Genomic DNA, 57,171 nt, shown 5'->3' on the forward strand with positions numbered 1-57,171 from the left:
GTGGAAAAGGAAAAGCCGTGAGGTGAGCTATCATCTCTTCTTCTGCTTTAATGATCAATCCAGGAGTCTAGTGCACGGTGTGGGAGGTGAAGAGCAACATGTGATGAGTTATCCAAAACTATGGGCTGTTTTTATTACTCACTTGACCACAAATTGTAGTGAAATGGGACATTTATCCAGCCAGTCTGGGTGTGTGTTCTGCTGTGTGACTGACCTGATTAGCATAACCTCTGCTCTTGTCCTGTTGACTACCCCCCCCCCCCCCCCAGCTCCGGGGCTCCTCCACTGACACTGTCAAAACACACAAAATGACACACAACAGTTTCAGACATAAAGTCACAGGTGAGGTAAATGTGCGACAAACGGAGAGGACGGCCCAGACGCTCATTTGCATTTTCCCTCTCTGAGTGTACACTGCAAGCTTGTGCCTGCAGCCTCACACCCATGCTGCCACTCCCACTGTGACCTTTTTGAAATACCCACTGATTGCTGCTTGTTGTCCAACCACAAAAATGCACGGTATGGATCATCGGATGAACGATCACTTGATGAGATGTAGTGGGAACTTTCTAAAACTGAGTACTCGCAGTTCCTTTATAAAAAGTTAATATAAGTTAATAAAAAGTCATATCCTCCATCCATCTGGTTTCATTTCTTCAGCTGTGACATATTGGTCTACTCTATTTTTGCATCTACCATCATTTAAAAGTATTCTTGGCTGCCAAAATAAAAAAACATAGAGGGGGGATTTAGGGATCTACCAGCCAGATGGAGCTTGAAAATGAATACACTTGGGAGCGTTTGTCAATTTTTTCTTTTACTATATTATGTCCCACACTTTTATTCTAATGTAGTTTATGCAAAACTGGCATGCCTCCCTCCAGGAAACATCTCTATCACCTTGTTTTGGCCTTTTCATAAATAACTCTGCCAATAAAAGTAGCCTGGCAAGCCAAGAGCAATGAATTATTTCTCTGGGCAACATTTCATCTCATCTCTTGCAGATATCCATGCAGTTAAAGGTTATTAAAAACTAGCATCAACAGGGTGTGTTGCAATGAGCAGACGATAAATCGGCTGAGGTGTTTACATCCTTTTCAGTCACGATTATTATTCCCACAGCTATTCAGTCTTGTACTAAAGTGTCTCTGATTGGCAGATTTACACCTATCTGCAGCTCTGGCCGGCTGCCCATATTTGTTAACATGAGAGCAAAGACAGCTGACCTGGGTGAGTGTGAGAAATCGTTATGTGCATGCCTCAAGTGTAATAAATTCTTGAACTGGTACTACTGTTTACAGCAGAGTTTGGCACGCTCTGCTGAAACACACTGTAGTTGTGTGTGGGGGTGTGTTTGCTGATTCCCAAAGTCTCCGAATTCAAAATTTTATGTTATTTTTAATGTTTTCACCTGCATTAAGAAAGCGGGTCAGTGCGTTTGTGTGTCTCCGGTGCCAGCCAGTTTGAAACCAGGTTATCCTGATCAACCGTCACCTTCACCTATGAAAACATTACACCTATATGTGCTGTTGTCACCTTTCTTTGGATTCCTCACAGATGTGCCGTTTCTCGCAGCGCAGTATCCAGGCTCTGCTCCAAGATGCAGTTTGTTCATCTCTTTACGTCAGCCCAGGGATCAGACGTGAGCAGCAGCACTGACAGATCGCTGGTAAATTCAGCACCAGACTGTAATGAAAAACACAACCTTGAAGACGCTTTGCCATGAAAAGTGTTTTTCGCTTTGTTAAAGGGCATTTCCAGTCGTAATCAATGTTTACCTCAGATATCAAGTGGATTGAAAGAGATTCGTTGAAACGTCGTCCCACAATTCTTTTCACAGCAACATACAGCAAGCTACAGTACGCACCTGTGGAGGAAAAACAATCCATTACATTGCTTAAAGGTCCAGTGTGTAAAATGAGAGGAAAACAGTTTTTTATCTATTAAATAATCCTATTGTTTAGTTATGAACATGAAACTCTTGAAACATGCTCTCTGGTTGGCTGGATTTTTCATTTCGTACAAACACGGCGGCGCAAGATGGCGATACCCTCTAAGACCCTTGCTATATGTATATATAAAAGAACAATTATAAGGCTATGAAAAGCAAACAGATTTTATTTTATAGCGATTATACACTTATACAAATATATTCAGTGGTAGTATATTCAGATTTTGCAAATAAACCTTGACAAATATTACACAATGGACCTTTAATTGATCAATTAATTAACAAATGCCCATCACACTGCTGTTATATCCTCCAAATCTTTCTAGATTTTTTTAAAATCAAAATGTATCAATCGTAAAACAGTTTTGTGCACATTTTAAAACCACAAACCAACCATGTCCTTGGCTGTTCCCACCCTGTGGCCTGACTCCCACCCAACAGCTGCTGAGTGGTGCATGGGTGGCACATCGGCTCAACTGATTGTGTACATGTAGACAATCAGCTGAGCTGCTGTGTGCAAACAACAACGTTTTTACTCTGAGTGTGCACCTGAGAAAAGTCGTGATTTAAAAAAAAGATTTTCAATAAAAAAAAACATCAATTCCCAGAGATAAGTGCGGTTGACAGCTTCCAGTAATTGTTTTTCAGTGGCTTTGAGAGCTTTGCAGACTGCCAGGAAACAGCCTTTAGTCAACTTAAGTATGGATTTACCTCCAGAGACTGTGGAGAGTTTATTTGCTTTCTTTTGTTTGTTCAGGTAATTACTGTCTCTGTAAAGTTTTCCAGACAAAACAGTGTCCCAGAGACATGTCCCTGGAGTTGAGTTAAGCAAATTAAAAAGAAGTGGGGACGAGAACGAGAACTAAACAACACGTGTAGACAAAACTTTCAAACATCCAGTCTTATTTTCATCTGCTGGGATAAACAGTAACAGTCAGCCGTGTCACTCCTTCACGGTTCAGCTCATTGTCCTGGGATTTGACCTTTTGTCCCTGGCACCGTGTGTAAACAGAAACCAGGTGAAGGCGTTGGGGCTTTTCTCTCAGGGTGCGGCTGGGGAATGTTTTGATCGGCACGGTTAACTGTCACCATGAGACGAGAGCATGACGTGGCCTAAAGACGTCTCCTAACCCCGGGAAATAGCCCGAGCCAAAAATAGGAGTAATAAATGAAACCTTCAACCCACAGGCACGCTGATAGCCGAGCCACACCCTCCGACTACGTACCTGAGCGACATAAACAAACACACACACACTCACTTTCATATCTAAGCTTCTGTGATGAGCAACAACACATTTCTTAACACACATTCAGTGGCTCATATCATATCGTCCATATGGGCAGTGTGCTTATAGAAACACACTTGTATCCCCATGGCAACAGGGATTGGGACAGATAATATCTTATTTACACTAATGAGTCATGATCCATACACACACACACACACACACACACACACACACACACACACACACACACACACACACACACGGGCATGTACACACAGCGTACTGTACTTTAAAGTGGGGTGTAGCTATTGAGTCATGTCTCTAAATCCTCCAGTACTCACAATGATTAAGAAACATTTAAGAAAAGGGTTACTAATCCAAACTATTGAAGTTTTATTGTCCCTAACGCTTCTTTTATTCCACGTATATCTTTTCAAATCTTTTTTTTTATTCTTATTGTGCAATACAAGTGACAAACATAAAGCAAACATAAATACATGACACAGCACAAGACAAGAAAGACATAACACAGCTGCCAAAAAAAGTAGAGTTATAAGAGATAAAGTGTGATGAGAGAACAAAACAAGAGAAGAGAATAAATAAATAAGTTTAAAAAAGGGATTGAGTAAAATATAACTAGTTACATTTTTTCCATCTCTAATCACATGTGTTGTGTAATGTTTGCATGAGTCACGGCCGCCCACGTCTGTGCATTAGACATGTAGCCTATAACGTGTCCTCTCTCCACTGAAGCCAGCAGCTTTCTCTCTGCTAGAGCAGGGCATTTACACAAGTGTGTCGGAGTGTTGTGTTAAAATAGAAAGAAAAAGCAGACAATTCATTCATCTCGTCTCTAAATACTACACATCTGGCTCATAATGCAGCTAATAATCCTCTTGTTTCAGTCGGATGGAGAGCACGCAGTGATCCAAATTAAAAATAAGCAGCTTGATCCAAATGTGCGACACCGTGTCTTTCCCGAAAATGTCCTAGATTTGAGGACACGAGTTCCGGTTAGTCTGATTTGTCTAGTTTGATGGTCACAAATGTTTTACCAGCACAGCTGTGATGTGGTTTACTGCTTATTAACAGTGTAATCCAGGACAATAGATGATTTACACGGTGCGTGCAGCGATGCAGGAAGTGTGGGCCCTGTTTGAAACTGCAGCACAAGAGATGAGGAGGCTGATTTTTGTGCCTCCACAAGCCAGAAAGTAGGGCAGCTAAGGGAGCGGCAGGGAGTCCCAGATCGTCCGTTACGTCACAAGAACAAGTGTGCGTGCAAACTGGAAGAGGGGGGCAGGCTGTGGCTTGTTTCCTCTCTGTGTCCCAGTCGCAGACAGAACAGTGGGGCAGTAAATTATGAATGAAACTGAGAAGCAATGGAGGAGATTAAAGGATCTCCTCTTCTCTCACACAGGCAGAAATGTCCTGAACATACTGTTCCCTGTTTATTTCCCTTCACGCAGGCTCAGTCAAACCACAGCTGCAGTTTTATCACTCTGTGGTGGTGCTTTTCTTTTCACAGAGGGCACTGAACATCACCAATGAAAACCACTGCTGTGCTCTGTTCTTAACATGTTCCTGAGCGTATATGACTGAGAACAATAAAACCAACCAAAAATTACACAATTTCTCCAAAAGTTCAGATTCATCTCATTGTAGCAGAACAGACACTGATGAATGCAATTGATTTGTTTGCAAAACCTTCGAATCTAAAGACATTTTCATTCTCAGCTGTGCTTCCTTTGCATCAACTACCACTATTATCAATGCATATACTGAATATTGATATACTTATGTCATAGTTGCAGTTTTTCCTTCTGTATTTCTATGTGAAAACCATCAGTGCACAGAAGCGAATAGCGCTGCAGCTAAATATGGGACATTTACAGCGTCCGTCTCGCTGCCAGCTACAGAGATAATGACACAGAGGAGGTCACACGCTATAAACAGGACATCAATGCTGATCTTCTCTTTAAAAAAGAAAAAAAAAGGCGCTCCACACGGAGATAAACACATCACGCAAACAATCCCTGAAGCCATTTTTTAAATTCCTGCTTGTGAAGAGGCTGTTTGTTTACCACTTAGCTCTCTGCGCCAGGTGTGTGTGGGTGTTCAGATGCCAATGTTAGCCTTTTTTTCCTCGTGGTGTGTGTGTGTGAGAGCATCAGCGGTCTGAGCGGCTGCAGGCCCCACAAACCATCTGCATGAAGTTTAAAGCCATGGCGCTTCATACCTGTGTGCAGAGACTCCCTTCTGAAAATAATGGCTCTGCAACATGATGCATTACAAGTTTTACTGTCACATCGCTGTCAGATTAATTGGAGCCTCTTTGTGAGTCCTGACAGCAGCTATGTCACGTTAGCTCTGACAAAATTAACACAATACAGAGCCAGTACGACTCTAGAAAAGGCAGCGGGTTTTGTTGTTGAATTCTGTGGAGATGTGCAGTATTTTACAGAGTCCACCCACGCTCTGGTGTAAAGTGACTGCAGGTGGAATACTGACCTGCTTTAGTTTAGTTTGCCTCCTCTGTCTGGTCTGTATTCATGTGTTTCCTTGTGTGGGTTTATCATTCTGCATTAAGGACAAGAGGAGATTCAGGAGATGGGTTAGTGTTTGAAAAAAACAGCAGGAAATCATCTTTCATGCAGAGCTCCAGATTTACATTTAATACCAGGAGCACAGTGGCCCCCTAACTTAAAAGTTTAGGAGCAAAAGCAGAAAATGTAGGGGCGTACTGTACACTGTAAATCGGTTTGCAAAGCAATCGATCCTCACACACATTGGCCTGCCACCTTTAAAGGTCCAGCGTGTAATATTTGTCAAGGTTTATTGACAAAATCTGAATATACTGCCAATGAATATGTTTGTATAAGTGTACAATCACAATACAATAAAATATTACATAAGGGTCTTAGAGAGTGTCACCATCTTGCACAGCCATGTTTGTACTGAACGGAATGGAAAATCCAGCCAACCAGAGAGCCCGTTTCAAGAGTTTCACGTTCATAAATAGCCTAAACAATAGAATTATTTAATAGATAAATAATAGAATCAGTATGCTAGATGTCACTGTTTTCCCCTCATTTTACAACTGGACCTTTAATGACAGATTCCATGTTTCATCAGTGTTTAAAAAAACAACAACAAAACCCAGCAAATGTTCTGGTTGCACATGTGCAAGTAGATGAAAAATGTACACTGTCTGCAGCCCTGTAGTGTCAATTCGATAAATGCAATGTAGTAGCTTTTAATTTATGTCATACACTAACGTTAGTCTTTTGTTTGATCACTGAGAAACTCAGCATCCAAAGACACAGCAGAGTAAAAAAAAGATCAAGACAGAGTAAACAAACCAGGAAGGAAACGAAATGGCAGACTGAGTCGTAGGGAACAGATATGCAAATGACGGCCTGGAGAGTTGGCACACACACGGAGGGGATGGTCAGGTGGATGGGAACATACTAGGGAAAAGGTGTGTGCAGGGGGAGGCGGCCGTGACATTTGAGGGAGCAAACCGTTCTGCTAGCAGCTTCAAAGCTAGACTCGGGGTGCAACCATAGACTGCAACATGCAAATTTTCAGCTAACACTGTGTGACAGCACCTGTCTCAAAATAGACCGACACGTATGTCGATGCTAAAACACAAAGTTTCACGTGTTAATTCATCAACTAGCTTCAATTAAACAACAACGAACTTACGTATTTGCATTGATCCGAAGTTTAGCGCTTGGCTAGCGACGGTTACCTGGTCACTTACTACGTCACGGTGATCGTTGGCTAAGGTCAGGCGCTGGTCCAATCAGGGCACGGTCAGTCTGGCCGGTGGGCCCGCCTCCTTCCGCTACAGCCAATCACAGTTTAGCGACCACACAGCCTGATTAGCATATTACCACATATATATTATATTAGTGTTAACGCCATAGACTTTGTGGTTAGCCCTTGCTGCGGCCTGAACACCAACTAACATGATACATATTTTAGGAAACACAGACATTAGAAATGTGAAAAGTAAAAATTTGGTTTAAAATAATCAAGTTTTTGTTGTTTCTGTAACAAATATTAATATGTCTTTTTCCTGCTACAGTTGAATGAGGGGAAAAGTAAAGATGGAATATAGTAGCTAGACTAGGCTCTTAAAAACATATGTCCACTGGGCAAAACAATATATTCTGCTACACAGCAACTTTGTGTACTGCAGGCTTTCTGTGCCCCACGCCTGATGGTCATATTTAATGCAGCTCTGCACCTGTTCTGTTACACTGGTGGGGATATTAAAAAAAAGAAAAAAAAAGAGTAAAAGAATTAGTCTATGCAATGACAGGGCTAAAGTTGGGCCACCCATTGTCATGCATGTGTGTGTAACTGCATACTAATCGGCTGTATACAATATGAAGACTATGCTAGAACATCCTGTACCTCTCTGAGCCTAAAACCCCCCAGCTAAAGAGAGGAGGGGGTGGGTTACACTGTGTTGCCAACAGTAGGGTTGACCTAAATATCAGCTCAGCCTATGTCCATATCTATCACTGTATCAGTCTGAGTGTGTGGTGTAGTGTTAAATTAGAGAGATTATTATCTTTATCTTAGTTCAACTCTTCATGTATAAACAATACTTAATGTAATAACTAAATTGTGTGATGTAGGCTATAGGACAAATTGTCCCAATTCAAATACATGAATAAAGTAAAGGCTTGGATTAACGGATGAGTTGATACTTTCCCATCGGTTCACGTTCTTCTCATTCAAAAAAAAAAAAAAGGCTAAAAATGTTATTAAAAGCCACGTGAGAACATTCAGTTCACTACGAATAGGTTAGATGTGTTTGTCAGTCTGAAGAGATAAAGTCAAATCCAGGGTGGATTTATGTCATGACCTTTTGGAGAGCGTTGGAAACTTTAATTAACACGGCGTGTATAGCATTCCTGCATATTGAGCACTGGAAGTACATTTTGTTGATCATACCTTTGACTTCAACCTGAACCAAAGAGGAAAAGAAAATAGAGACTTCTGTCTGTTCCTGTTCACTGATGATCAGTTGATGACAGTAAATTAATATCAGGTGGTGGTGGTGTCCAGCTGAGGGTCACATGTCTGTAATTGGCCGGAATGAATGTAAAGTTATATAACATGTCAATTACAAGAACGATGGTCCAGCACTGATTCGCCTCAGTCACATATAGGCTATGTAATGATACAGCAGATGGACAGTGTGTACCCATAGCGTGTGTGTGTATGTGTGTGTGTGTGTGTGTGTGTGTGTGTGTGTGTGTGTGTGTGTGTGTGTGTGCTCTTCTCTTCTTCTTGCCTCAGCCTGCATTTCTTCCTGCTGATGTTGGCTCCACGTGTCGCTGTCTGCTGCCTGGAGCCCGACTGAAAACGTGATGAGATGGACCCACAGATTTTGAGGAGGGAAAGGAATTTAAAGGCACACGTCCAGGGTTTCTGAAGATGCTTGGGTTTTTTTTTTTTACTTAAACGTTTAGATGAATGCTCAGGAACCAGACTATTTACAATCATTTCCCACAGTGATGTGGTATTCACAAAGGTGTACATGTGCTCAATGTGCAATATTTATTTAAATGTATGATTATTTATTACATTGGCTTGAAGAGATGGAGAGTTGTTTTTTTGGTAACACTTTATAATAAGTGCACACATGGAACAATGCTGAATAAAGTGAAGAAATTGCTGAAGCAATCTTGAAAAGATGAAACAATATCTGAAGAGTTAAACTAAAAACTGAATTCATAATTTAAATAATAAATAATAATAAACTACATAATGAGTATTCATGCGTTATAAATGAAGAATTCAGTATTAAATGCTTAACTAATGCTTAGTACTTATTATAAAGAGTTACCATTTTTTTTTAAATCAGTGTTGTCAGTGTCTGGGTTGAGTGCACATGAAAAGAAGAAGTTGTGTGTCCTCCCGCTGCTCTTTGACAAAAGCTGGGCTACAATGGAAGCGTGACCTGACGACACATGGAATAAAAGAGAAGGCGGCTGATTCCTCTTCCTGCTAGGAAGCAAACAGGAAACGCTGCAGCGATAGAAAGCTGACCTCAGACCATGCGTGTGTTTATATTTGCATGTGTGCGCGGCTGAACACCATGTACCAGACAAGTGAGGGTTAGAAGACATGGGAGGATGTACAGAAATAGAGTTTCAGATGCAGTGAGAGTAGAAAAGAGAGGGCGACTGGTCATGTATCTGCTCCTCTGCACGCCTGACTGCCCCAGATCAGCTCCATCTACATTAAACAGCTGTTTAGACTGAGCTCAGGAGGGGAGGCAAACAAAAATGCTGTGTCAAAGAAAACAAAACGTCAAAGGAACGGCCTTGTTGTGTCTGCGGAGGAAGATGATCTCAGAGCAAATACGCTGAGGGAAAGTCAGGGTTTGTTCAAGTTTGCTGTGTCAAATGATCTGCACACTGATCACGCCCTGTCTCCCTCCCTGCAAACAAAAAGTGGGATTTGTGAGTTTCTGTGAAAGGGCTTTGCACCTTCCTGTAGATGTGTCGGCATATGCCTGACAGATGATGCCCCTCAACTGCTTATTTACCAAAATAAACACAGCTTTCAGTGTCCAGGCTGATGGAGGAAGAGGCTGTTGGCAAAACCAGATCTTCCCTCCTTGTTTCTTTCAGAGGCCTTCAGGCTTTGTTGGGCCATTTGGTGCACACCTGCTCCAAAAACACCAGCTGTGGTGAATTTTGCACAAAGAAATAGTCTAAATCTTATTCTTTTTCTACACATCACAGATCAGAGATGTCCTTCACATCCACTCTGACAGCCTGCGTGCTAACCAGAGGCAACACCGGCGCCTGCTGCTGACTGTCGAGGGCTATTTTTGAGACGCTCTGTGTTTTTTAGGGTCACGTTACGGTATCACGCGAGGTCGAGACTTCTCCTTCCTCTGGGTCTGAAGTGCATGTGTCCATGTGGAGGGAGAGGAAGGACATTTTGCTGGCGCCGTGGCAGGCGTGCGTGCCCTCTGAGTGATGCTGATCAGCAACTTTGTGGTCCAGAGAACAGACTGTCTTGCACTTGACTTCATGAAAACAGTTGATGTCAGTCAGACTATATAAGGATGCAAATCAATTACTATTGATGCTACAGCATGAGGCCGTTATCTGTTTGCTGAGCCCTGAACATTCCTGCACAAGATACAGCTGGATGTTTATGGGCTAGGTAGCTCTTATTTAGATTAAAGCAAACATCTTCAATCTTTACTCCTTTGCTTGTGTATTATTGGATTTGTTCAACTGGAAATGCCACGTCCCTCTCTTACTGCAGCGCCCGTGCTCTTTGCTTCAACATGTGGCGAGGATGAGCTTGTTTTTTGTGGTGCGTGTGTGACAAACAAAATGCTTTGTAGGTCAGAGACAGTGCTGACACAATTGGGACGTTGCGGCCAAACTATCTGTATTATTTCGACTCGTGTGGTTTTTGTTTTGTTTTTTTATCTCTGCAGAACATCCCCTATGAAAAAAAAGTGAAAAACATGCAAAATGTTGCAGCTCACATGTGATGTTGTGATTTTGCATGTTGACCTAAATATGAAATGTGTTAAAGAGATAGTTCAACGTTTTGGCAAATTGGCCCATTGCCAAAATCCCTATAGTTTTAGGAGTAGGTTCATTACCTTTAATTGTCGGTGCAAGATATTTTTAGAATGGCGGAGCAGAGCCGCGAGCTGCTCGGAGGCTAATGGGATTTCTTGGTTTCCCTCATCAAATACACAATCCAACAACTCCAAAACGCTCTGGTGGACAAGTTGTGACCTGCACATTCACCACGCTATGAGATAATAAAGGAACGTTACAAGACTGAGTTGTTTTCGAGGTAAATTCATGACAAAACTGCTGATTCACGTTCCCGTCGGGGGCAGTTTTTTGGCAAGCAGTCTCTGCAACTACCCCTTTAACAACCACATATTCCTGGAAGTTTCACACGTGTTTTTTGTTGTTGTTGTTGTTTTTTGTATAACATTCCAACCTGATGCCACACTTTGTTTACCGTCTGCCTCAGAAACGTCAAGTCCTTCAAGCGTCCTTCTAATAAAGTGGAGCAGTCTCAGTCTGTACCATAAACAACCTGATTAAGACCAAAGCTCTTTAAGTGAACGTAGCCTTGTTGGGCCTGTTGTTGTCTCTCCTGCTGTGTCAGTCCAACAGTGGTGTAATGAGTGTCTGGCTACACACACACACACACACACACACACACACACACACACACACACACACACACACACACACACACACACACACACACACACACACACACACACACACACACACACACACACACACACACACCATGCAGACAGTCAAAACAACAACCCAAAAATCTGTCTCCTCATGTACTTTTTGTTGGGTGTGGTTGTTGTGTTTTCATTCAACAGACGCTTGCTGTTGTCCTTCACACTGCTAAAAAAAAATATAATGATGCAAGAAACCAGTCAAACCAGACTGACATAGTAAGAAAAATATTTCAGATGCTCAGCTGGGCAGAGAGGAATTGTCTGCTGCAAGTCTGGAATCTCATTTTGCACCGGTGGCGATTTTAGGATGAAAACTTTTCCTGTTTTGACAAGTCACAGACAGCGAGGGAAGGTGCTGAAGGGAGGAAAAGTGGAGGATAAGAGAGGGCCGTAATCCCCCATAATCCCCCCTCTCTCCCCAGTGAGGGGGGGGGAGGAAGAGGGCTGCGTGCCGCCCTCTCTGTGGTTTGTTTTGAGATTTCAGAGGGCTGCTGCTGCTTGGCACTGCTGGTGGCGGCGGTGGGGTGGGGGCACGTGTCTCTGGGAAATGTGACTTTGGGTGGAGGACAAGTGAGGACAGGACAGGAGGATGCCGAGGAACGGACCTGCTGCAGGGGCCTGCAGGCACATCACACGCACACACACACACATATGCACACAGGCTCACGAAATGACAAATCCCCATGAAAAAATCATCATCTGCGTGGGTGTGTGTTTGGGGAAAGTGTGCAAAAAAATTCAAAGCGCTTGCATTAGTGATACCAACACTTTCAGATTCGCCCACGTCCTATTTTTATGGGCATTTTTCTCCATTGATTTAATAAATAATTCATGTTATATGCACATGCAGAGAGGCGGGGAAGTAAAGGCAAGTTCAGATGAGCCAAATATTTCCTTAAAATAAAGTGGAAAGCATGCAGCCAGTGGCCGGGCTCCAGGCAGGGTGGATGTTGTTGTAACTGAAGGCCCATTCAGACATGCACTGCTCTCAGTTAAGGTCATTTTGAAGTGTTGGTCAGATGTCTGAATAAACATCCTGGTCATTTTTCCATAGAGCCAGGCTCACTGGGTCTGTATCACTTTAGAAAAGGAAGTCAGAATGAGTGCATCTGCAAAACAACATGACACACGGATGTAAATCTTTACATTTTGGAGATTGATCCAGGATTCAGAAACACAGAGTAGAAATAAAATTAAAAAAACACCCTTGTACAAACTTTATGAAGGAGGAAATTAGCTGTAAAGGTGAAAACAGGCTGTAAATGTATTAGTTCTGCTGTAACGTTGGTCATTTTAACTCTAGATTCTAGATATTTTGGCCTTAGAAGCTGCAACACAACATTATCGACTTTGACAGTAAATGTTTCATTTCTGTGGAGGACTCATCCGACAAGCTCTTATTTTGAAGCACAAAGCTTCTACAAGACAATTCCTGGAGCACACTCGCTGTCAAAGACAATATACTGTATACGTGTCAGTAGATTTTGTATTTTCATTAGTAACCCTCCAGGAAAACCGTCCCTCTGTTCCAGTGAAGGAGCTCATAGGTTCAGCATGCTCTGTTTAAAACAGCCCAGTAGCTCCCTCCCTCCCTGCAGCTGCTTCCCCAAACACACACACACACAGACATGACCCACATGTCGCCTCTTCATTCAATCAGCTGGACGTCGGTAATTTCCCAGGAATGTCCACACACATGTTTCGAGGGGTTTCTCCTATTGGCGTCACATGGAGCACCAAATGACTCGACCCCTTGTCTGTGTTCCTGGATGCTCAGATTGGAGCAGAGATGTCTCCAGTTGGACATTTCAGCACTTAAATCGGTGCACATGGGTGTACACATGTGACAGAAAACAAGACTCCACGGGCAGGCTATTTCAGTGTTAGATTATAATTCGGACAAAACCCTGTCTCTGTTTGGCTTCGTACGGCTTCTGAAGGCTGGATCTTCTCCTCACAATCTGGTTTTAGCTTTAGTCGTATGTTTAGGATTTGGTGGCGATGAGAGCGCAGTTAACAGGTTTTCTTTCTCTGTGTGCAAACACAAAGTGTGTTTCAATGCCCTCGGACACTGGGCAAGTTAATCCTCATGTAGCGTCTCTGGACCCACAGAGGGTGGGGCTTTGCTGACAGTCTGGAGGTTGAGGGTTTAACCAGCAGGTCGCCTGCTTTCTCAACAATGAGGACTATAGGAGAGCAGCACAGGAGGTCCACTTAAGGGGGCGTAAAGAGGATTTTTTAGGGTAGGAATGGGGCCAGAAAGGTCTTTAGATGTCTGGAACAATAGGTCAAAATTAGAGGAAGGATGTGCAGATGTGTAGCCTATGTAATAAATCATTTAGAAACTATTAAATCAATAAAATAAGAGCAGTGTTCACTATTATATAAAAAATACAGTTTGTTCAGTGTAAAAAAAACTGAATTATTCCATCAGGCCCAAACACGTTATTGACAGGTCACAATGTAAAGAATGGCCTCTATATTTGTGCCTTCTAACACAAATAGATGTAGTTAATCCACATGTGATCCCCGGGCCTACGAGTACATCCTGTACCCACGGCGGCAAGCTTTAAGAAAACACCTTTTGTCAATGGAACGGGATTTGCGAAAGTGCCATCTGGACTCTCAGGAGCAGGAGATGGACTCAATGGCTGAGCGTCTGATCCACACAGTCCAGCCGGCCGCTCAGAGGTCAGGGTCTGGGATCAGACTGACCGGGTGGAGGGGCCTTTAAATAGATATACACAGACCCAAGATCAAAGGCAACTGATTAGATCTGCCCAAGGACAACCCCCGAGAGAAAAAATCTTAATGTTTCCCTTTGAGTTTTTCTAATTTGATTTTAACTCACTCGAAGCTAAAACAACAGAGGGAAATACTCCGACAGCCATAATCAGTGTTGCATTAAAGAAGTTCAAAAGAAACTCAGCTCTCTCTTCTTCTCTGCAGATAAACGGGAGGAAAAGCGTAGCCTAGAAAATGTTTCTAAAAATATCACATACACACTGAGCTGCTTTACCTTCAGGTTAAAATTTGGCCTTGAAATTAAACATCAGCCACTGAAGCAGCTGAAGCCAAGTCTTATGAGCCTGGACCGGTTTACGTACTAGAATATTGATATGTGTGGCTAGGTTTTATTATATTCAACTGTATTGGCTTTAGTACAGTGAGAAAAAACACTGTTGAGAGTGTATTACTACACTAAAGGAACAGTATGTAAGAAATCTAAAGCAAATAGTTGTAAAATCATCCTATACAGCTCCTTTAAGGCCTGTTATGTAACACAATACAGATGAAATGTGTCTATAAATATAGCATAACAAAAATGTATCTATTTATTTATAGATATTAATCCTAACTGGAGATTAAAATGCAGATACTGTGCAATAGATTGTGTATAATAATAACTGATCAAAGTTTTAATTTCTTCTTCCCTTTAAAACAACATGTTGGTGAATCTTTTTTTAATTTTTTTAATTACTATTATTATAATATAGAATAAAATAGTAATCAGTGCTTTTTTTGTAGCGACATTAAAATCAAAACACAACCAGAGCCAGTGTAAAACATTATTTAAAAACTATTTACACACAAAAACCACTATATTCAAGTCACATCTCTGACTGAAGGTGAACGCCTGCACTGCAAACCCCCGTTTTCAACCACAACAGCTCTCTATGTGCTCCCGCTTTTGTCCTGGCTTAACAGCGTGCAAGTCCACGTGAGGTAAAAGTGGGCGGAGCAACTACGACATTGCTTTAGGGGGCTCGGTCATATGTAACCAATGGGAGGTCCTCATACAGGGAGGTAGTTGTCTGGTGCATATGTAATGAGGTGTAGCAAGGAAGCAGCCATTCATGCTTCTAACTGGGAAGTGTGGGTCAACTGGGAGGCAGTGCAGGCTGCTGATTGGCTGAGAAAACAGCAGCATCAACTGGTTTTACATAGTAGGAACTTCACTTTACACCTTGAGGGTTTATAACATAAGAAAAAATGCAATCTAAACTCAACCAGTAAGACTTGTTCAGAGAAAGAAAAGCGAAACAGTCCACTTTTTGCTTTTCGTTTTTATTTTTATTTGAGGTGCAACTGTCTAGTGCAAATTTAACGTCACATTTGTGATGGGCTGAGGAACATGCACAAACATCGACATACTTCTGCTAGGCATTTTCCTTTTTTTTCTTTCTTTCTTTTCGCCAAGTGTCTTGTTTTTGTGTTCAGCGCACCCGGTTGCACTATGAGCAACTCAAACACTTGGCTGTACAAAAGACAAAAAAAGAAGAAGTAAAGTAAAACAAAAAACAAAAACAAGAAAAACAAAGACATAGATAGTCATTCATTAAAAAAAAAAAAAAAACTACACGCGTCCCCAAATGGAAAACAGAGTCCAGATCATTTGAGCGAGTGAGTTTTAAGCGGCGGCAGAGGAGAGTTCACGTACAGTACGAGGCCGTGTGTCACTGCAGGAGAGACAGCATCTTAGTGTGGAGGTAAATATTCCTCTTGTGGTCCCACCCTGAGTAATGACATCACAGGTAGTTCAAAACCTGGCAAACCATAGATATATATATATTTATATATATATATACACATACAAATATATGAATAAAATAACTAAAAAAAGCTTATATATGTATCTATGGTTAGAAACCAGGCACTTGAGTTAAATTGGAAATTTTTCATATGTACAAAGTTCACTACCTAGAAACAGTCATGTCCTATTTATTCACCTCTCTGTTATTTATTTTTACAGACCACTAGGACATTTATTACAACAATAAGAGCGAAAACATAAACAGACAAAAACCAAATCCTAATCCGATCCCAGCCTTCCCTTAAAAAAAACATTAATTCCCTGCATAAATGTTTAATGCTCCGTTCAAAGAAGGGGGAGGGTGCGTCAAGGGGGTGGGGACGGCGACGTGAGCCTCCACAAGAACACGGGGTTCTCCAAGTGAACAACGAGACGCAGCTAATATATATTTAATATTTATCTTAATGACCCCGCCCTCGACGCAGAAAAAGCTCGTCGTCTGTCTTGGGGATACTGTGAGAACTGAGACCAAGAGAAAAAAAAGTCCGCTGGTTAATTTGACTCCCATTCCAGATGGGCTGTAAAAGTTCGTCCGCTGTCGACCGCCGCCGTCTGAAAAAAGTGCAAAAGGAAAAGAAAGAAGAAAGAAAGAAGCAGATGACGAGTAAAAAAAAGAAAAGAAGAAAAAACGGTGCAGGCAGACGGGCAGCGATGAGTGGCGGCGGGGCAGGGCGGGGGGAAAGTGGCGGGGTGGGCGGGGCAAGACGATGGCACACTTTGCACGGTTCGCGAGGGATTCGACGGGCGCGGGCGGGAGCGTGCAGCGTGCTCCCCCCTGATTGGCCCGAGCTCCTCGTCAGCTCTGTCCCTCCTCCTCCTCGTCGTTATCATCATCATCATCATCATCATCATCATCATCATCACCACGAAAAATGACGGCGATTGTCTGAAGCAGGTAAAAGTCAGGGAGACGGAAAGCGGACGCTCGCACACGCCGGTCGGTGCAACTCCAAAGTCTTTCAATTAAATAAAAAATGTGCAACAAAAGGAAAAGTTGTTTCGTCGTCCTCCTCCGGTGGAGTTGAAGTGTCCTAGAGACGGTGGCATAGTCGGTCTTGATGCTAGAGTTAGTTCACAGTATGGCAAGACTTCCTTCCTCCTCCTCCTCCTCCTCTTCCTTCTCCTCCTCATTTTCTTCCTTCCATCCTCCATGTCGCTCATCCTCAGGAGGCTCTGCTCTCCCTGCAGCTACGCCGACGGGCCGGAGCTCTGTGTGGAGGGGAGGGCTTGCGTGGGTCCGACGGGTCCCGGGAGCATGGGCTGCTGCTGGCCGGTGCCGGTCGGGGAGCCGCCGGTCTGGACCTGCGCCTGGAACTGGGCCATCTGCTCGGGGCTGGCCAGGTTCTTCAGCAGGTTGTTCTCCTGCTCCAGCTGAGAGTTGCGCTCAATCAGCTCTTTGATCTGCTCCTTCAGCACCTCCACCTCCTCGCGCACCGCGTACATCAGGTGGCTCTTGACCAGGTCCTGAGGACAGAGGGGGGAGAGGTCAGGTTAATAATTCATCATACTCCTCCTTCCATGTCTAGGCCACAAACATCCTGATCAAACTACATTTCTGTAGCTGAGAGCAGCCTCCTCATTATTACACATTATAATCACCATATGCAGGTCCCTCTGTGCTTTTTTGGACCTTTTTATCCATATTTCTTTTTTGATTCGTTTTATTCTTGTTTTTCTTGTTTTATTTGTTTGCACAGTTAAAAATTACACAAGTAAAAGTAACAATTATGACAATTTGAAGTGCGGGAAGAGGCGAAAACTCAAGGAGCTTATCAGGTGCCTCCACCTAACAATAAAATATTATATCATACTTAAGAAAACAAAATATACAAATTTTGATTCACTGATCATTTTGGCTAAAGCTATGGATTTCTGCAAGAAAGTTTCTTTTTTTGACAAATTTTTGAAATCTAATATACACTGGTAACACTTTTTGCACCCTTTCGGGTCCCTCGTGTCCAAAAAAAATCAGGAAAAAATATTGATATGTGATGATTTTATAGCAGTTCTTTTCATGGTCCATTTAGATAGAAATTGGAGGAACCTACAAGGGTTAAATTGCACCACAAAATAAACTATCAATCACCAAAGGGATTGGTCAAGATTAATCTGGGAACAGTGATTCAACGAAAAGTGCAAAATGTTGTTTAGCTCCAGCTTTTTGCTGCTTCTTTACATTTATATCATAAATAATTGAACACTGAATGGATATGGAAGAGATAAGACACCTGAAGACATCATTGTGGAAACGAGATGTTTTTTTCCTCCCTGAAGACTAAATTAATTAATCATCAAGAAAATATGAACCAGATAAATGAATGCCTCGAGCTGAATAACTTCTGTACCATAACAAAAAAAAGTGGCACAAAAGATGAGAATGACTGTCCCTTGCAGACATAATACGACTCATCACTTTGTGTCCTCCTGAGCCATCCTCATCTTACACATTTTCTATTTTGGTAAAAAAAAATGTATTTCTGCAAAAACCCGTTCCTCTGTTTATAAACCAGCGCCACAGGAGGAGAGACGTCTGGCATAAAAACAGCTGAAGGAAAACCTGAGTCAGAGAACGCGCCGTTACAGTGTGACATCAGGGTGCAAAGGCTAAATTGGCATCGTAAATCACTGGCGTCTTGCACAGCACATTCCTGCTGTCACAGTGTGGGAGGAGGAGGAGGAGGAGGAAGAGGAGGAGTGGATGCACAAAATGATCTGCTCAGGAAAAGTGCTGGAGACACGCAGCTTGGTGTCGGGCTGCGCTCCCATGATGATGCTTAGAGCAATTTGTCGTGCCAGCCTGCTGCTGCTGAGAGGAGAGGAGAGGAGGGGAGGGGAGGGGGGGATTTGGGTTTAATAATCTGAGCATCCCCTCCTCTGTGGACCCGCCCCTCCTTCCACACTCCTCCCCCTCCTCCTCCTCCCTGCTCCGGGAACAAAATGTTCCTGCACCGTGGTGGGAGGAGCCAATGGCCGGTCGAGTTATTTATACCGAGCCAAGGGGAGGCTGCCGCTTGCCTAGCAACACGGGACAGGGAGGGAGAAAGAGGAGAGGAGGGTAGGGGGGGGTAGCGTGTGAACCCTAGCCTGGCCCACATCAAGTTGCCAACAAGCCGGAGGTCATCGGTCCAATTCGTGACAGAGCAGGAAGCCCCTGTTGCCTCCCATTCACACATCAGCAAGTGCACATTTTTTCATCTGCAGTTTCATTTTCCAATAATCATCTCTCCACATCCATTCATTCATTCATCGCTCATGTTGATCTGTGTCCTCTCTGATAGCTATTATTACCTAGTCATAACACGCATAAAACCATCTACTAATTATGACCTGAGGGTTATTATTATAACTGTTAGAAAAATGAAAGCAAAAGTGTAGAGTCCACATCAGTGCCTGGGTTACGTAACAGCAGCAGCACATACATGTAAAGCATGATGAGCCTATTTACAAACACAGTGCGGCTGGTGTGAGAATTAGAGTGGGGGGAAGAGGGGGGGGGGACTGCAGCTTACCATGGCTTGTTCAATCTTGTTGTCTATGGCCACCACACTGGCACCAGAGGAGCTGAAAGAGAGGAGGGGAGAGCATGAGCATCAAAACTGCAGAGTGGGGATGAAGGGAAAAAAATCTCTATCAAGGACAAACTTATTGACATTTGCGGTTTGATGCAGCCAAATGAAAAATAAACAGCACATCGACATGCTTTTATGAAGTGGTGAATAAATACAGAATGGTGAGGGTCTGTGACAAAGCGAAACAAACAAACGCAGGTCGACTCGAGACCGCAGGTTTTTTTTTTTTTTTTTTTTTCTTGACTTTGATGGCGGAGAATCAATGAGGCGACATTACGTGGATGTTGCCTCATTTTATCCTCCCGCACATCGACGGGGTGTAAATGTAAAAAAAACAAAAAACACAGCAGCAGCAGGAGGAATAAGAAAAGGAAGAAGCCTCCGTGACATTTACCTATTGTCGAGCCGGACCGACGCGCTCTCCTTCCCGAGCACAGAAGACAGAAACGAAATCGAGAAATTCCTCAGTTGACAAACGCCAAGGTCCATCGCCACTGTGTAACACTGGGAGTTCATGCTACCCCGTCCGTTTAAAACCCCACCACCACCACCAGAGTCATCGTCGGCTATGCAGAAGACCGGGAGTCCAGTGGTATAAAAGTAGAAAAAAAGCGCATTATTGTGGGGGTCTGGTCTGGATCTGGGTCTGGGGGGGCACGACCGCTGCGATCGCGGCCGGGACAGTGCACACAAAGACTGAAGGGGACGGCGGGCTGCAGCTCGGCTCAACGCGGCTCTCTCTCTCTCTGGATAATCACATGCAAGCACAACAGCAGCAGCGAGCCGCCCGATTGGCTGAGGCGGGAGCTCATTAGCATAATCTATGGGCGAGCAGCGAATCAGCGTCGCGGATTGGACGAGAGGTTGGGAATAATGCATGCAACATCCTCTCTCTCTATCTCTCTACCTGCAGCTCCTCTATATATAAAAAAGCCCGCGTCCAAAAGATACAGAGTCCACACGACAGCGAGGAATTTAACAACGCACATCTGATTTTTGTTTTGTCTCCAGTTGTGCTGCTATTTCAGGTTTTATGCTTAAAAAAAAGTGTGTGTTCTGCAAACTTTGCTCAACAATCACACACTGCAATGTGGGACAATGTCGCCACCTATCGGTTGTAACGCTGCAGGGGACTCGCTTCATGTAATTTGAGGAAAGCATAATCAATTGGGCCAGGGTGGTGGGTGACCCTGTGGTAAAAGTGGCTAAAAGCTGACCTCAGCACTGTCCAGCTGTCACCACCAGAGCAAATAAACACAGAGACAGAGGTGGAAGAAAAGAGGGGGTCAGATGGCCGGACGTCTTTGTCCTCCTCACATCAGTTTGATTGAAACGGGAACACTCTGTGCTTTACAGTAGAAACAGGAGCGAGTCTCTGTTAATAACATGTCAACTGTCTCAAATACTTAGAGGGAGGACTTCCTGCTCTGTTTTGTTTATATCTTTGTCTCATTTCTTTACATTTTTCTTTTTTTTTTGCATTGTTTGTCAGAGAAATGAAGATTTCAAACATGTCACCTTGGACTAAATGTGATATCTGACCTTTCTTCGCCTAAACAATCATTGGTCAAATGAGGGGGAAAAAAAGCACACATTTACCCTAGGTCAAAATGAGGTCAAAATAAAAGCATTGTTACCACAATCTAAAATCAATAATGTGTAGAATAGATAATAGATCTGTGCTACTATTGATTAACCACACCCTCTGTTACATTATTGATAATAAAGCCCCATCAAGGAGAATTGTTTTCAATCATTTGATTGAATCTTGGGGTGTAAGTTACTCCATACCCATCAGATCAATACGTGACCTGAGTGTCTTATCAGTAAAAGGTACACTAATGTGAGCTGACGGTGTGAGGTGTGTGCAGGGCAGGCGTGGGCTCGTGGTCACTATGGAGACCAACAGCCTGGACGACGGCAAACAAAGAACAGGAAGTACATTAAGATAAAGAGACTGAAACCAAAACCGTCGTCAGGTGTCCGCTCTGATGCACTTTATTTTAACAATTCTTCTGACCTGAGCTGATTGACCTCTCACTGCTGTAAACACACACAGTTGACACCATCAGGACAAGGAGACACACACATACACACATGCTCAGCAGCTTTGGCTGTGTTTAAAGCTCTAAGCAGCAGTGGGGCGATCTTTGTCTGTCTGCACGTCCAGAGCTTCACCCTTCAGACACCTGTCCTGTTGTAAGCACCTTACAGTGTTATATCTGTCTCAGGAAGTAGACTGTGCATCAGCGTTGCGGTTTGGAGATCAGAAACACTGTTTGTTTATGGGGGAACAGTGGACAGAACTCCTCTGTTACCTCTGCTTTCTTTCTTCCAGAGGAGATTATTCATGTATGCTGATGCACAATGTGTGAAACATATGAATGTATACTGCAATTTAACACTGCAGGGGGAAATTACAAATTAGGAGCTGGCTGCCAGATGTAGGAGAAAGTGTTTATTGGGTTTGACTGCAGTCAGTCTATCAGTGGCCATCATCAGTGGTTACAAAGGTAGAGCAAATGAACATGTTGCATATCTTGGCAACGTGAAATAAAAAGTGAAAGCAGGTAGGCGGGAATTTTCTGGGGATTTCTATCTGGTGTGTGTGTGAACAGCGAGCTATAGCTACGCTCTCATACTCACACACACACGCACACACAGTCATGCATAGAAACATGCATGTTGCAGAAGCAGGAACATTCTGTCCTCGTTCGCTCCGTCCGACCCCTTCAGGGCAGCTGGGCGGGAGTTTCAACGTACCGGGGTGATGTTGCCGCCACGATTTGTTGCTGCAGGGAGGACGAGGACGGGGCTGGCGCTGCGTTCATGTGTGGTTTGATTGAGTAATTGCTGGTGTTTGGATTCATCAACATCTTTTCCACCTGAGGACTTGTTGTACTTGTTGTATTCTTTCTTTTTTTTTAACCCCCCTCAATGCAAAACAACCGACGACTGAATGCCACCACAACAACCACTCACGACAAATCAGACAGATACATGAGGAACAACCCCCCGACTGATTTAACCCCTGGGCTGCTGCAGACCACATGACAACACTACAGGCATGGTTACCTCGTCAGATGCTTCTCCAGCTCCCAGAAGAGCAGCTTTAGGGCCATGGCGTCCCTGCCCTGAGCTCGTCCTGCCCCGGTCAGCCCTTTCTCCCTCATTGATGCTCTCAAGTGCTGGGTCCCCCCCCCCTCCTCCTCTGCTGCACCCACCCCGCCAAAATCTCTCCAAAACAAACACCACCACTACCGCCGCTCCTTCCCTGTCCTCCTGACCTACACCCTTTGACCCCGACCCCTTGCTCCCCTCAGTTCTGGGAGCTTCACATAGGGGAGTCTAACCAACAATGGAGACCAGGATAGTAGTAATGGGGATGGGAGTGGGAGTGTGTATGTGCGCGTTCGGCGGGAGCGCGCATCTGTAGGTTAAGTCTTCCCGATTGCCCCTTAACTAAGCCTGAATAACATATACGTTCTCTCAGGCGATTGGCTGGCACAGCGGTGGGAGATGGTGATGTCACCGCATAAGGAAGTCATGTCACCTCCCCTCGTTTCTGTTGTTATGTAAACTGTCGGCAAGGATTAAGGTGATCCGTCCAATAGGATGAGCTACTTTTGACCACACACCCCCCTGCTGGCTCGCTCATGGCCACCGATAGGCCACGCCCTGCTGGCTCGCTCGTGGCCACCGCCTTCACGTTCTTTTCTGTTTTGTTTCCTGCAGCATCCTCTCTCTGGTGGTGGTGGGGGGGGGGCACAGGAGTGGTACCCAGCTCCTTCTGTGACTTTATAGTGCAGCTGTGTTTAAATAATAGAAAACACACACCTCCTACATTCGCTCACATTGCTGAGAAGTTATCTCATGTGTGTGTGTCGGAGCAGGCGTGCCTTTACCCGGCCTGTCACTCTTCATCAGTGGATGGACACTGAACACACACGCACGCACGCACACACATACACACACGAACAGTATGGGTCCTCACAGGAGCACGCCTCACGTGTACCTCCATGCTGGCTCGCACGCAGCAGCCTGGACAAAGGCGATCAAGATAAACAACATGGCCGGCGAAGCGGTCGATCAAAAAGCGTTGATGCCGGGCGAAATAACACAACTCAATGGTGGAAAAAAACCCCAAAACAAACACTTTATTGGTTTGTCGAGCAGAGGAAGTGTGGAGAACAAAGAGGTAGAGGCCACCCTGGTTGAAGATGGCGCGCACTTGCTGGGAGGAGGAGGAGGGGAGGGGGGGCACAAAATGGAGGCGAAGGGGGCGAGCTCTGAGAGTTTGTTGGTGGGATTCAGCTCGGCGCGTGCGGTTGATGTTATTAACCTCATTAGGTGGAGGTTCACATCTTCTTTTCTACCCTCAACTGTATGCGTCGCTAATCCCAGAAATGATTGACAGCCAGAAACAAGAGCGGTGACTAAATGGGAGATCAAGAAGACGGAGCAGATGTTCAAAAAGTACAATTACGGATGAGTTTAAATTGTTTGTTTCAAAGTTTATGATGCTAAATCCTTTACATTTGAAATGTGCACCTCCTCATAATGAAAACTGTACATTGTGTACTTGCTGTACATCAGTGTACGCATGCTCACTTAGGAACAAAAGGCTCAGAAGTGGTCTGGGAGGAAGCGCTCGCTGATGTGTAGATGGTGTATTTACAGCGAATGGCCGACGGCGCAGCAGACTCGGCCCAGCCAATGGCAAGAGGCCCTGACGCCACGGCATCGCTGATAGCCCAGATGGGATGCTCTCATTCATTATGAGCCTTCGTCCATCTAAAGCTTGTATATGTACAAAAGGGCTGACCCGTATATGACCTAAGCTTTACGTTAAAGCTTAAAGGGAACATATAATGGAAATATCACTTTTTGAAGGCTCTTTAACATATATGTAGGTGTTTTCTTGCCTTCTGACCCCCAAAATGTGAGAACTGACAAAACAATCTGTTCCCTCAGTTGTCTGATAATGATGTAACTAGGATTCGAATTTGCATAATGCCACCCCTACCTGGGACCGGTAGAAGGGGTTAATTTGCATTTAAAGGGACCAGTCGTTCTGAACAGGGCTGTTTTAAGAGGATGAAAAGTGCTGTGATGTTTGATTCTTGGGGTATTTTGACCAAAGCACGTCACAGACATGTCTTTAAGACACCTGGGAACTATTTTAATTTGTGGAAAAGGGGGTATGTATGTCCCCTTTAATGTATATTTACTATATAAGTACTTCACTTGAAAGGAAGGTGGAATATTTCCCGACTGAGACGGCAACAGTTTACTTCCCTTCACTGCCAAATGAAAATCTTATTGGCTCGGCTATCTTGTTGATGTTCCTCCAAGGTATCAGAGTGTATAAGACGGGTAATGAGTTCTCTCACTTGCCCGACTGTGGATAAGACTATTAACAGCCAGAGCTCATTTTAACTCGCCCTTAAGCCTTCGACACACCGGCAATGTCACCCATCACAAAACACCTTCCATTCAACACAGCCAGATGGCTTCATGTTCCAGCTTCTCTAATAAGGGTCACTGAACATATCTGAACAGGAGAGAGAAGAGATGGCGGTGCACATCTACACCACACCCCGTGGAGCTTATGTAGCCTAAGTGTGGATGTGTGGCAGCAGAAGATGTGGAAGGTGGGGAAAAAAAGAAAGAAAAAGGAACAGATGGTACTCGCTTTGCCCACATGTTTAAAAATATAAAGTTTGAATTATGTCTGAGAGAGGTGACACCTATCTTTAAAAACCCACAATATGGTCGTTTTTACACCATGGAGTAAAATAACTAGGTTACAGATGTGATAAATCCTGTTGTGTATCAACACAAGATAAGTGAGGAAATCCCAGAGCTAGCAGAGGATAAGACGTCTTCAACCTCTGGTGGCTTGATGTGCTAGCAAAGCCAAAAATCAATAGCGCAAACGGCAACCTAAATGCCTTCTGGTGTATTTGCAGTACAGTTATAGTCTCCATCCCTTCTCCTCCCGCCCCCTTTTACCTCCCTTCATCCATGTTCTCTCTCTCTTTCTCTCTCACAAAAGTGTCCAGCTGAGTGTAAGTAACATTTCCGCTGTGGTTTATTGTGTGGGTTTTTTTTTTTTTGAGAGAGAAGGCAGAGCCGGGGCTCGCTCAGCTCTTGCTGTGTGAGGTCCTGAAAAAGCTCCAGCTCTGCCACACTACTGTAATTTACATAGAAAAAGTATGAAAGGGTTTGATAACGCAGGACGTTACAAAGCAATTAGGGATGTGATTGGGAACATAATTAAAGTCGTCTCCGCAAATACCTCAACACAACTGGAAGCTATCATCTTATTTCACCACACTCACTTTTTATATATCTCTCCACAAATAATGTTCCCCCGCTTCTATTTATTTCTATCTTGGGCCTCAATTCCTCGTCCCCCTCCATCAGCTTTTATGCTGTCCTCGAGCACTTGGGAAATGTGAGCTTGTGTGTGTCTGTACAAGTGCTGTGCATCCCATTTGTGTGTGTGAGAGAGAGAGAGAAAGGCTATGTGTGCAGACTGGCAGAATCCGGTTTGGGAGGCTTTTAACACTGGCATTTACACAGTGGAGAGAATCAAAGCAGAAAGCAAGATCAAGCCAACTGCACACACACACACACCTTTCTTAATCAAAGACGGTGTCTTCTTACTTTCAAAATTTAAATTAAAAAAGAGAGGATACCAGAAACAATCAATGGTGGTTTTGTTGCGATTATATAACTGAATCTGGACCTGCAGCATGCAAGGTATAAATCGTTAATATGTGAAATCAAAAGTGGTGCTAGAACTTGTTTATCACTGGAGATGATCTCCCTGGGTCTTTGCCCAAATACAGACAAAATAAAGAAGTGGAGCCACCCCGATGCTCAAACAGCTCTCATGGCATCACAGCGCTTCAGGGCAGCGGTTCTCTGGAGCGTAAGTGAATCGGTCTCTGCCATGCACGCAATGCCTTGGCTTACATAACCGATCTCTGTACCATATGGGCCATGAAAGAGAGGGAAAGAGCGGGAAGGAGACTCTCTGACTGAGATCCAACATCTCTACCAGCAGCTCAGTGAACGGCGCAGACATGCCTTGTTCTTCTGATGGATGAGGTATTCACTTAACAGCATGCTCACATGTTTCCCATGCACTGCGACGGGCACACACAAATAAAAATAACAGGGGAGACATTTAAAAAATGCGAAGCGCCTATCGCATTGGTCGAGGCCATTGAATTGCACACAAAAAAGCAGGGAACTGAGAAGCAGTTTTGCAGTAAAATAACACAAAGATCACTAAACTATTTGTCATTTTGAATGGTTGATCTATTCATGTTTGGTTTCAGCACTGCATCCACAAGCAAATGAAGGAAAAGACAAGAGCTTGTGCATCAATTTTGAATTTGGCAAAAAAAAAAGAAGAAAAAAAGAAGTGGAGATTAAAGGATTAAACAAAACCTACAGATATCCAATCTCCTAACACCACACACTGGTAAAAAGCATCTTCATATGTTCACATCAGCCACATTAAAACCAGATTTGTTGTGATAGAAGTTACCGAGGCATACAAAAATGGTTTGCAAATGTTCTCGTCCAAAATTGCCCTGCAGTCTCACTCTAATCCACACTGTTAAATAAATATTATACATCCAAATATTACGACACACTGACGACAGAAATCGTCACAGGAAGCAATGTGGCCGCCCCCCCCTCCCCGCCCCGAACCCACCCACCCCTCAGTCACATGGATCTGCACAGTGTTTCTGTTTTAAGGTTGGAGGGCTCGGTGTCAACGTAAACACGGTGAGAAAGTCCACAGTCAGTGCTTCTTCCCAGCGGCGGTGGGGGGAGCTTTACTCGAGTCTCCCTGCAGCATGCGGGGGCTTCATGTGGTGGGCCATGTGTGTTTCCACAGTGGGAAGAGTCCAGACTCTGACACTGAACAGTCAGAACAGGCTTTTACGCAGAATTGTTATTATTTCTCTTTACAAGAAGCGTCACGGCTGGGGAGAATAAATATTTTTCTTTGACGGGGAGTGCAGTAGTCAGGTTACTGAGTAGGGGTCTGAAATTTTCCCTCAGAAGTACATTTTAAAAAGGAGGTAGAGAGGTTCTTGTTTCTGATGTTGTTGTCTTTTTTTGTTTTATTTTTGGTATGATTGTTTTACTGTCTATAGGTTATATACATGTGATTTGTGTGCATGTGTATGATTGAAAACCAAATAAAAAAAAGGGGGGGAAAAGTTGTTTGATGATTAATTCATCATCTACGCAGTTTAATAGTTAAAGCCAATATGGCAATGCATATTTTTCTGTATTTAATGAGCTTTAATAGGAGAAATAAGTTCAAGTACCACTCAATGGTTAAGACAGATGTTGTCGAGCCTACCACTAGAAAGAATCACTTACATACTGAAGGCCAAACAACACATATTTGAATGTATATGGAGGCCCTTCATTGAATATGTCAAGGACTCAGACATAACAGACAATCAAATCAATGACTAATAGCTGTGGATATAGCAGTTTCCAAGATTGTGATTATTATTATCTTTAATTTTTTATTATTGTCCTTTTTCTTTTCTTTTTTCTTTCAGATACCCGTAGTTTTTCATTGTATCATTTGATAGGACCTCACTAAGTGGTGTAAATCATCTGCTTAAATAACATGAGAAGCATATTGTTCTGTGTGATTATTTGTTTTATGTTGTGTTTTGAACATAATAAGGCAGCTAACATATGCTGTATGACATGTTGCAGGAATGTCAAAGACTGTATTTCCCTTTGCTATGCTGCTTAAAATTCAAATAAAGATATTGTGGGAAAAAAAAGAAATACTTTGACGAAATGTATTAAAGGGACTACGAGGAGTGTTTTCACACTACATTTCCCATGAGCCTCGGTGCGCACGGTGAAATTCTTGGACTGGCGCAAGACGGACGAAAGCGAAAGCATTTACCAAGAATGTTTTCATTAATCAAGAACGAAAGTCAGAGGTCAGAAGACGATAAGATACCGTCGTAGTTGCGACCATAAACGATGCCAACTAGCAATCCGGCGGCGTTATTCCCATGACCCACCGGGCAGTGTCCGGGAAACCAGGAAATTCTAGTCGACCACTAAATAATGATATCAAAATAACTATAAAGACAAAACAATATATTTATCGAAAATGGACCCATTAACATGTATGGGGAACGTAGATTCATCCACATTAATATGAGACTCTTTTATAACCAAAAGCAAACTTCTATGGGGGCTCTTTAAACTTTTGCAAATGAAAGGATTTCTTAAGAAAAAGCTGCTCAGGACTGAACTGTCTCAGCTGGAGTTTTGGCACAGACGGTTCAATAATAGGTTCTGACATATTAATTGCATTTCTTTCCGGTTGTTAAGTCAAAGTACAGGCAGATATATGACTGTGAGAAGCAAGAGGGTAGAATTACTATATACTGTGAAGGAGGGAATGACAGAGAGAATGAAAATTACAGTACATGTGTCAGACCAGTGCTGGTGGAATAAATAGTTAAACCAGAAATGCTTCCTCTCCTCCTCTTTGCTGGTGTTTTTACACTCGGGGGTGAAAAGCCTAAAGGGGAAAAAGCTGTGCTGTGCCATTAAAAAGTCCTCTCCTTATAAACACCTTCCACTTCACACACATGCCCTGCACCATAAACCACGCTGACAAATCAACTCAAACACGCCACAGACGTGCAAGGACATACATTTCATCCTCTCTGGCCTGTGACTCTCCCTCAAGAAGGCACAAGGCGCGCAAACGTGACACGTGTATACTCTGCCCCACACCCCCCTCCCCCCCACACACACTGCCCTCCCCTCCAACGCTGCCAAAAATGAATCTGTCAGAGCCGGATGACATCCTGATCAGGCTGCGTTACATCAAAATTACACTTAGGCGACATGCTTCAAAAACATTTTCCCATCAAATCTAAAGTACAATTAAAATGTTACAGTGTCGCAGAGCGTGCAGAAATATTCAGACCCCCAATGTGCAAAACAGAATAACTGTTTTGGCTTTGATAACAATGATATTCTCATTTATAAATTAAAATAGAAACTTAAACTAACAACTCAAATGCCTGCTGATTAATCTTCTGTCCATATCCTGATTGGTTTATCCAATAATATGTTATGTATCTTTACTAGATGTAATGAAAAAAATAATAACAGTGTGTTTTATTATGTGAACTTGTATTTTGCATGTGTTCAGGATGACGGTGTTAATCTCTGCTCTATTAAAAAAAAAAAAGACAAAACAGCACGTGACTGGATAAAAGTATGTCACGATTGCCTGGGAATGATTTCGGCAGCACATATTTTAAAAACTAGGACAGATCTAAAGGGCATCTCCAGAATAAGCATTTCTGACTCATTTGGACACGCTCGCATGAATCCGTCCATGGGAAGAGGGAAGAGTGAATCAGTGGATCCCTTAAAATAAGCACACCCACTGTGATACAAACCCTGACGGAGGGTATACTGTATCAAAAGCTGGAGCCTTCTGCAGGCCAGTATCCACACTGATCAGACATGCAACACCCAGCGCTGACAGGAAGAACACAGGGTCACGCGTGATGTGAAGATCTAAAACAATTCATACACTCGTGATTCATCCATTGTGTTGCAGGAAGGACATCTCCACTTAGCTGCGAGGCACATTTTAGGTCAGTGATTCTCAAAGCGCGTTATATAAACAACCAACTGTCGAGCTGGAGGGGAGGATTTATGGACCGATGCCGCCACCTTGTGGGGAAACAGCAGAACAGCAGTCCAATAACAAGATAGATAGACTAAAGAGGAATGACAGTGGATTTAATGTCTCTACTGAAGCGTGACTCGGTGTCATGTCTCATTAACAGGAGAATGACTTGATAATCTTCAGGTGCAATTAGCTGTGGTTGACAGACAAAGGGTGGGAACTACAAGAATACATAAATACATGAAAAAATGTGCTGCTTTCTGACTTACAACTGATCCAAACAGGTATATCGACACCATAAAACAGAAACCTGCCATACGTGCTCAACTTTACAACACAAAAGCCTCAAATATGTCCTGTACATGCTGCACACATGACGTGTCGTGTGTAGTGTACCGCCTGGAAACTGTCAGTCCGCTCAGAGTTCCTGTAAAAGCACGTCTGCTTTCTGCCCCGAGGTAACAACCAGGGGGGCTGACAGTGATGGGTATCGTGCTACACACAAAACAGAGAGGTCCTGGACTCAAATATCAGAGTTCATCTTCAAAGACTTTCTAAAGATCCTTCAAACTAATTTTCAGGGCAAATCATCCCTCAATTTTGTAAAGAATTGCCCTTGGGTAAAAATATGGGCTTTGTACAAGTAGACACTCGGATATAGAAACTTCACTTTATGACAGATAGACTATTATGGCATTAAATAGTTACATTTGCAGCCAATTGAATCTGATAAAAGAGAAAATGACAAATAAAAATAGTCCATTAAGGAACTAAGACCTGAACGTGCGTAGATAATAATATTCTAGGTCTGAGAGTTTGATTCTCACTCAGGACAAAGTGAAGTGAACTTTAATATGCAAAAGTCAACATAGTCCAGTGTTTAGTCATTTCAGCGTGTATAAACCATGCAGTGGTTCACCTACCATTCTTATCTCGGGTGTGTTCAGGTGAGCACGTTCAGCTATGACTCACTGATGTGTTTAACAATAGTCGGATTAATTATTTTTATAATAGTGTACAAAGTGACAATGCTATCACCCTTTATAACCTTTCCTGGAAACCAACAGAGGCCATCAAAAGTCCTGGCGGTAGCTTTCTGAGCACTTGTTTATGTTTTTATTATATCTCAAATCGAACAGGCCAATATATCTAAAATGACAGGTGGCTTAGTATCATTTAAAACACATATTTAACATCAAAAGAGATCAGGCAGCACATAAAAGCAGAGGAGCGTCGTTCAATGCCAGAAAAAACAAACCTCAAACAGCTGACTATCACTATGTCAAAGCAATAAACCTCTTTAAGAACGAAGGCTTAGCCCGGGACGGCAAATGCAGAGTTGACTGGTTTTCTTTAATCTCCCTTTGGCAGACCTCACCGATCGCTGAAAAGACAGTCATGATTGACTAATGATTGTCACTTTGTGCTGAAGCCATAAACTCGTGACCGCTCTGTTGTGTTTGACCTCTGTTTACCTCAACTCCTGCTTTAAAGAGAACGTTGTTTATATAAAAAGAAAAAAGGTGTCAAGAACATTTTATAGGCAGATAATCACTGGCTTGCACATCTCACTTTTATGGCTCCAAAAGAATGAGATCATGCACATTACCTGTCCTATAAAATGCACAAAATGAACCCGCTGACGCCTCCCATGTGTTTGACAGCCAAGTAAATGTCAAAGAGATAGAAAGATACGACCTTCGTGCAGTGTTTTTTAACAAATCAGCACAAAGATCCACACGTTACCAAGCTTCCCCTTTAAATTTCTATTTCATTTCTAGATTCCTGTGGTGACTAAAACACAGAAGACTATTCTTGCATGGAAATCATTTATAAATTGCAATAAAAATGAACAATAAAGTGCTACAAAATTAAAGCGTTTGTAGGGTCTAATTTTGGTTTGGGCTCGTTGCCAGCATCACTTTGAACTGGAGGAAAGACCAACTGACGAATAAACGTATGCTATGCAGCGTCTCCTGTGTTGCTCCAAATCAAACCAGCCGACAGCTGAGAGCTAATAAAAATATTTTGTTTCCTGTTTGTAAGGCTACAGATCCCTGAGTGATGACATATTCATTCATCTGTTTGTCACGTTATGTTTCTCTGGGTGGTTGTTTTTCGTTTGAAACAAAGAAAGGTGTGTAGATGTGTCATACACATTTACGTATATATACTGTATACACTGTGGACAGATACTGACAGATGTCCTTCAGTCAAATCATACCAGCAGCAACCTGCAGGCTGAAATTTCACCCGGAGAAGCACGAGGACGTGGTGAAAGCACTGATTAATAGGACTGTCCTCAGAGTGCTCGCTGCCATCCGTCTCACTGCCGCTAATAAAAACTGACAGCGAGCAGGTGAAAAGAGAACGAGCAGAGTCCTGCAAAACACAGACACACCCTCAAAATCAGCGCTCCAAACAGCATGCCATGCACACTTTGACAGATTAAACATTTTCATGTTCATGACAGCTTAAAAAAAGAACCAGTATTGAGCTCTGGGTCCTGGACAACGACTGATTACAGATCACTGTAAATTATATGATGAATGTGGACAGAATAACATTTTGTACCAAGAGCAGTTACGAGAAAAATCGTTCATCAGCCCCCACTTAACTACTGCACTGTAAACAAAACACTTACATCAATGCAAAACTAGAGTGTGTGTGTGTTCATTTATCACTCCGGTCCTACTGTAGCGGCCTGCTTCAATGTGGGCAACCTGTCACCGCTGATACAGGTATGACTGGACAGAACTATGCAACTCTGGTCGCTTTTCCTCTGTTTTCCTAACCCTCCTCCTGGCCATGTGCATTTGTTTACAACGAAGCCTGCGAAAAATCAATCCATGGAGTGGTGGATGTTACAATGTTACAAAGATTGCGGGTTACAGAGCAGGTAGGTGAAAGGAAGGTAAAAATGTAGCATAGCCACCGGAATAATCCTGCTTAGTTCCCCTTTAAATCAGTGTACTGACGCTGTTTACCTGTCTATATACACTGCACCGCACACTTTGCTCTCGCTCGCTCTCATTTGCAAATAGGTGTGACAGGGGAAAAACCTGCAGACTTCACTGCTGCATGTGACTGCAGGGAAAGGAGAGTGTCCAGGAGAATAGTTTGGACAACCGAGTTGATGCACCGAGGCCTGCGAGACGAAGGGAGCCACAAATGAGGATAAAACACATGACAAGACAGAGAGAAAACAGTGACAGTAACAGTAACACAGAACCGAATAACAGCATGACTATAAACAAAGCAGACCAACGCGCCAAGACCGTCCGTGGCTGCGGGACAGGGGCTGATTGACGAGGAGAAAACCGACGGCGAGACAGAAACGCGCTTGCAGAGGAAGGCATGCAGATGCCATGCAAAACACACACACACACAGTCATGATGGGGTGCCACAAATGCTGACAAAGGCCTCCACATTAAATACAGCCCGGCTCTGTCTGCAGCTGAGAATGACTGAAACTACGTCAACGGTTAGGTATCACACCCAGCGCCTCTCTACTCCCTGAACCCCACAACACTATCTGGACAGCTGAAATTAAATTAAAATCACTTTAACTCTCCAGCAAACTCTCATACTGCCAATTGGACTGGGAATATATTTAGCTGTTCACTCTACAACCACTTAACTGATCTTTACTCTGCTTCTCAGTTCCTATGTACATGGATTTGTGCATTACTGGGAATAAAACTGAGCCGTGCATTTACCGCAAAACAATTAAGTAACGTCACAATGTCCTTTAGCTGTGGTTCCTGGGTGAGGCTGACCATACTTCGTTGAACTCCCTGGATACCCTGCAGTGCAGGCGTTATTGTTGTACTCACAACATGAATCTCCTGCTTAACCAGAACACAGGGCAGCACGGTGGTAACACTAGACTGCTGCCACAACAGCGCTTCTTGTTTCTCTGCAGCCACAGTTGATCAGATTCTGGGGGATCATCAACTCTATTTAAACCAAACCTGTGCAACCACTTTTTTGAGCAGCAAATCTACTGCAACAGCGACACAGGGTTAAACCATTCTGCAGCTCCCTCGGGATGATGCAAATCAACAGATCCAGTGTCTAATAAAAGACCAAACCTAAGGGGAGAAGGTGGGAAGAGGAGATGCAAAGACTCAATGAGTTTGGAAGGATAGCGTGAGGCAGTATGACAGGGGAAACGTGGCCTTACTGGCCGTGTGCTAATGGAGGTAGATGTGTGTGATGCTACGGGGTCAACCGAGGCGACGCATCTGCTGAGTCACCGGCTCCCTCAGTGACTCAGCAGCTCCACTGCTTCTATTCCAGCCACTGATATTTTTGCTACGACGACAATGTCCAGTGAGCTCACGTGACAGGGGCTCAAATAAATGTGAGGTTGAAATTGTAAAGACAGAAATCAGAAATGCATTTGCAGAATGATGCAACATGCAGAGCTACAGTTTCGACGGTCAAAAAAAAAAGAGGACTTTGTAATTCAAGCTTGGCTGCTTCAGAGATGTGACGAGACAAGCATACAGTACGTGTCCAGACCACTGATTCTTTTTTTTCTGTAAAAATCAGCATCTGTTTCAATATTACTGCAGAAGAAAATAATTTGTACTTTCGCCTGAACAACAATAAACCAGGATCAGCTATATGATCTTGGGTGACATCATAATAAACAGCTTTGGCAGCGCTGGCCGCCCATCCTCACCTGTCCTCCTCTCCTTCAGCATGCTGAGTCCTGAGTCCTGCAGCAGCAGCGGCCATGAAAGCGCTGGCCTCCGACATCCCCATGTGGGCCAGCGTTCCAGCGGCGCCGCCGGTCTCCGCGGACCCGTCTCCGCCCGTCGCTGCTACCCCGAACCTGGGCAGAGCCAGCAGGCCTTGGTGCTGGAGCAGCAGCTTCTGGGCGTCTTCCAGGTGGGAGCTTCTCGTCGCGTAGCCCACCCCGTGGGCGAGGTTGGCGCCCGGGGTGAGAAGGGGCTGAAGGTCGGCTTGTAGCGCGGTCAGAGGCATGTAGGGGGTCCCGTGGGTGGCAGCAGCAGAGGGGGGCTGGATGTGCGACTGCAGGTGGTGGGCTTGGGGTTGAGACGGGAGGGTCTGCTGCTGTCCTGTAGCGAAAGCTGCTTGGGCGGGTTGGGCTACCTGACCCGGATGGGGCAGCTGCTGGGTAACGCCGACAGGTGGTTGCGTTATGGAGATTCCCGTCGTGACGTGCGGCAGCGGAGGCTGGACCTGCGTCTGGAAGGGAGCGGTGGGCTGGATGAAGTCCGGCTGACGGACAGCCCCCTGGGTCAGGACCCCCGGCTGGAGCTGAGGGTAAACTCCTTGGGTTTGAACCTGGTGAGGATCCACAGCGTAGGGCAACTGCTGGGCCTGTGGTGCGACCTGTGGCGTTGCGGCCACCGGTTTTGGCATGTGAACTCCACCGATGACCTCTGGGGGCGACACGTAGGTCAGAGGGGTGGTCTGAGCCAGGGCCTGCGGGGGGCTCTGCATGGCTTGTGGGCTGGTGAAGTCCTGGGTGGGGGGCTGATAGGGCTGCAGCGTGTGCAGCGGCTGCACAGCAGGTACGCCCGGGCTGATCCCGGGGGCGCTCGTCTCGCTCTCTACAGTCAATTCTGCGCTTTTCGACGCCTCTGACGTAGCGGGGTGCGACACCTCCTTCTCGTAATACTCTGTACACGTCCACCTCCCTTTACGGAAGGGCTCGGAGTTAGTGTCCAGCTTGACCACCCTAAAACGAGAGCCAGTAGCCGCCTGGGTTTGGGTGGGCTGGGTCTGAGTGTTGGGAGCAGGAGCAGCAGCAGCAGCAGCAGTAGTTGAGCCGGTTCCTCCAGCGACAGGAGCGACTTGCCCACTCACACTAGTGTTGTCAAAACCTGCAGGCCCTGCAGAAGGAACTGCAGCAGCGGCAGAAACATTAGATATATTCACACCGCCCTGTAGATGCGGATCCGTGGCTGTTTCGCCGGCAATAGGGGCCGAGGGCTGGGTCGGGTTAGTGTTGTCCAACGGTGGCGGCCTCTGGAACTGGCTGGACCCGGCTTTGGAGGCCAGAGCTGGGCTGGAAGTAGCCACGGGGGCAACGGGAAGAGCGGGCACAGGGGGTTCACCTCCCAGGCTGTCAGAGTGCTGGTGGTGGGGATGCTGAGGATAATAATGATGCATGGTCCCGTTAACCATAGAGGTGTGCTGCTGCTGCTGAGACCCCTGGGGGAGGGAATGAGGGTGCAGGGGCTCGTTGGGCGACACAATCCCAGGAGTGTCCACCCCATGGAGGCTGTTCAGCGTCTCGTCGGAGGAGCTCCTGTCCGGCACGCCTGTGTCCGTGGCCCTGGACACAGACACGTCCAGCATATCGGAGGAGGAGAGGTCTTCGGTGTGTGACTCATCCATGTCGTCGTAGCTCTCCGTGTCGTCGGCCAAACTGTTGTTGCCGCTCACGTTGATCTGAGCCGAGGTGACACTCGTGATTTGGAAACCGCTCTTCTTCTTCACCTGAGCACCGGCCGCCTGGGACTGGGGCTGGTGCTGCTGCTGCTGCTGCTGCTGGTGGTGGTGCAGCCCGGGAGAGGATGATCCTACCTGGGCTGGATTGTCGTCACCCGCGGTGGGGGCTCCGCTGCTGCCGCTGCTGCCCCTCCTGAAGTGGAAAGCCGTCTTCCTGCTCCCGCTCCCGCTCCCACTCCCGGGCGGGTCTCCGGGAAAGTCCTGGTGGTGCATCTTCACGGCCGATGAGTTAACTTAACGATGACCAAGAGAGGTGGCTGGCTGACGGCTATCTGCGCTAACACGGATGCTAGCTTAGCTGGGTCAGCTGCAGTACCGCGATACTAACGAGCCATAAGTGAGAAGTCAGATGATTTATGTCCTTTAAAAAAAAACAAGCTAAATGTTCCGGGTCTGAGGTTAGGCAGGCCACGCTAGCTTATGAGCAGCTCCTGTTCTTCTTAACACCAGTATTTAACAACAAAAGCCGCTATATTCAATCAAGCAAATTAAATAAACAACGAATGTGAAGTGTGGTTAGCCAGCCACTGGTTAGCTTCAAGCTGTGTCGGGATTAGCCACACTCTTTGGTGGACGCCTTCACTACTGAATACGATTATTTAACAAACAGTAGTATTCACAATAAAGCATACAGATACAAGTCCAGGCTTTGGTGAGTTAAAGTGCCCTCGGGTTGGACTACAAAGTCGGTGTGGACGCTTCCTAGCTGGCCGGTGAATGTCGCAGGACAGCAGCCGTCGCATCCATTCCTCTCCGCGGACGTCGGGTCTCCCTTTTTCCCCGCTCTCGGAGCAAAAAAAATGAGTCCGATGAAGAATAAACTCCCTCGTATATTCAATAGACAAGTGTTGTCTGGATTATATCCGATAAAAAGTGCTCGCTAAGTCCATCCCGAGGCGTCTTACCGAGTCCCGTGTTTGCTGTATCATTGCCGGTGAACAGCAGCAGCGGCTAACGGGCTGTCAGTCTCAGAGGAGGGAGGGAGGGGGAATGCAAACACAGCGACTGCGCATGCGCGTCTCTGCCCCTGTGTGACGTTCACACTCCCAACAATAAATCGGAATTTACACAACGTAGGTATTCATCCATGACAGGGTGACCTTTTTTTATTTATTTAGGAAGGTGGATTTGTTCAGGTACAGATCGTTCTTTCTTATCTAAGCATTTTATTTTGATAATTAATAATATAACAAAACGGGCCTATTTTCAAAGTACTTATCCTTGAACAAAATGTCCACACAGTCAGGATGGCCGTTTTTACACCGTTTACTAAGACATTGAAGGCACCATAGGATCTGTTTATTTTCTCTTTCTTTGACCCCACAGTTTGGGAGGTGCTAGTGTGCTACTATATGTAAACTGTAAGATATAAAGTAAACAGCATCAATGTGAGTCTGTTGAATCTGTTCTATTGTGCTTTCTTTGATTATTTTTCAAGTTATGTGTTGACATTTGACAAACCACACAGTGAAGTTCATTTTAGAAAAGTTTTAACATACATTTTCTGTTTGGATAGAGTACAGGGTAACAAGCTAATGATTGCTGACATATCCTGCAAAACAAGTCTTGACAACGAAATAGAGGTGAACAGTCTCCTCGTGAAGGATTAGCTCGTTTTGCCTGTGGGGTCAAATTCTGCCGGAGGGAAGAGGCAAAACATAAATTACGGTATCTGTCCTTCGTACATTTCTTACGTTGCAACACCGAGATTTTGATATACCTGTGACCTGCTTGCCTTCTGGCGACAGATTCTCAGATTAAACACACTGTGTAACAGCAACAGCAGGCGTGACTGATGTGTTGCCTGAGCGAAAGGAAATAAAGAGTTATGACACACCTGTCAGAGCACTTCAAACATGTCAGCATCACAGCTATTCATAAACCCATCACATGTACCTGTAGGGGAGGGTGAGCGATGGGAAAGTTCCACTCAAGTCTGATTCCAAAGGTTACGCAAGTTTGAAACCACAAAGTAAACAGAGAAACATCAGTCTTGCTTTCTGTAAACGTTCAGCCTGAACGCCAAATTTAAGTAGTAGTGATGATGATACACAAAATACATCGTCTTTCACAGTACGCATGGCATTGTAGCTTTCTATTCAGCGTTCAGTGTCGGTCCCTACAGGAATTACAGCAATCCTACACAGGGAAACAAAACCACTATTGACAATATAGGAGGGAGATGTTGTGTTTGTATGTCAGTTTTCATTTGTTCCTCAATTTTAATTATTTTAATTTAACATGTATGAGACAAATTTATACTTCAGATGTTAACAAATATGGATTCAAGAGTTGGCATGTGATTCCAATTAAAATGCAATTATCAAGTTGTTTCAAAATAAAATAACAGAAAATCATATAAATTAAAGGAGAATTTCTGTCTTTTTTTTTTTTTTTAACCCCTAAATCGTTGTCCTGATGGTCACCCAGTGTTGGGGGGAGCAAAAAACGCGACTAAAATTGATGCAGGCAAACCAGAGTTACACCATGGCAACAAACACTCAAAAAACAATCAAATATCTATGGTACATGACTCGAATCCTTAAGACACACCACTGAACTCAAACTGTACAGTATAAACCGGTATAAACAGTATAAACTTTGTGTTTTTGCATGTCTCACCTCAGATAGCCAAACAAACTCTGGAACGTCCTGGAAAGACATTACTATTCGATCGCAGAGCGCCTGCTCTCCCCGCCACAGAAACAAACACTTTTCCTTGTTGTGATGATTTCTTTACAAAAATAAACGGTCGAGCAGTGCAGTGGTAATGTCCAAAATATCTCTGACCGTTTATTTTTGTAAAGAAATCATCACAACAAGGAAAAAGTGTTTGTTTCTGTGGCGGGGAGAGCAGGCTCTCTGTGATCGGTTAGTAATGTCTTTCCAGGATGTTCCAGAGTTTGTTTGGCTATCTGAGGTGAGACATGCAAAAACACAAAGTTTATACTGTTTATACCGGTTTATACTGAACAGTTTATGAGTTCAGTGATGTGTCATAAGGATTGGAGTCATGTAGCATAGATATTTGATTGTTTTTTGAGTGTTTGTTGTGGTTGAAAAAATTGCCCCAATCGTTTAGTGTTGTCACTATCGCTAGCGCCTTCCAGCCATGGTGTAACTCCGGTTTGCCTGCATCCATTTTAGTCGTGTTTTTTGCTCCCCCAAACACTGGGTGACCATCAGGACAACGATTTAGGGGTCAAAAATGACCGGAATTCTCCTTTAAGATATATATAAAAAAATATATATTAAAAAAAACACATTTCCTGACCGTTGTCATTTCCTGTCAGTCCATGTCCAGTGCATCCTGGATGTTCACAGATCTGTCAAGGTTGTATTTCAAGATTGTGGTACACATACTGCATGATGACATTTCACTCGATTTCCACGGAGGCGGTCCACACTGAAAGACAAATACAACAGATTTCTTTAGGAACTGATTCGTGCTGCAAAGGAGGACTGTGGAATCTGCTTCCCATCACTTACACTGAAATCCCCCAATGTTAATATTTAATGTTCATGACATTGGACTATTGCATGACAGTAACACAGGATTGAAAAAATGTGAGATTATCCTTTTGTTTTGGTCCCTTGGAAGCATGCTCTGAACACGACACCATCTTTTCAATTTGCAAACAGCTGTTTATTTCTACATTCAGCAATTGTGGAGCAATATTATAGTTCAGTTGTCTGTAAGATTAATTTGTAAATGTTTGAATTTCACAGAAAATAGCACAGGCTTTTCCAGAAAGAAATTCATTACAGCAGACATCAGCAGAAGCTTTATTGTGGAAGTAATAATATTGAAACAGATAGGACATGTAAGACACATGTTTATGAGAAAAAAACAGCAACAGCCTTGTCTACATTCAGCTATATATTCTTATATATTTATTTACTTCTAACACTGTTAGGTGTAAATATCTTGATCTAAATCCAGGAAAACTCATGCCCCGTGTGAGGCTCGAACTCACGACCTTCAGATTATGAGACTGACGCGCTGCCTACTGCGCCAACGAGGCCCAAAAAGCTTTATTCCTCTAACCATCAAATCAATAAGATCACTCCACGAACACAAGGGTGCCACTTGAATCCAGTGTCTCAAAAAAAAGAAAGAAAAGAAAATGCTGAATTTATTCTTCATGGTAATACTTCACCACTGAGGATGTGATATATGTTTGGCCACTATGACTTGTGTGGCGCTGTTTTTTAAGTCTCTAAATGCTCTGTGAGGACTCCAGGATCTATGGGGACGGCTGGATAAACTTGCAGTTAGAGCTTTTTAGCCAGGACCCTATTTCACACTATTGTTCTTCGGGTCGGCCATTTTCTTTAATACCGTATTAGTGTGAATGCTGAAGCATCACAGTACAAAATTCCTGTTAAACGAGTCTCACTATAGCTCAGTGTGTATGGTGTCTGCTTGGCAACACCAAGATTGTGAGTTCACATCTTGCCTCAATAACCTCGTTGATGCATTTTCCACTTGATACCGATGCTCTCAGATTGGAATGCACTGAAACTTTGAACTTCAAGGCAGCAGCAGAGACACCTCTTGTATGATTTGCATTCAGACATTGTGTCTTGTCATTTCTTGTCCTGCATTGCAGGCGGTATTGCTATAGTCCAGTGGTAAGGTGGCTGCTTCCTAACCACAAGGTCATTGGTTTGAATCCCACCGTGCCAACTTTGTTAGTGTACCTGTCTCTTTGAATTTAAACTAATACCACTTGGTCTGGCTTATTTTCAAATCTTGCATGGGGAACCTTCATAATGCATGTCCCCCCACCTTTCCTCTTTCTATCTTGGTTTGTGTTAAAGGGATAGTTCAACATTTTGGCAAATTGGCCCATTGCCATAATCGCTATAGTCATAGCAGTAGGTTCGTTACCTTTATTTGTCGGTGTAAGCTATTTTTAGAACGGAGGAGCGGAGCGGCAGGCTGTTCAGAGCTACGCTATGGAGGCTAATGGAATTTCTTGGTTTCCCTCATCAAACTCATCAAATACAAAATCCCAAAACTCCAAAACGCTTTCGTGGACAAGTTGTGACCTGCACAATCACCACGCTATGAGATAATAATGGAACGTTACGAAACGGAGCCGTTTTCGAGGTAAATACAGAGTCTGCTTGCTGAAAAACTGTCCCTGAACGCAACGCGCATCAGCGGTTTTGCATGAATTTACCTCTAAAACAACTCTGTCTCGTAACGTTCTATTATTATCTCATAGCGTGGTGATTGTGCAGCTCACAACTTGTCCACGAAAGCGTTTTGGAGTTTTGGGATTTTGTATTTGATGAGTTTGATGAGGGAAACCAAGAAATTCCATTAGCCTCCATAGTGTAGCTCTGAACAGCCTGCCACTCCGCTCCTCCGTTCTAAAAATAGCTTGCACCGACAATTAAAGGTAACGAACCTACTGCTATGACTATAGGGATTATGGCAATGGGCCAATTTGCCAAAATGTTGAACTATCCCTTTAACATGTTTCTTGTTTATACCACTGCTCTAAGATTTAAATGCAATGGAACTTTCATTTATTTTCCTGCGCTGTCCACTAATGGACGTCACAGGAAGAATTCACCTCCCCCCACCTTCAATTAGCTACAGGTGGTCACAGCTCGTTAAGAGACTCATTGATTCCCCGTGCCACAGTTTGAAGCACATCATCACATTACAATGGATGACAACAGCATTGGGTAAGTGCGTGCTCTCTGTGGCAGAGTAAAGGGTTACTGATCATGAGGTTATGGGTTCGATTCCTCCCTCAGTCATGTCAAGTCATTATTTGACTTTCAACTATTCAGCTGTCATTGGACAGTCTTTGATTCCTGATAGTATTAAGCTCATTGTAAGTCAGGTGCTCTGTGGCCAAAAGGTCAGTGTGTCATGTTACCAGTCATGAAGTCATGGGTTCAATTCCTGCCTGAGACATGTTTCTTGCATGTCTTTGTCAATTACTTCTGCTAATTCAGCATGGTTCAGCAATGGCTTTCAGCATTCACAAGTTTCTCAAGTGTTGCTATAGTTTAGTGGTAAGATGGCTGCTTGTCAACCTCAAGGTCACTGGTTCAAATCCCACCTTGGCAACTTTGTTAGTGTATCAGCCTATTTGAACTTAAAGTAGGCTACTACCTCTTCTGTCTTATTTTCTAGCATTTTGCTTGGCTTTTAGTCATCATTAAATAACATCAAATTGATCACAGTGCAAAACTCCAGTTAGTTGAGTCTCACTGTAGCTCAGTCCATATGGTGGCGGCTTGGCAACACCAAGGTTGTGGGTTCGGATCTCGCTTCAACAACCTTGTTGGTGCATTTTCCACCTGATCTGTCTCTTTACCTCTTTGTCTTTCTCTCTTGGTCTGTGTTAACATTTTTTTTGTTTATACCGCTGCTCTCAGGTTGAAATGCAATGAAAATTTGAAATTTGAGTAAAGGTTTACTGATCATGAGGTTATGAGTTCGTTTCCTCCCTCAGTCATGTCAAGTCATTATTTGACTTTCAACTATTCAGCTGTCATTGGACAGTCTTTGATTCCTGATAGTAGAAAGCTCATTGTAGCTCAGGTGCTCTGTGGCCAAAAGGTTAGTGTGTCAGGTTACCAGTCATGAAGTCATGGGTTCAAAACCTGCCTGAGACATGTTTCTTGCTCTTTCCAGTTCTCTCTTTCAAACACTCTTTATTCTTCCTAATAAAACACCAGTCTTCTCGTCACTAGCTCCCATCGCTAATCTTGCTGTTTCCGGATCAGCGATCTCGGCGCATCCTCTGATCAACATCAGACATCTCTGGTATATTGATCACGTAGAGCAGTATTAGCAGATTCAACCACTTTTTCCCGTTTTGTAAAATGATTGTTTAAAAAAGACGAAGATATGGAAAGAAATGATATGCCTGCCCCTCTCATCCCATAACTCTTATATAACAAGTGACAATGACATGAAAGTTTTTGGGATGCACTGCACATGCAATATAAATGAAAAGGGTTGATGCATTGGCCGGGAATCGAACCCGGGCCTCCCGCGTGGCAGGCGAGAATTCTACCACTGAACCACCAATGCTCAGATGTGCTCCATTTTTGAGCCTGCAGCAACGAGCCGCACTTTTTTTTCTCCATTTTTCTTCCAGTGGACTATTTTTCCTTATGTATCATCGCACGACAAGACACCAACTGGTTTCTCCTGTTTGTCTGAAGCAGTTGTTGCCCCTGGACACCAAACTATTCACACTGACAAGTTGGGTTGTAGAAAGTTTTGGGACTTGACTTTCTGAAGGAGCATACTCCACTCCCATGACCCCAGTGTCTCCAGTGGTGGAAAACATCTGCATGTGAGCATTGGTGGTTCAGTGGTAGAATTCTCGCCTGCCACGCGGGAGGCCCGGGTTCGATTCCCGGCCAATGCAACTGCATTCTTTTCTCCCCCTCAATTTCCCCCAGGATTATCGTATCTTTTGAAAGCAGCATGAGGTGTTGCTGGCGACAGGCCAATTTCTTCTCTATAGATCTCCACAAAACCTAATAGTCACCCTGCTTTAACCAACAGCAAATTATTTTCATACCTCTTTTAGCCCTTTAACAATCCATTGGATTCTCGCTCTTCTTCAAAGTGGACTCTCCATTTGCCTGATTCCATGCCATTTTTGCATCCAGGCGAAAGCAAAACCTTGTGCAAAAGAACAACTCCAATAAGTATTTACAACTCAACACTATTAAATAATATAATCCAACGGAACAACAGAAGAATGTCCTACCTCTGACGTCATGGTGTGTGTATCAGGCAAGTTCATCCTCTCCTGTCGGCCACATGTGCAACACAAGCTTCGGATGATGAGACTCACACATCTGAAAAACATTCAGATACGACGTGAATGGCTGATGACACAGTGGTTTTCAAAGCCCATCTCCAAGGAAGGCAGCAGGGAACTTCTGGGGAAGACTAAGACCCGTCCACATGAACACAGATTTAATGAATCCGCATACGTTTTTCGTCCAGATGGAAACATCGTTTTCGGGGGATGAAAACCGTAGTGTGAAAAACTGAAAACGCCATCCCAGCGTTTTCATGTAGACACTCAAAAAGGATATTTTGTGAAACAATGACGTCATACCCCCCACCGCTCTAACCTGTAACCTGAGCCACACCGAGGTATACAGTCTATGGACATAATGTAACAACAACAATGGGACTACTGTCAGGTCCCTCAGACACAGTAGGTGAATTACACCCATTAAATCATCACTGATCGTCATAGTTGCACTGACACGACTCCCTGTCAACATTTACTGTAATCGACTTAAAACATTTAGAGTTTGAATAGAGCAGGGAGCTTTCTGACCTGGTCACTTGACCCCCCCAAAAATCGGATTTGGGCCACTTTTGCCTGCAGTCTGAACCTAATCAAAAAGATCGTTTTGGGTGAAGCTCCATTTTCATGTGGATAAGGCCTAAACCAGAGCAAATACTTGGACATTTCGGGTTAGCTGAACTCATGTGGTGAAATTGACTCATTTTTAGTAGCTGCAGTTTGAGAAAAGACAGAGTCTGGGGCAAACACAAAACAGATGTAGCATGATCTATATTTGTTCCTTTCTACAAAGCACCAATGCACGGTACAGATGCAGGGCAAACGGCGCAAGGCACAACTCAAGCGTCTTTGCCACTTCCACACCAATATTGCTGTCATTTTCTCTTCCAGCTGTAATGTTGTTTAGATTGCAAATAGACTTGCGTTATAAATCTGCTTTGAAAGCATGATGATATATAGGTAAAAGGCTGTTGCATTGGCCGGGAATCGAACCCGGGCCTCCCGCGTGGCAGGCGAGAATTCTACCACTGAACCACCAATGCTCACATGCAGGATCACATGACCTCTGTTCGCCCAAGGTCAACTAAAGGAGGCACTAAATTCAGCCTAACCAGCTGTTTTTTTTGCCTGTTGACCATCAAAGAAAAACAAAAACACCCTGGCTCTCAACTCTCTGGTACCTACAGCATGTACAAGAGCTTCGTTACTAAGGGTGTGTTAGCTTACTGTGTACAGCAGCGTCATTACCTACTTGTTAATTATAGAATCTCAACAACATCTTTGTGCTGGCGCATCAGTTTTCATGACATCCTTCGATTTGAATGAATTTCTGTGTAAAACTCATGCCCCGTGTGAGGCTCGAACTCACGACCTTCAGATTATGAGACTGACGCGCTGCCTACTGCGCCAACGAGGCTCTGTATGCAATCAAATATGGGTAAAAAAAAGATGTTGCATTTTTACAATGACCCTTATTTGATTCCATATAGACAGGTTTCTTGTGTACAAACAATACTAGGTGCGCACGCAACCGGGGGAATGCCTCGGAGTAAACTGATATCAATGTAGATGCCGAACTGTTTGTAGGGCTGTAGCCGATATCCGAGTACTCGCTCGGCTTGGGTGGTATCCGGTTGCCATGTCACTACTCGAATACCCCCCCCCCCCCGTCGGACGGATAGCAATTTGAACACATTATAGCATAGCATGTTACCGTCACAACGCAACCTGCCCATCTGCCCGTGTGTGTAAGTGCCTGTGTGTGTGAGGAGGAGAGAGAGAGTGAGTCGCGGCCGCCACAGACTCGTTCATTAGCGGAAAACGCTGGATGCACTGGTTGATAAGTTTGGTTTTTATCAGACCCATAGCTATAATGTTCCCAGTGACGCATGGATTTCAGATATGTCCAAATGGCCAGCTATCATGGCTCGACATTTGCAGTTATCTCATAGAGAAGCCCAGTGTGTACACAAACAACAATTTGCGTGCATATAAGTCTTTATGTGCAAAAATTTTTTTTAATTTATATTATTTTTAGTTTTATGACACCAGTGCTGCACAGACTCTCGCCACCTTTAGGACCTTTGGGACCCCAATCCGCCGTTTTAATGGCCTGGAGCCATAATCTTCTTTTTTGGGCAAATGGATGAGATCCCCTCGGTTTATTATACAATTTCCCTCCATCCTTTTGCCGGTTTGTGCAGTTAACAACAACAACTCCTTGTCCTTTATGTTTTCTGCTTGACTCCGCTTGTAAACAATGAGAAATGTCCTGCTTTCTGCCCCATGGCTGCGCGCGCACATCTGCGGTGACGTTGCACAGAAACCCGTCTATACTCAGCTGTAATGGAAAAGTGACATAAACTGAGCTGAGCCGAACCGAGTCGAACTGCAACTGTGTAGGAGGAAGTGGCCAATGGACTGTGTATAAACAGGGGCAAATCAGTGACAGTTGAAAAGTGTTTCCGCCCGGTTTCGAACCGGGGACCTTTCGCGTGTGAGGCGAACGTGATAACCACTACACTACGGAAACTGGTGGCCAATGGGTGCTAAGGAAGGAAGGCTAACGAATGCTCGGCCACCGTATTTTACTTCTCTACTTCTCTACTCTAAGTCAGAACTTCTCTTCTTTGACCTATCATAGGCCCTGGAAATGTGTAGATAGAAAACATCGATCCAGGGGCGGCGTTTAGCTCGCGTTGTAGAGCTGCTGCCCCATGTTGAGGCTACAGTTCTCACTGCAGGTGGCCCTGGTTCGAATCCCACATCGGGTAACCCTTTCCTGCATGTCATTCCCCCTCTCTGCCTCCCCATTTCTGTCTCTCTCTCCACTGTGCTATCAATTAAAGGCAATAAGAAGGCCCCCCCCAAAAAAAACATCGATCGGTTCACTCTGTTTCTGTCCTCGTTAGTATAGTGGACAGTATCTCAGCCTGTCACGCGGAAGACCGGGGTTCGATTCCCCGACGGGGAGTATTTATTGTTCCTCCATTTTATGACAAACCCGAACTAACCCTTCTTACTACCTGCTGTAGTCTGAGGACTGTACATGGGATCAAATAAGGGTCAAAGACATTTTTGCACTTGCACAATGATGTTCACATGTGAAATAAAGTTTTGTGGTTGTAAAGAAATTTTGTACAAAATATTTTTCCACAGGCACACAATATTTTTACAACCATAAAACTTTGTTACACATGTGAACATCATTGTACAAGTGCAAAATCCTTTCCCATAGTTGTCCCCTAATGGGCAGTTTGTGTTGCAGCCACATCCTATTGCTAGACATTAAAAAAGAAGGAGACACAAGAGTACCGACAGCAACAGCACAGACAACAACAACAGCACTGCACAGATGACAGGGAAAGCATCAAAGCTGTGTCAAATACTGGTAAATATTTAGTTATTGTTTTGTAGATGTCCAACAGTCAGTCAATGGACAAGTTTCTGCTCACACCTCAGACAACTGGAAATCTGTGTTCGGGGTGAATCTCAACTTCTCACAAGGGGGATTAGCTCAAATGGTAGAGCGCTCGCTTAGCATGCGAGAGGTAGCGGGATCGATGCCCGCATCCTCCAACAACTTCTTTGTCCTCAACTCATTGTTGTGACATAGGTTGGCAATCCTGTAACACACACAGTGTGACTGCCTTACCGGCAGAGTGACAGACAGGCTCATTAAAGGGGGAGAGGGAGGAAATCACAGCTGTTACAGCTGTTGTATGAGCTCGGAGAAAATCACTTTGTTACTTTTGCTCCGCACCTGGCTCTCCCCTGCATCTACTCCACGAAAATCTGCTGATTACTGCCAAAATGGCGGCGCTGCCAGTTTCGGGGCTGTGTGACGTCATCTCCCGGAGCTCTACAGTTGGACACCCTGGTCAAAAGACATAATTTGGGCCGGAAAAGGTTGTTGCATTGGCCGGGAATCAAACCCGGGCCTCCCGCGTGGCAGGCGAGAATTCTACCACTGAACCACCAATGCTCACATGCAAGGTCACATGACCTCTGTTCAACGAAGGTCAACTAAAGGGGGCACTAAATTCAGCATAACCATTTATTTGTTTGCCTGTTGACCATTAAAGAAAAACAAAAATAGCTCAACTCTCTGATACCTACAGTGTGTGCAAGAGCTTTGTTACCAGGGGTGTGACAATAAAATTTTTTTTTTTTTTTTGGAAAAGTGCAAGCTATATGTGCAAAACTGTATTCAAAGTGCTACTCTGTCAATACAGAGTGAAAACAAGTGCAAACAGAAGACTGCATGTCAAGCATGACACTGACAACATGCTACAACTACACAGCCTAGCCTAACCTATGGTTATCTGGCAGCAGTTGAGACACTTCAGAGGGCAGCTACTGAGAGGGATAGAGCCCTCTTTTCTGTAGTCTTCCATTTCCCTCACAGCCTGTTCTGATCTGTCTGACTGCTCTGGCTCAGTAGAGAAAGAGTTCCCTCGCAGGTCCTCTAAGTGCTCTCTTTTTGGGAGCAGTCAGTTACTCGATGTTCGGGGTGAATCTTCACTCACCACAAGGGGGATTAGCTCAAATGGTAGAGCGCTCGCTTAGCATGCGAGAGGTAGCGGGATCGATGCCCGCATCCTCCAATAACTTTTTTGGCCTTGCATTGTTGTTGGCGCGAGTGTTGTTTTTGGCGTTCTGTTTTAATTTTAGTTTTTAATTTTAGTTTAGTACAGTCTGTACAATAGGTCCCACTGTGTGTGTCAGGGCCTGACTGCATAACACTGTTCGAAACCGTGGGAAGTGACCACTGGACTTTGCATAAACAGGGTCAAATCAGTGACATAAAGTTGAAAAGTGTTTCCGCCCGGTTTCGAACCGGGGACCTTTTGCGTGTGAGGCGTGTTTTTGATTTTAGTTTTTAATTTTAGTTTAGTACAGTCTGTACAGTAGGTCCCACTGTGTGTGTCAGGGACTGACTGCATAACACTTAATGCTCAGGTACCTAATGTGTGTACAGCAGCGTTGTGTTAAAGCAGATATCAGTGGAATGTTTTTGTTAATATAAGTCCTAAATAGTCCTATTTTCCGTCAGCAATCACTTACATGAAGTATTTCAGCCTAAACACGAGTCTCTCCGTCACTCTGCTCTGCTGTAACCCGAGGAGAAAATTTTCCTTGTGGGATACAAGTGTTATCCAATGAGGAGAGAGAACGGCATGAAGGGCTGTGTGTGCAGCCAAGGGATGCGCGTGAATGTGGTGACGTAGCACGAGGACCAATTGATGCCTGACAAGGGCGGGGGCTGCTAACTCATGGTGCGTTCAAAGAAACTCGTACTTTGTGTTTTTCCTTCCTGTGAAGTCATACCAGTTCGATCTGGTACGAGTTCACGGGTCGGAAGTTACGAGTGGCCGTTATAGGGAACTTTCACAGACAACAGGATGGTAAAAACACGAGCTACGGGTTACCTGGAACGCTACCAAGTCGTAGTTGTGACTTGAAGCTGTAACTTACGGTTTCAAAAGCCTGCCTTGAACGCAGCATTAGCCGAAACGGCCGCGAAGCTGATATCTGCTTTAATTATAGACTCTCAATATCATTTTTGCGCTAGCACATCGTTTTTCACGACATCCTTCAATCTGAATGAATTTCTGTATAAAACTCGTACCCCGTGTGAGGCTCGAACTCACGACCTTCAGATTATGAGACTGACGCGCTGCCTACTGCGCCAACGAGGCTCTGTACTGTTTCAAATAAGGGTCAAAAAGATGTTGCACTTACACGTACAATGACCCTTATGTGATCCAGTGTTAATTTTGTTGACAAAGACTATGACGAAAAATATTCGTCAACAAACCTTTTTCATGGACGAAAAAAAATCCAATCCAATCCAATCATGTTGATTTCTCCGGAAGCAGAGCCACAGCCCCGGCACATGAAAAGTTTAAGTTTAACAATTGAAATCTGGTCACACTTCACATATAAACCGGAGCAGAAATCGCGGGGATCCACATCATCATCTACAGACAGCTCATCCAGAAATACACACAAAGGTAAGCACACATGCTAAGGTTATTTTATCAGATAAACCACAGTGTTCATAGGACTAAACATGAAATGTAATAGAAGCTAAAGGAAATCACCTCTGAACTGTATTACATGATTGACTCATTGAAATATGTGACCTGACCCGTGTCCCTTCTCGTCATAGAGCCACCATTCAATGACCGTCGGAAAAGTGGAGAATCCCGCGACTCATTTTCAGAGGGTTTAAGTTGCAAGTGTTAGGATAAATTCAATTTAGACCCTGATGATCACCACTGATGTACATATATATTTCAGACATTGATTACTACCTCTGATCTAGCTATGTAGACACTGATTATTACCTCCAATCTATCTGCTGTTTTATCAACCACATATTACCTCAGTGATTAAAAGCACACACACACCTGCTGTAGAGTAGATGCACACTGCAGATCATAGCTAGTGTACAACATAATCCTTACCAATGTGAACACAGAAGTGATTGTACACCACATGTATCCCTCCTGAACGTACATCACATGCATTCCTCTTTATAGACTAACCTTTTATTGACTGTGAAACTTAAATGAATGTATTGATCAAGCTGTAGCTTCCTGGAAGGCATAGCAAGGAAGGAGCAAGTGGAGGTCAGAAGGCCAGGAGGTTAAAAGTGCACACATATACTCATTCTATTAAATATATTAGATCATCATATGTTTCTTCTTTAATTAATCTCTCTATCAAGTATGTTAAAGGAATATATATTTTCTAAGTTGATCATCTGTCAGGCAGAACACTAGAGTTGTTCAAGCTAAGTCTTACAACTCTTGTCAGTATTCTGCTTCTCAACGCCATCACTTTAGCAAGTTATTTTTGTGAGAATTGTTCAGTTTGGGCACTCTCGAAGGTTAAAGGGTAACATCAGAATGTTGTTCATCAGTAGAACCATTCATTCTGCTCTCCCTCTTGTAACAGATGTATGATCATCCAACACGAGGAGATGATACAAACAGGGAGCAAGACGTAGGCAGGTGTCCTTGGGGAAGATAAGAAAGCAGGATGCTGATACCCACGAGAGGCCCGAAGCAGAGTAGGGAGGGTTCTTCTCTTTCAGGGCGCTGTCTCCAGAAGATTGGATGGTTCGTGTGCCAAGAGGCTGGGACCAGCCTGTGCACCAACGAAGGGAGGAACTAAGTCTAAAACCGCGGTTCCTCCCCATCAGTTTTAACCAATAGAAATTAATTAACACACACACATAGTGCGAAGAATATCAAGAGCTGTGTAACGTTTTTTCGTCATTCTTCTCTGGGCGGGTGGTTGCAGCTAACTGCATGCAGACTGCGATTTCCTTAACAGTGAAGATCCTTGTACAAGTCTTTTGATGATCCAACTTTAATAAATGGTCAACTAGAACGTCGTTGTTTGTCCTCTCTCAAATCAACGAACACGCATTTGTTGTTTTCCTCTTTTTTACCGCAACACAAGTCAACTTTAATCATCATTCATGTGCCTTTTCTCAATTATCTGGACTGTGAAACTTTAGGAGATTGTTTTTGAATGTCATTGCTTTGAAATTAGGGTAAAACATTTTTTTTGATTTTCTATGGGTATTCCACATTATCAGCTGATTATCTAAAAATAGAACGTTGCGACATCCGACTCATTTTGATAGAACAGGTCACGTGTGTGTGCATGTGTGTATGTGTATGTGTGTGAGAGAGAGAGATCTAGGAGGACTGGGCGACAAAGATCACAACTTGATTCCCCCCTTATTCACCATCAGATACGAAAGATGTCTGCTGATGATTGGACTGTGTGTAAACAGGGTCAAATCAGTGACAAAAAGTTGAAAAGTGTTTCCGCCCGGTTTCGAACCGGGGACCTTTCGCGTGTGAGGCGAACGTGATAACCACTACACTACGGAAACTGGTGCCTATACAGTGTTGTACAAAGAAGTGAAATAAGGATCAAAAAGATGTTGTACTTGTACAAAGATGTCCATGTATAAAATTTTGTAGTTGAAAAAATATATTGTGCACATATAAAACGTTTTGTATCTGTGGGAATATTTTGTGCATCTGCTAATAAAGGAAATAACTGTTTCCGTAGTGTAGTGGTTATCACGTTCGCCTAACACGCGAAAGGTCCCCGGTTCGAGACCGGGCGGAAACAATGTTTTCCTCTCAATGATACATCTGATAATCACTCAACTCAGTCTGTCCAATCGAAAGGGGCCTTATGTAAAACATTGATGGTGTTTATTTACTGATCACCCACCACATAACATTTGTTCTGATTTTAATTATGTATTTATTCCACATGTATAATCTTGGATTCTCAAAAGACACCATTTGGTCCGAAAAGGTTGTTGCATTGGCATATGTCCCCCCACCTTTCCTCTTTACCTCTTTCTATCTTGGTTTGTGTTAACATGTTTCTTGTTTATACCACTGCTCTAAGATTTAAATGCAATGGAACTTTCATTTCTTGTCCTGCGCTGCCCCCGATGGATGTGACAGGCAGAATTCACCTCCCCTCCCCCGCCTTCAATTAGCCACAGGTGGTCACAGCTCGTTAAGAGACTCATTGATTCCCTCGTACCACAGTTTGAAGCACACACATTACAATGGATGACAACAGCATTGATAAGTGTATGCTCTGTGTGGTCGAGTGGAGTGGCAGAGTAAAGGGTTACTGATCATGAGGTTATGGGTTCAATTCCTGCCTCAGTCATGTCAAGTCATTATTTGACTTTTAACTAATCAGCTGTCATTGGACAGTCTTTGATTCCTGATAGTATAAAGCTCATTGTAAGTCAGGTGCTCTGTGGCCAAAAGGTTATTGTGTCAGGTTACCAGTCATGAAGTCATGGGTTCAATTCCTGCCTGGGACATGTTTCTTGCTCTTTCCAGTTCTCTCTTTCAAACACTCTTTATTCTTCCTAATAAAACACCAGTCTTCTCGACTAGCTCCCATCGCTAATCTTACTGCTTCCGGATCAGCGATCTCGGTGCCTCCTCTGATCAACATCAGACATCTCTGGTATATTGATCACGTAGAGTAGTATTAGCAGATTCAACCACTTTTCCCCGTTTTGTAAAATGATTTTTTTTTTAAATGACGAAGATATGGAAAGAAATGCTATGCCTGCCCCTCTCATCCCATAACTCTTATATAACAAGTGACACTTGTCTTTGACCTATCACAATCCTCGTTAGTATAGTGGACAGTATCTCCGCCTGTCACGCGGAAGACCGGGGTTCGATTCCCCGACGGGGAGGATTTTGATTTGTGCCCTTGTGAAAATATTCTGTGCATGTGTGACAAAGTTTTGAAGTTGTAGAAATAATTTGTGTATGGATAGAGGCCACTTTTCTGTGGTCTTCAATTTCCTTCTCAGCCTGTTCTGATCTGATACAGACTGCAGTGTTTCGCTATCGTGTGGTCTTTGCTGAAGCTGCTACAACTCGAGAAGTTTGTGGTTGGCAGACTTGATCTCTCAGGGGGTCTTACACGGTGTCACTGTGTGTTAGAACATGGATCAAACTTACGCCGGAATATCCCTTTAACCCAAACATGATAACGTTTGGTTTCCCATGGATCTTCTCATTGGGCGAATGTGCGTAGGTTGTTTGTACTCGTGTAATCACTTGAGTAAAGCGGTAAGCAAACTCCCGGGGTCAAACTCGCGTGAGTAAAGCAAGGGGAAAGTTCCATTGTGTCCAATGTGAAGGCACCGTAACTATCTTTATCTAACGCAGGAAAACACATGCCCCGTGTGAGGCTCGAACTCACGACCTTCAGATTATGAGACTGACGCGCTGCCTACTGCGCCAACGAGGCCTTGTGCATGGAAAAAAAATTTGGCAAAAAAAATTCCTCAAATCTATGCAGATGCAACATGTTTTCTGGGCCACTGCTGTGTCAGCAGGCAGTGTGTCGACCTCTAAACATAACAATTCTGAAATCAACCCAAGATAGCATGTGGGTTGGAAAGGGGGGAAAAAACTGTTGCATAGCGGGACCCAATTCCCCTGTGGTAGGCTTTAGCAATCTGGTCAAGAGAGATCATTTGGACTGGAAAAGGATGTTGCATTGGCCGGGAATCGAACCCGGGCCTCCCGCGTGGCAGGCGAGAATTCTACCACTGAACCACCAATGCTCACATACAAGGTCACATGACCTCTGTTCGACCTAAGTTGACTGAAGGGGGCACTATATTCATCCCAACCAGCTGTTTTTCTGACACTCAACTCTGTACCTACAGCGTGGGCAAGAGCTTCTTTACTAGGGGTGTGACAATACACTTAGCTCACTCGATGACATGATAAACGATATGGACTCACAAGAACAAGTCGTTTTGACTGACAGGCTGACAATGCTCCGGAGCAGAGTCGGCGTCAGGGCACATCTAACCGAGGGGCATTCGGTGAAAGCAGGGGTCACTTTCTGCCACTCAACATCTAAAAATTACAACCCTCTCTCTCTTGTTCTCTCTTTCACACACACACACACAGACACAAAGCCTTTATCTCTCTTTCACACATGCACACAGCCATTGCTACTAGAGCACACAGCCAGATGCAGCATAAATTCAGACCACCCCACTCAGCTTTAAGTATGTAACAATGCCACAGCGGGCAAAATACGTTAAAAGAAGGCTTACCTTTAGGAGAGTTGTATGCGGCGAGTGAGGCCACATTTTCGGGTCAAGTCACTCTCAAATGCCAGCTGAAGCAACTGGGCCTTCTTTTACTAAGAATTGCACGTCTGTCGTATGAAAACACCCAAAACTGATCTTTTCTGAAATGATGATGTCATACCCCCGACCGCTCTACCTTTACCGAGACACACCGCTACGTAGCCTACAGCTGGACGTAACTTACTGTAACAACAGAGTTTGAATACTGCGGGAACTCTTTCTGTCTTCTTCTCTGTTGTTGGTGTTCATGTGTGGCAGTGCTACAGCTGACAAATGACGGATGGCCTTAAGATTTTTCTGTCACCATTTAAAAAAAACGGTCAATGACAGAAAATATTCAGTAAACGCAACCCCTGGTGCACACACAGATTGATGCGCTGCCTCCTGCGCCAACGAGGCTTTGTATGGGATCAAATAAGGGTAAAAAATATGTTGCACTTGTACAATGACCCTTATTTGATTCCATATACTCAGCTGTAATGGAAAAATGACCTACGCCGAGGCGAACAGAGTAGAGCTGCAACTGTGTTGTAGGAAGTGGCCACTGGACTGTGCATAAACAGGGTCAAATCAGTGACAAAGTTGAAAAGTGTTTCCGCCCAGTTTCGAACCGGGGACCTTTCGCGTGTGAGGCGAACGTGATAACCACTACACTACGGAAACTGGTGATTAAGATGGCCTAAGGAAGGAAGGCTCGCGAATGCTAAGGAAGGCGCTTCTGCTTGGATACCATACTTTACTTCTCTACGGTAAATAAGTCAGAAGTCCACAGACTTCTCTTCTTTGACCCATCATAGGCCATGGAATTGATTTGTTGATACAAAAGATCAATCGATTCACCCCATCTTTGTCCTCGTTAGTATAGTGGACAGTATCTCCGCCTGTCACGCGGAAGACCGGGGTTCGATTCCCCGACGGGGAGGATTTTTTATTACTCCATTTTATAACTAACTAACCCTACTTACAGTAATCAAACAGGCTTAGTGCATATGTAACGAAGTTTTGTTGTTGTAAAAATATTTTGTGCATGTGTAACAAAGTTTTGAAATTGTAAAAATAATTTGTGAATGTCTAACAAAACTTTAAAGTTTTAAAAATAGTTTGTGTATGTGTTAAACATATTTGTATCTGTGGGAATATTTTGTGCATGTGTTAAACTAAATCTTCTCTGGACCATTGCTGTGTCAGCAGAGCCAAAGGTCCTGAGTACAAGCCTCACTCAAGGCATACATGCTGTTGCATGGAGGTAGGCTTTGGTCATCTGGTCAAAAGACATCTTTTGGGCCGGAAAAGGTTGTTTTTTTTTAGCTGCCCGCAGCAAAGTTCAAACCGCCCGCTCCCACAAGATTTGTGTTGGGTCCCGCAGGACCAAGCGCAGGACCCAGCGGGACCCAATTCCAATGCAGCCCTCTACACTGTAGTAGGTTTAAGCAATCTGGTCAAGAGACATCATTTGGGCTGGAAAAGGATGTTGCATTGGCCGGGAATCGAACCCGGGCCTCCCGCGTGGCAGGCGAGAATTCTACCACTGAACCACCAATGCTCACATGTAAGGTCACATGACCTCCGTTCAAGGAACTTGATTGTGCATCTGCGCAGCCTGCGCACTTGTACACACAGAGATACACACACACACGCGCGCACACACACACGCACGCATGCACACACAGAGAGAGAAAGAGAGAGAGAGAGAGAGAGAGAGAGAGAGAGAGCATAAGCCCAATAATGTCGGCGCTAATCGGTGAATTCTCTGGTCGTCCAATGAACGAACGTGGTGGTTACAGGTAAAAATGAGAAAAACATGATAGATATTTTTTTGTGTCAATAATA

At 44.1% G+C, this 57,171-nt stretch overlaps 1 protein-coding gene and 1 long non-coding RNA gene across 2 annotated transcripts; both read right to left on the reverse strand.

Moving 5' to 3' along the window:
* Positions 1 to 1,574: 1,574 nt before the first annotated feature.
* LOC310995686 lies at positions 1,575 to 5,760 on the reverse strand. The gene is made up of 3 exons (XR_014595844.1): positions 5,692 to 5,760; positions 1,779 to 1,867; positions 1,575 to 1,686 (listed from the first exon to the last, which is right to left on the reverse strand). It is a non-coding gene; the product is annotated as an uncharacterized lncRNA (long non-coding RNA).
* Positions 5,761 to 15,532: 9,772 nt separating this feature from the next.
* On the reverse strand, positions 15,533 to 37,804 carry LOC311000468 (TSC22 domain family protein 1). Its single transcript, XM_083991191.1, has 3 exons — positions 35,036 to 37,804; positions 19,559 to 19,610; positions 15,533 to 17,513 (listed from the first exon to the last, which is right to left on the reverse strand). Exons 1-3 carry the CDS (start codon positions 37,048 to 37,050, stop codon positions 17,238 to 17,240), a joined length of 2,343 nt encoding a protein of 780 aa, XP_083847317.1. The 5' UTR covers positions 37,051 to 37,804; the 3' UTR covers positions 15,533 to 17,237.
* Positions 37,805 to 57,171: the final 19,367 nt, after the last annotated feature.

Source organism: Trachurus trachurus (genome assembly GCF_905171665.1).
Source record: "Trachurus trachurus genome assembly, chromosome: 2".
In the NCBI taxonomy this organism is placed as follows: Eukaryota; Metazoa; Chordata; class Actinopteri; order Carangiformes; family Carangidae; genus Trachurus; species Trachurus trachurus.

What these genes read in the sequence shown, in the direction of transcription:
- LOC311000468 (XM_083991191.1), bottom strand. Translation starts at nt 37,050, where the DNA reads ATGCACCACCAGGACTTTCCCGGAGACCCGCCCGGGAGTGGGAGCGGG. An exon ending in GCTGAAGGAGAGGAGGACAG is followed by an intron (nt 19,611 to 35,035) that starts GTGAGGATGGGC and finishes CCTCTCTTTCAG; the next exon opens with CTCCTCTGGTGCCAGTGTGG. An exon ending in ACAAGATTGAACAAGCCATG is followed by an intron (nt 17,514 to 19,558) that starts GTAAGCTGCAGT and finishes CTCTGTCCTCAG; the next exon opens with GACCTGGTCAAGAGCCACCT.